At 32.1% G+C, this 72,089-nt stretch overlaps 4 protein-coding genes and 1 long non-coding RNA gene across 7 annotated transcripts; 2 read left to right on the top strand and 3 right to left on the bottom strand.

Moving 5' to 3' along the window:
* Window positions 1-4,984: 4,984 nt before the first annotated feature.
* On the bottom strand, window positions 4,985-7,440 carry LOC144997450 (putative glucose-6-phosphate 1-epimerase). Its single transcript, XM_078957359.1, has 9 exons — window positions 7,168-7,440; window positions 6,519-6,593; window positions 6,310-6,366; window positions 6,072-6,232; window positions 5,844-5,984; window positions 5,656-5,758; window positions 5,473-5,572; window positions 5,113-5,385; window positions 4,985-5,040 (listed from the first exon to the last, which is right to left on the bottom strand). Exons 1-8 carry the CDS (start codon window positions 7,276-7,278, stop codon window positions 5,213-5,215), a joined length of 921 nt encoding a protein of 306 aa, XP_078813485.1. The 5' UTR covers window positions 7,279-7,440; the 3' UTR covers window positions 4,985-5,040; window positions 5,113-5,212.
* Window positions 7,441-33,537: 26,097 nt separating this feature from the next.
* LOC144997444 (villin-5-like) lies at window positions 33,538-40,283 on the bottom strand. 2 transcript variants are annotated; one of them, XM_078957353.1, is made up of 23 exons: window positions 40,054-40,283; window positions 39,378-39,501; window positions 39,082-39,181; window positions 38,827-38,895; window positions 38,371-38,580; window positions 38,115-38,292; window positions 37,897-38,029; window positions 37,641-37,803; window positions 37,412-37,559; window positions 37,203-37,306; window positions 36,960-37,115; window positions 36,824-36,892; window positions 36,665-36,733; window positions 36,446-36,583; window positions 36,219-36,347; window positions 35,961-36,108; window positions 35,838-35,851; window positions 35,616-35,756; window positions 35,411-35,536; window positions 35,271-35,339; window positions 34,793-35,177; window positions 34,489-34,709; window positions 33,538-34,415 (listed from the first exon to the last, which is right to left on the bottom strand). In XM_078957353.1, exons 2-23 carry the CDS (start codon window positions 39,431-39,433, stop codon window positions 34,302-34,304), a joined length of 2,940 nt encoding a protein of 979 aa, XP_078813479.1. In that variant the 5' UTR covers window positions 39,434-39,501; window positions 40,054-40,283; the 3' UTR covers window positions 33,538-34,301. The 2 variants fall into 2 exon arrangements, with proteins under 2 accessions (XP_078813479.1, XP_078813480.1); XM_078957354.1 differs by having other exon boundaries at window positions 40,061-40,283.
* A 3,608-nt stretch (window positions 40,284-43,891) lies between these two features.
* On the bottom strand, window positions 43,892-46,858 carry LOC144997360 (cold-responsive protein kinase 1-like). Of its 2 annotated transcripts, XM_078957254.1 has the most exons (7): window positions 46,519-46,858; window positions 46,166-46,354; window positions 45,932-46,062; window positions 45,642-45,855; window positions 45,324-45,555; window positions 44,947-45,097; window positions 43,892-44,562 (listed from the first exon to the last, which is right to left on the bottom strand). In XM_078957254.1, exons 1-7 carry the CDS (start codon window positions 46,535-46,537, stop codon window positions 44,164-44,166), a joined length of 1,335 nt encoding a protein of 444 aa, XP_078813380.1. In that variant the 5' UTR covers window positions 46,538-46,858; the 3' UTR covers window positions 43,892-44,163. The 2 variants fall into 2 exon arrangements, with proteins under 2 accessions (XP_078813380.1, XP_078813379.1); XM_078957253.1 differs by lacking the exon at window positions 46,519-46,858 and having other exon boundaries at window positions 46,166-46,446.
* A 6,234-nt stretch (window positions 46,859-53,092) lies between these two features.
* Window positions 53,093-55,324, top strand: LOC144998446 (uncharacterized). The gene is made up of 5 exons (XR_013660326.1): window positions 53,093-53,458; window positions 53,560-53,676; window positions 54,559-54,637; window positions 54,728-54,973; window positions 55,115-55,324. It is a non-coding gene; the product is annotated as an uncharacterized LOC144998446 (long non-coding RNA).
* Window positions 55,325-63,085: 7,761 nt separating this feature from the next.
* Window positions 63,086-65,686, top strand: TBL5 (TRICHOME BIREFRINGENCE-LIKE 5). The gene is made up of 5 exons (XM_078957787.1): window positions 63,086-63,811; window positions 64,050-64,242; window positions 64,501-64,694; window positions 64,805-64,960; window positions 65,088-65,686. The coding sequence occupies exons 1-5, from the start codon at window positions 63,156-63,158 to the stop codon at window positions 65,407-65,409; spliced, it is 1,521 nt and encodes a 506-aa protein (XP_078813913.1). The 5' UTR covers window positions 63,086-63,155; the 3' UTR covers window positions 65,410-65,686.
* Window positions 65,687-72,089: the final 6,403 nt, after the last annotated feature.

The raw sequence follows: 72,089 nt of genomic DNA, 5'->3' as shown, positions 1-72,089 counted from the left end.
AATGTTTGGTAAAACTAGCTGAAAAACTAGCTAAAATATATAAAATTACATAAAATGACATGTAAAAATATGTGTTTCTATAATTAATTAAGGGGTGTATTTGGAAAATTTTAAAAAAGCTCCTAAAAAGCTAGTCTAAGTAGCTTTTCAAAAAGTTAGCTTATAAGCTAGCTTATCAGCTACTTTTTGGTTTACCAAACACGGCAACATAAAAAATGTCGAAAAATAAACTAGCTTATCAGCTAGCTGTGGCGCGCTAAACACAACCTAAATTTAACGGTTTTGATTTTAAAAGTGGGCCACTTAATGAAAACTATCAATAATAACCCTTTTAAAAAACATAATATATTACTCGGAAATTATTTATAAGGTCTGCACTGGAATTAACAATCCTTTGTATAAACCAAGAATGCATAAAACTATTAGTTTTAAATCCAATAATATACAACAAAATTAGTTAAATTTAATACATGTATAAATGTTGAAGACAACAAAATCGGCTACATGGCTAGTAAATTGCCAACCAGGAAAAGCTTGAATTTTTCAGTTCGGTTTTTGTTAGGGTAATAGGCACATGCCCACGTTCCATCTTAATTAATTTTATATTACATCTTCATTTTTTATATTTAGAAGTTGCAACGTTTAATTTTACATGTAACCATATTGAAATGTAGAAGCATGTTCATTTTTATAAATTAAATACAAGAATTAGTTGCATATATTTTAACTTTTTTTTCTTATAGGAATCTATTTTTATAATTTTTATTTCAAGTCTATAGTTGACTTTTCATTAAAATATAATGGTGAAAAACAATTCATGTTGTAAGTTGTAACCATGATTTTTGCAAATTTAAAATGTAAATAGTATATTTTATAGGAAGTTTTTTGAAAGCTTATTAATATTAGAATTGGTTTTTGAAGCCGTTTTTATCATCACATCATTTTTTTGGAAGATTCATTAACTAATCATTTTAAATGAGATATTTATTAAAATATATATATATATATATATATATATATATATATATATATATATATATATATATATATATATATATATATATATATCAGTTTTTGAAAAATAACTACTGAATGTCTTATTTCGGATTATTCATCAAATTTTAAAGATCATTTTCCTTCTTTGCAATTTTTTTTTTCAAGGAAATGTCTTACTTATGTCTAAAATATTCATTTCCAAGTGTATAATATGATGTTTTCAATTAAATTTCTCATTTTAAATATATAGTTTTCATTTATTATGTTTTTTTAACTTTTAATTAGGTTTTTTTATTAAGAAAACAGATTTTTTTTAATTCCGAAATTGTTCATTAGATTTTGATATTTTTCTTGAAATTTCATAGTTTTTTTTTTCGAACTCTGAAAGTTTAGTCTGGAGTCCGAAATGTTATTTTGAAATATATTTTTCTTTTGTCAGAAAAACAGTTTTTGTGTCCCTTCAGGAATTGATGGCTATTTTGCTAAAAAAAAAAAACAATATATATTTTCTTAAAATACACATTATATTGTGGTCAGTTAATTAATTTTCATATTTTTTTGGAAAATGTTATACAATTATTTATCAAATATACATTTAAGGACAATAATTCAAGACTAAATTACATGATTATTGTGGTTTTTGTAGATCGAGGAGCTTGTTTCTTCCATCACTCATCCTTTAGGTTTGTTTTCCTTGTAAGTTTAAGCGTCATGTCGTTAACTCTAACGACTCAGTTGTTAAACATTCATAAGGGTAAAATGTGAACAGTTTCAATAGTTCAATGGCAAATAGATAACGAAAAAAAGTTTAGTGACTAAATGTGAACAAAATCGAAAGTTCGTTTTGCCACTAAAACTTCAATAACTAAATGTAAAGAGACTTAATCTTATATTATGTTTTAGCAAATTATTTATTTGTGTTAAATTGTAGCAATATTTGTTGATAAAGAAATCTATGAAATAAAAGAACAAAACCCTGAAAATATATTTAAAAAAAAACAAAAAACCGAAACCGAAATAAAAAACCAATGGTTTGACATTTTCCAAAATAAAAAATCAAAATTTCCAATCTGATTTTGGTTTTTAAAAAAAAAAAAAAAAAAAAAAAATGAATCATTCTCACTGATGTGAATTATGACCATTGGTCTGCCATTCGGAATTTGTGACATCCCATGAATACGTAGTTACAACATCGTCTGAACTCGTAATTCATAGTAAGGGGTTAGAGTATCATCGCATAAATACGTAGTTACAACATCGTCTGAACTCGTAATTCATCACCTACAGGTTATGGGTCTGCTGGTGTTTCCACTGGGTTGTCTAGAATAGTCTGTGGTCGTCATCTATACTCTGGTAGATGACTACATCGCCACATTGCCAGTTAAGGTTATGATATCTCCTTTCATCCTACATCACCTATTCATCATCATCTATTTACCTAATTATCATCACCTATCTCTCATCATTTTATTTCATCACACACCAACTATTTCATCTACCCATGTTTCATTCGCAACATATTTGTAGATATAAAATAAATATACCGTTTAAATCTTTTAAAACATGTATAAAATCGTTCATCCAACATAGACAACAAGTATTCAAATAATATGCACACATAGCACATAATTTATATAAAATACTTCATATCTATGTGTAAGATGAAAGTAACTATATGTTGAATAAAAAAACTGACCCTCTTGAACTTTGCTACCGCAACCCCCAAGCCACCGTAGTCAAGCAACATCCTCAAACTATGATATCCGAAGTCATCATGCACCGTAGTCTATGTCATTACTTAGTTTATTTTGTCTTTTCTGTAATACACTCTATTGTCCAGTATGCCTTACATGGCTACTCTTAGAGTTGTAAACTTCTCTATAAATAGAGATCCTTGCTTATGTATTTAGTACCCCAACCGATGTGTGAATCTTTTATCAATTTCTAATACACATCTTCTTGTTCTCATTCTCTCTTACTTAAGCTTCTTCCATTATTATCTATCCTCGTAGAGTAAGTCACTGGTGACTTAATCACTAAGCTAGATCTAACTTACTAACTTGGTTTGAATGCATTCCATGTTATGAATCTGCTTTTATGTATACTTTATATAACAGTTGTTGTCATTTACGTTTCTTTACATTTCCGCATGTAACTTACTAACTTTTAATTCTTAATATTATTGTTGAGCTAACAGATCCTTAGAGATTAACAATTCCGCTATTTACTTGTTCTAATATTTTGTTCAAGTGTGTCTCAAAGTTTCTCTTATAACTATATATACCATAAAAATCCCATAAATGCTTCCTAACTTCAAACCCCAAGGTTTACTCTACTAAAGCTTCATATTCTCGGCTCTCTGGACCTAGAAGGGTCCAGATTCCTAACTTCAAACCCCAAGGTTTACTCCTCTAAAGCTTCATATTCTCAGCTCTCTGGACCTAGAAGGGTCCAGATCTATAACACAAACTTGCAAGAGGGGTTTGAGGCATTCAAAACCCCAAAGATGAAGTGATTCAAGCCCTAACCCCAAAATGGAATCTACACAATAAGGAAGGAAAGGGGTTCATTTTTGTACCTCAGAATGAAGCTCCTTGCTTGAATAACTCAGAACAATAACCTTCATTGGTCCCTCTTGCTGGAACTCTTCTCCTTTCTTGCAAAATCACACCAAAAAGCTCAAGATAGCTCTTTCTCTCACTCTAGACACTCAAGCTCGCTAGGGTTCTCACTTATGGGAAATGTAGTTGCATTTGAAGGCCATAAGTGCCTTTAAATATGGCTCAGGCCCAAAGATTTAGGGTTTCTGCCAACAACGCGGACTCAGCGAGTCGCCTCACCAACTCGTCGAGTCCATTCATTAATCTGATTCATCAGTCGCGACCTTACTCGATGAGTTGAGGCGTCAACTCATCGAGTCTCTCTTCTTAACTCAAAAGAAAAATATTTAAAATTATGATACTTGGAAATCCGGATGTTACATTTTTTTTTTTTATTTCATAGATTTCTTCATCAACAAATGTTGCTACAATTAAACAAAAATAAATAATTGTTAAAACATAATACAATAGGAAGTTTGTTCACATTTAGCCATTGAACTTTTTAGAGGGAAACGAACTTTCGATTTTGTTCACATTTAGTCAATAAACTTTTTTTCGTTATCTATTTGCCACTAAACTATTGAAATTGTTCACATTTTACCCTTATGATCGGTAACAGTCGGTCATAAGGGTAAAATGTGAACAGTTTCAATAGTTCAATGGCAAATAGATAACAAAAAAAAGTTTAGTGATTAAATGTGAACAAAATCAAAAGTTCGTTACCCTTTCAAGTTATTATCCCTAATCTTTTAATCTTTTTCTTATTGTCTTTTTGTGTTTGTACTACAAAAGGTTGTCATCAATTATGGTTGAGTGATTTTGTATAATACTTTCATTTTTTTCCCTTGTTACAAATTTATCCACTTTTTCTTTATTAGAGCATCCTATTTTTTAATACTTCTAGTTCCTTACAATTTAGCTATATGTATCATCCATCTTAACAAAATAAAAAATGATACAATAGTTTTTCACTATACAGTATTTTAAAATATTATGTTGTACAATCTTATTAAACCCAAATTGATATGTATGAAAAAAACTATTGTGTCTGAATCATTCAAAAAACTGAATAGATGATAACTACTTAAATTGTTGAACCTGTTATTTGTTGTTATAACCAATTAGATGTCAAAAATACATATTAACAAAAAAGAAAATTAAATATAATCTTCCGATAGAAACAACAAATAAATATTACTATGTTTACATTCCCCAAGGACAATATATAATCTTAAATTCAATAAAGTGTCCAAAGTATAATATTTAACCACCCATTCAATATACATTTAATTGCATATATATATATATATATATATATATATATATATATATATATATATATATATATATATATATATATATACCAACTTGCATCATAAACCATGGTCTAAATATAGAACCTTTGCCTTTTTTCCCATTAAAACCACATAATGCAATACAAAACCTGAAACAAGACACGTGTACGTTTGAATGTATCATGTATGTATTCTATGTATGTATGTAACACACAACATACCTGTACAAAACACATAGGCCATATAATCCATGATACATAGGCCTATATTTTTCTTCAACCACTGAATTCTTTTTTTTTATTATTTTTTTTTTTTAAAGATTCAAAGCTTCTTGCTGACAATTGAAAGCTCTTGCCTTCCTCTCCATTCCTCACCCGGTTTTAATGTCACCGGTTTTTCAACCGCTGCAGCCTCCACACACAGCATATATTTATACTCCTCATCTCCAAAGTCAACTATAGCCTTTGACTTTTTATCCCATGGATTCCACACCACTACACAATTTTTTTTACTTATTTAAAAAAAAAAAGGTTTATAATTAATAATTAACTATACATCATTTAATTAAAAATTAATCTAACCAGCATCTGGAAGCCCGTCTTTTCGGATGACAAATGTTCGTTTCTTTTCATGATCCATAACTGCAATTTTGGTAGGTGTGCTGAGGTAGATCTTGTCAACCTGGTTAAAAAGACGAAAATACCCATGGGCGATGGTTAGGTTATGTGATGAAGATTGAGGTTTAAGGAATAAGAAAAAGTTACTTCTGATTCAAATGTTATTGAGTCTCCTTGTTCTGTGAAGCGTTCTCTTTTTTGACAGTTGTCAAGGTAATCCAAAGTTTCCAATCCTTCCACACGAACTTCACTGTATTTATGTATTATAATTATAATATAATAATTTATATTTCTAATTAACTTTATGTTTAATAAGAGAAGAAAGGTTGTAGTACCTTATATCAGAAACAGAAAAATATGTATGATATGCAAATGTGAAAGTGAATGGCTTTCCATCAGTGTTTGTATTTCTGATACGTGAAGTCAACATCAAGTTTGTTCCAGGTCCCAAAGTAATCCTCAACCGATACTCAAAGCTTTTTTTTTTTTAAAAAAGAAGAAGAAGAAAGATATTATTTAAAAGGAAACTTTTCTTGCATTGAAGAAAGTTGTATAAAATGTACCTGTGGGGCCATATTTTCAAATCCTCTTTAGTGGGCCTAAGAATCAAATCAGTAAAAACTTTATTGGTGGCATCAGTTGGGAAAGGAGGTGGATCATCATCAAATGTCCATAATCTGTTTCTAGCAAATCCATGTGCTTCAAGAGGGCCTAGATTTGAGAACTGCATCAAGAAAAATAATCAAGTTTCCAAGATTAGGAGAAAGAAGAAATAGTAACAAAAGACAAGGAGTCACTCACTTGAGGGAAACATATAGGAATCCCCCCACGTATAGGCTTTGGAGGCTTGAAGATCGCCTGCAGAGAGAAGATATTTATTTAAAAGGGAGAAGCAAACACAAGGGTAATATTGTAAAAGTGAGGTCTGACTTAACCCATTAAGACATGTTGTATTGTATGCATTTAAGTCAAAAAGAAATAAGTGTTATACTATTTGGCAGACTTGACACCTTACTACTGACAAACAGCAACTCTTCTCCATTCTCATTTTTCCAAGATGTCACATGGGCCCCATACAAATATACCTACAGGATAGAAAGAAGAAAAAGAGGAATGAAGATGCAAAGTCTGCAACTATAAAGAAAGTTATAAGAACATCACTAGGAGAACAATTAATCCAACTGATAATATATAGCTAAATCCAGCATCCATAATCATTCTATAACATAAGAAAGAACAATTATACATACATAGAGCTAATTTTGTATAAAACTACAATTAGAAGGGAAAGCTCTAACTTACCTACCACAAATCTACATGATTTTCAAATAACAATTTCAATTTTAACTATATAAAGCATTAAACTCGATTATCATAGCTCAATTTCACATTACCAGGGATACGTAGTATAAAACACACATCAATTACACCATAGTTAGATAAAATCCTCGAAAAAAGCAATAAATTGTCATGAATCGCTGTATTTAAATCATAGAAAACCACAAAATTTTGAACTGATTCAACGTAATCTATAGTCTGCAGATCTGGACTGTTGTGATTACGAGTAAGATCGAATCCATAAACAACTCCTTCGCGCAAAACCCTTAAGTACAGTAAAATAGACAAATCGGAGTAAGAAGATGAAATTAACTTACTGACCTCAACACGACTACCGTAGATTTCACGGAGCACAACCTTTTCGAGGCCGTTGATGGCTTTAATGACCTCAATCGGTTTTCGTTCGAAGTCTGAGGTTGACATCTCGTTCATCAATCATCAACTTCCATAACCTACTGCAAATTTTCTCCTTCGCACTAACGAACACCACTGTTGTGTCTAAATCTCTGCATGTAGCGCCATTTTTCTCCAGAATCTGTGTGGTTTGCTCTTTGTGTTGATGGTAATGTGATATCATGACGCCGAACGTCTGCTTTCTGGATAAAAACAAATGAGTGAACTACATCAATTATTCCTAAGACTACTTTCAAAATATACAGGTTTCGTCCCTTGAAAGTTAATTTTTTCATTTTTAGTCTTTAACAAAAGAACTCTGTCCATTTAAGTCCATGTTCAGAATTACTTTTTCATTTTTAGTTAAAGGTTCCTTTTCCACTCTACTAAAATTGTAAGTTTTCAAAGTTTAAATGTCACATTAGTCATATTTCATAGTAAATTATACTATTTAACTGAAAACTAAGGGATATCTACGTGGCGGGGTTTATCATATATTCCGATTGAATAAACCAATACAAAATGTGTAATTTATATATTTGAGATATATCCACATAAAATAATTACAAAAATAAAAACAGAGCTGGCCTATCTAATAAAACAAATAATAAATAATACTATAACAAACACAAAAATGAGAAAACACGAAAATGTAGGTAAAATTCTTATTTTAGAACATTTAATAAAGAAGGTTTGACGATAACATCTTGAGACCATTCATGTAATTTTTTCTGACCATAGTGACCATCATATGAAAATTTCAAAGCATGGACTAAAAGTAGATATCATTGCAAACCATAAGGATCAAAACTATAATTTAGCTTTCTTATAAAAGTTTCAAAATAAAACCTAAAGTGCACAACAATGCAAACACAAGGACCAAAACTAAAATTTACCAATAAAAACTATACAACCAAAAATAGTGAGGTTAATATCATAAAAGTCCTCAAATTTATAATTTGTTGTCGATTTTACTTTAAGTAGTTTTTGTGTCCATTAATGCATCACATTTGCCAAGTTTTTGTCATATTAATCTTTTTGCAGCTCAAACTGGTAACACCTTTCACATGGCACCTCATGTTGCGGTGATCGTGTGAGGCTAACGTGGCATTACATGTTAGCATGTTTTACTTTAATTAAAAATAAAATGCTTACAGTGAAAAGAAAATAAGATGAGCAAGTTTCAAACCAGTGACCACCAGCACAACAACCAAGCCTCTTTCCGCTAAAGCCCATAGGAACAAAAAGTGTAATTCAGTTATTTAACAAAGTTATAAACTATAAGAAGAAAAAGTATAATTTATGCATATTAAAACTTACAACGACAAGAATTGGAATTATGACATTTCCTACGGTTTAAAAGGGATTATATAATGTTAATGTGTAATCATGGAACGAATAAAATGGTAAATGCCCGATTGCAAAATAACTAAAAATGGAATTCGTGAAATTGCTTAATCTATGAATTAGTTTATATTTTGTAAAATAGTTTGTGAAATCATATGAATTATATGAAATTGATGTTTATGATTTAGGACTTATAGAAAAAGTTCCTCATATAAGACAATGGATGGAATGCTTGTTTGTATAATGTAGTGGAATATAGTTGGGTCGACCTAACATGTGGTTTCATGTGAGTGGCTTAAACAAACATCTTGCGGAAAATGTTAGTTATCTTTAAGATAAGGTCATAAAAGATATTTTATATTCATCAATTATCTCTTTAAATATATTGTTTCGGATAAAATGTATATATTCATCAATCTCTTTGTCTTTCTTGTTACTTTGAGATGGTGGAAATTTATAACAAGGTCCCAACACGTTGGTGTGGCTTCGTCAATCTATTTTTTCATATCTTCAATAAAAATCGAGATGGTCCCTATGTGCAATAAAAGTATCTTCATTCTTTGACAACCTTTTAGTTGTATTATCCAATGTATTGGATAATTCATCAAATCAAACAATTTAATATGCTTGGTTTTTACCCTAATTAGGCCGGACGGAATGGTTGCGGGGAAGACCCGCGGGAAGCTTCCCGCCCGGTGGAACAATGCACCGTCGGTGCGGGGAAGGGTGGCGTGGGAACGGGTGAGGGGAGACTCTCCCACGTTCTCTTTCCGTCTGTGATTGGCTGGAACATTTTTTTCCTTTTTTTTTTGTGAATGAGCCGTTGATTAACGGTAAAAAAATAATTTTTTTAGCAACGGCTAAATGCATTTAACACCAATTTTTTGTTTTGCTTTATCTTTTTAAACACCTATAAATGCACAACTATTTACCATCAAACAACATTCAAACAAACCCTCTATTCTCTCTATCTTCTTCTCAAATAAAAAAAATGAATCCTAACAATCAAACCCTAACTTCCGATCGAAGAAAAAAAAAAGTCATGGTTCGAGTTTAAACATCCCTTCTGGAAACATTTTTGCTATCAATTCATCACCATAATGAGTTTATCGCTCCCAACCCGATGCTCCTATTCAATCCTCACTACACTTTCAATATCAAAATATTTGACAATATTACCCGATCGAAGTTCCAAATGTTTTCAAACTTTTTTGTGTTTCCGGATCAACAATCGCCAAATCAACTTTAACCCCAAACCCAAACTCAAATTCTAACCCAAACTCAAACCCAAACCTAAACAGTTGTTGGTTTGTTTGATTTTTAGTTTGTGTTTTTTTTTAATTATCTAGTTTTTTAAATTTTAGGTTTATATAATTTTTATTTTAATTAATGAAATGCATTTTCTTTTTAATTAAATTTTTTGGTTATTTTTAATCTAAAAATTATAAATCATAAAAATCAATTGGTTTTATTTAAAATAAAAAATAGTGAGGGAAGTTCTTCCCACCCATTATTTGAGTTTTAGGTAAGGAAAAAAAAAGTGAGGAAAATAATGTTATGGCCCACAAAAAATAAAGGAAACATCCCTCACATACTCCCTGGTCTTAGTGGAGCTTGTAAGCATTGTTTGAACTTTGAAACTGAAAACTTTAATGATATTATTGAGCAATGGAAGATTTTAGTGGAAATGAATGTAATAAACATCCCAAAAAAAAGTTTACAAAAATTTTCAATGTCCAAAAAATGTGAAGTATCCGGTTATTACATTACATAAGAATCTCGACCATATTTCAAACATCCTAGGAGAGTGAAGCACTAGATAACATAACATTGTATACTTAACTAGACACCAAATAGACAGACATTCAATAAGAAATATGAGTAAAAGACTCCTTTGTTTGCATGTATTGTTTGATTATAGACCATGTAGTGGATAGTGTAAGTGCACCTTAGGGGACAGGCCTAATGCTAAACTCATGGAGTGAACAACAGCCCGCTTACGAAAAAAACTAAAAACCAAACTTAACTAAAACATCAATACCACTATACCTCTATTCCTAACCACATGTATCCAACTTAATAGTTAAATGGAATTTTGTGAAGTTAATTTGATAACATCATAGATCCAAAGTCAAGAGCTCCTAAAGTCATGTGTGAAAGATATGCCTCACTTACAAATTTTCCAAATGTATTAAAACAATAGGTGTACCATTAAACCCACAAAAATAGAAATAATTGTGTAGATCTAACATACTTTGTCATTGTGATCTCAAATGCACATTCCAAATGCCATCGAGTAAAGTAGTCGACCACGAGGGAGTTACGTGAATTTGACTCGGAACACCTGAATAACTTCCTTGCAAACAATTGAAAATTCATCTTAATAGAGTTGTCTTAAATAGAACCTCATGGGTCGGTCCTTACCTAACTAGTGAATTTGCATGAACCTTGTTGATGGTAGAATAGATAACAAGATTAACAAAGATTACAAATTTTTATCCACTACTTGGTTCGATGGAAACTCCATTGAAAATGTCGTTGTCAATGTTTAAGAAGTAGTTATTCATTCTTGGAGTTTCGAAGGAATTTCTATTAAAGCGACAATCGTTTTTATAGGGAATCTCACCATAATAAGTTAATCTAAACATATTTTTAAAAAAATAAGTATTCCCACCGCAATAAGCTAATAAGTTAAAAATTATTTATCCAAACATCCTCTAAGTCAATGAATAACAAGAAACCTTTCTCCAAATGTCATGACAATACCAAGGTTGGAGCAAAGAATGTCAACGACAACTCCTCTCCTCTCTAAGTTCTACTCTTGTTCTTGGTGGTAGTCATGATCACTAAAGGTTTCATGTGATAGACATGGATACCTAAGCAATGTCTTCTCTTGGTTTGATGATCGCCCGAACAAGGAAATCTTAAAGAATAAAATTAATAACGTATTGTTACCTAATACTTTTATAATAACGAATTACATCTTCTAGTTATTTTGTAACAAATAATAACATGTAAAAACTCAAATTTTATATCACGTTCTTACCTAAGATTTATGAACATGATCTAAATTTTCGAACATGCTCTAAAGTTCCAAATATGTTCTTACTAAAAAAATCGAAAACGTTCTTCCTGAAATTTCGAACATATCCCAAAAGGTAGTTATATTATTTTATAACGTGTTCCTTTTTTTGTCTTCCTATTATTTCGAACATGTATGTTTATAATTTTCGAACTTGAATATAAATCGGAGAAATGCTTACTTCCATCACGTACACCATTCGAATAAAAAACAGTTTTGATTATTTTTTTTTTAAATTATAGAACATGTTCTTTGTATTTGTGCACATGTCTTTGTATTTTCGAACATGTTCGTATTTTCAAAGTTGGTTCATAAGTTTTTTTTTTAAAGTGGTGTTGGTGTTGGGTTTTTATTCAAAAACTAGTTTCAAAAACATAAAATTTGGCAACGAAAGACTTGATCATTTTTTAATAATATAAACAAGTTAAACCCACCAATGATCATCATGCAAAGTTTGAGAAGAAAACAAACACAATCAAAGAAGAAGATGAAGAAATCACAACATTTGTAGTTCTTTGGATCCTCTTGGGAGGCTTGGAAGTTGATGAAGAATGATAAAGCCTAAAGACAGCATCAAGTTGTCAACTTGATTTTAGATGCTAGTCTTGTAAGAAAACTCTTAATCTCTTAAACTTGAAGCAAATTCCCAAGTATTTGATCCAAGAGAGCATAAGCAAGTGTTCTGCTTTAAGTGATGAGAGAGTAAGCATGCACAAATGCATCTTGCGTTTTTTGTCTAGAAAATGAAAGAGTTGCAAACCATTTTTTTAAAGCTAGTTCTTTACCCATAAGGTCTTTTTGCCTTTCACACAACCCATACCACATTATGGTATTTTAATCTCATGCTTTCAAGACATGTTTCCTAGATTAAAATAATTTATATGCAACGACCCAATTTTCAAGGCCAAAAATTTCATTTTTGAATTAATGCATTTAACAAACATTTTACCAAAACATTGTCAATAAAACATCCATTACAAAATCATAATGTTGTATTTTAAACCATAACATCATAAGTATTGAAAATCAGAGTACAGTCCTAAACAAAACTTCTTACGGAAACATGTGTGTGGGTGTGTGATGCGCTGCTACACCGTCGGCTCTTTCCCCTTCGGCAAAGAGGTACCTGAAACCAAAACCAAAACTGTAAGCACCAAGCTTAGTAAGTTCCCCCCATCATACCACATATCATACAATATTGTCGGTATCTTTCAACCGGTAACCTTCATCGGTATCTTTCAACCGGTAACCATCATCGGTATCTTTCAACCGGTAACTGGGGACTATTTCACCCCCTACTACTAGCATACAATCAACATATATAAGCATACAGTCAGGGGACTATTTCACCCCCTACTACTAGCATACAATCAACATATATAAGCATACAGTTAGGTATATCCGGGTACTGACCTACCCTTGGGTCCTAAGGACCACTGTCAGGGAAACTAATCCCTACCATACACATAACATACTACCCAGATAAACCTCATAACCAACACATAACCAGACCAAGATAATTATCACAAAGACCATTATCTTCTAAATACCCTTTTTTGGTGGGTCGACATTGTGGCCTTAGACCCACCCCTACTGGAAGGTAACTCACCTCAATATCGTGCAATGTCTGAACTATCCTCGGCGCACAAGTCAACTCCCTACGACTCCTCGATCGCTACACGACAACCTTCAAGTCAACACACATCACATACAACCCTAAACAGGGTCAGTCCAAGTTCAGTCAAAGTCAACATTCAGTTGACCTGACTCGACGAGTTGGCGAGTTGGCCTACTAACTCGTCGAGTCCATGCTTCTCTAATCCCACAAAAAACCCCGACTCCACTCGTCGAGTCTAGCAAAAACTCGACGGGTTCTCCTTCAATCATAACATCGGGACCATCTTCATCCAACTCGCCGAGTTCCTTCTTAAACTCGTCGATTTCATCTCCAAATTAAGAACTTGTCCAATCTATGACTCGCCGAGTTGTATGAACAACTCGTCGAGTCCATCTTCAAAGATTAGGAGATTGCTATGGACTCGCCGAGCCTGCTCATACCACTTGCCGAGTTCCATGGCTTCCAGGTCCTTTTTCGCATCTAAACCCACAAGGGACTTCCTTCCTAACACTTACCCATTCACCGAAAGGGATTGGTGCACAATGGTCAGTAGGGATGAGATTTAGAACCGGAAAACCGGATCGGACCCGGAACCTGACCGGAACCAGAACCGGAACCGGTATACCCGGAAATTGCTTAAACGGTCTGGGTATTGGGTTTCAAAATTACTCTTATCCGGGTTACGGGTATTTCGGGTATGGGTCTAACGGGTCCGGTTAATCCGGGTTTTTTAATCGGATTTGTTTAAAAAACCGGAACCGGGTTTAGTGGGTATTAGAACCAGTTTAGATGTGGAACCGGTATAGGGTATAGGAAATATGGGAACCGGATTTGCTTAAATGGTATTTTGCATGTGAGTGTTGAACATTAATGTTTCTTTCATTATTTGGAAATCGGATGATTGAATCAAAAGGAATCCTTATTTTATAGATTCATTGTTACTAACTCTCATTCAAATTACTTTGCACATGTAAAAGTAGATGATACATAATTGTTTGGAAGAATTTGGTGCCAAGCAGACACATTTATCTTTCCACTTTTCTAACCATTGTAGTTTTTTATTTTTTATTTTTCGATCTTTTGTATTTTTTTTATTTTTTATTTTTTTGCTTCACAATGTCACCACCAAAAACAAAGTACATGTTATTTTTTTTTTAAAAAAAATACAGATCGTCATTTTAATAACCATTTCAATGAATGTTTCTTTTTATCCATGTTGTAAAATAACAATGAAAAGAACATAACACAAGCGAAGAAAGGGACAATGATTGGGCCCAAGTTCATGGTACCTATTGAACAATTCAAAATCGAAGTCTAATATTCAAAACAATTCAAATCAAAATTCTTAAATAATTAAGAACAAAACAACACTTATTCCTTGACCATCTTGTCGAGTTAACGCATCTTCAATCTCTATACATAAAACAAAAATAAACATATTTAGTATTAAAAACAATGTTATCAAATAAATTAAAAGCACAAAACTTATTACCTAGCTATATTATTCGGATTTTTGGCACCCATACGACAATGTCTATTAAGACTACTTGTACCGTGTCTTGATGGATCGGATTTAAGTGTAGCGAAACAATACTTACACCTTGCTTGCCTTCGTTCAACCCCATCATCTTCTACTACCCACAACATATCAACATGTTGCCAATATGTGGACCTCTCCTTCAAATTCAAATGTTAAACAAATTAAGTAAAAAAATCTAGGTAGATTTAAAGCATGTAAAAAAAAATGAAGTGTCAAAGACATAAAACTAATATATTCAAAATGGAACCTAATTGAAGTATAAAGACATAAATTAGTCAATTACTTTAAATGCATATTTGCATAAAATTAAAAAGAAACATACTTGAATTGGGCGGTTAGCATCCATGAATGTTCTTGAAAAGAAAAAACAACTCAAAACCTTCAACTTAGAGAATAATAAGTTAAGTGAAAATGTACAGGTGGAAGGGCCTATTTATAATGAGAAGATGTGAGATATTGACAAAACATGAAAATTAAAAGATTGTTAATGTTAAAAAAATTGTCTCTTGCTTTTATGTTCAAATTTTCAATGTTGAAGCCTTCAAGGTCACAGATACAAAAAGACAAGTTAGTGTGGTTGCAAATAAAAAAATAACTAACAATTTAGGATTTCCACATATCTTAAATTAAAACACACAACCCAAAATAAATTATCCAATAGTCAAATACATAATTTCTTTAAAATAATAATAATAATAATAATAATAATAATAATAATAATAATAGTATCAATCGTGTACAATGCCTTCTCCAAAATCATGAACTATGAAGTGCCTTATCCAATAGTCACTATGATATTAGTTCATATTGGACTATTGTAGTGCATAAATGTAATTTCTTTAAACAATCTTTGTTATACCTAGTTATTTTTTTTTAAATAAATCAATGTCATCAATTACCTAATAACCTAATAACCTAAATGTAATTTTTTGTTTCTTAATTTTTTTATAACAATTGAAAGATTATGCGATTGAGGTAACAAAAAACAAAATCCGGGTTTTCCGATTCTAAACCCATTTGACCCGGTTCTACCTTACCCACTTTCTGATGGGTTTTGGTCATAAGACATCCTATGTGCTCATACAAACCCTAAAGCTTGGATCTAGGTTTCTCTATTGTACATGCTTTGAATCCAAGACTATAAACCCTAATTCTAGCATATGGAAATCGATATTAACATATAATTAGGTTTAAGATATTACCTTGATTGTTATGTAGCAATAACAATCCTAATTCCTCCTTGAATTGACTTTGGAAGGCTTAGAGTCACAAGTGTCACTCCTCTAATGGCTTACAAACACCAAGAGCAAATGGAGAAGTTATAAAGAGAGAGGAGAGGTATAAGAATTCATCTCTAGGACCTCTTGGTAAGGGATACACGAATTCATGAGCGTTAGGGGGTTTATATAGGTGTAAAGATTAGGGTTTTAGTCCTTATCCTTATCTAGTTGCTTGCCCACCAAGTAACCATAAGATAAGTCTTAGAAACCCTTATCCTAGTCGAATTCTAAGGCCTTATCACCTTAGATTCGTCCAACCCATTAATAAGATAATCCTTACCTTATTTTGTAACTATCACATAATTACAATTCAGCCCCTCTAGTTTAATTAATTACACTTGATCACAAAATTAATTCTTAATTAATTATTGACCAATATTAATTAAACAAATATGATTTCTCCTTTAATATATTATTCTTATAACATATTAATAAATCATAATAACCTCTCTCTCTTTATTTATTTCTCCAATCAAGTTGCTTTAGTGAAGGCAACCCAAAAGGACCATGCACCATCGTGTCAAGTACATACCAAAATAGTTATGGACTTAGACACTAATCCAACAGTCTCCCACTTGGATAAGTCTAATAACTATTATGCGTATGACTTCAGATCCTGATCTGCAATCGTAGCTTTCCAAAGCCGTTGTTAACTCTGATCCTATCAGATACGCGTGTCCTTAGATAAGGGATCATATATTCTTCCATTCTAGATATCGTAAGACATGATTTCTAATCATTCTCTTTGTACTATTTCTCGATATCCGATTTATGACGACTAACTAATTGAACAAATCAAATTAGCCCTAGTCCGGCCGAGCATTTACGTTTGTCATCACTAAACCATCGAGGGGCCCAAAGATATTGCTTTTATCCTTCTTTGGATAAAAGGAACGGATAAACTTTGATACAATGTTCGCTTGCACTCACTCACAGAATCACACACAACAATATATTTTATAACACCATGTTACTAGTGCGTTTTCATATTATCAATGTGCAACCGATTAGTAAGATAAAACTCACACATCTCGGTTTCAAGAATATAAGATGTTATCGTCTCACCAATCACTCCTGATACAATTCATGGAGTGATCCAAGTGAGCGTGGGTTTAATCCAATGCTCAAATTCATATTCATGAGCACTCATGAACGTTGCAGCAAACATTTGCTTATGTCTAATACTCTTTTAGACAATCCACACACCAATTCACGACAGTCTTCATTCATACCTACTTCCAACATATGAACGACTGTGACCCGTTCGAATAATTTGACTGTTCTAAACCAATTAAATTATTCAGGAAGTCAAAACATGCAAAGTGAAACACAAGAATAATACTAATCTCATATGGCCTCAAACCTTTGAGTATAAATAAAACTCCTTTTATTTATCACCATATTGATTACTCATTATTTGTCGTTTCGGGTAATCAACTTCTTACTTGAATTATTACACTTGTCCCATGCTCCTAGCATGCACACAATCTTTACCTATGGTTCTTATTTTGTGAAATAGATCAAATTGAACACATTTCCAATCATTCTCATTTCACAACTCCAAATCCTTTTTCATAAGTAAAAGAATATCAAATTCTTGCTACTTATAGAATATGCTAGATTCTAACATTCTATGCAATGATTCTTTCGTAATGTCACTGCACCAAAGTCACAAAGACAATTGCCAATGATATTACAAAATCTTCTATCGGAGATTGTTACAATACAATTCCTTAGATACGATGTCTCTCACTCAAAGTACATTCCTTTGAACATCCTTTTGCATAGAGGTTTCTAATCTAGTCATAGATTTTTCAATATTCAATTTCCAATATGGACACGTTTCCATATTTTCCATATGAAAACTTATTCTTAATAGAATCTTTTCTATTCATAATAATGTCGATATGGTCCATTCAATACCATGCTTCCAACTACTCATAAGCAACCAATCCTCGTCGACCTTTGGATTGTCCTTTGATAGTTGTTTAATTATTTTAGTCAAAACCGATTCTAGTCCTGTTTCCCTCTAAATGCGCTAGGCATTTGGAAAATTTTAGAATGGTTAAACATTAAAGCATTTGCAATCGATCCTATACCCGAAGCGTATGGGACATGATGCATAATGTTTTATTTGCTATGTTCTCAAAATTCAAATTGTGAAGAGGAATGCCGTAATCATAATCGAAATTTTAAGAACACACTATGTACCTTTGACTAAATTTATCAACATTTCTCAACCTAAGCCTTTAGATTTTGAAATGAAGCATAATATTCTCTCCCTTAATTATAGCAAAACAACTTTACAACCCTTACTACTTTGCAAGGTATAACTCTTGTTTTCTATAATTAATATTGCCAACTTGCAATACGTGCCTTAATAATCATGCAATCATAACATTTATGCCCCCACTATCATGATGATTATTATAAAACATAACACTTATGCTCCCACTAGCTTCGACATGTATTCATAAACATCTTAACTTTTAGAAAATCAATACTTATTGAATTTCTTAAGTTCATGTTTCTAATACTTAATGCTTTGATAATCTTTTATCAAGGCCTTTTAAACTTATACACCTTTGCCTTAGATAGCTTATATGTGTGTCTAAACAATTAAGACTAATTGCCAAACCTCACAACTCAAATCATGGAAAGGGATACCGTAACCATAATCGAATTTAAGAATGCAATTTTACAATCACTATCCTTTTAAAATCTTTCTTAGTGAAAGCATTTTCTCACAATCATTTCCATGAAGGAGGAAATCTTATGACACTTAGATTTAAACGGTGTATGTGTTTCTATCCATGTGAATTTGTTAAAACAAAGGTTTACGATAAATTCAAACTCATATAGACCGAACTTTCTTAATCTTGCTTTATTGCCTTATGGTAGCACAGCTACCCACCATGTCTTCCAAGTAGTTAAGCAGCTCACCCTTTCCTATCAATGTACCTTTCATTGATTAAGGTGCCTTGCCTTTTATGCGTTCAAAATGAGAACTCATAGTACTCATATACATAATTAACTCAATTGGAACAGCACATAAACAAAATAATGTCAACACAATAGGTTGTAAACCTCAACTCGTGTGCTAGTGATGATCGATAAGGTTTATTTGATTTGTTCTTGAAACCTTTCAAGACCATTAAGACTCCCACTGACTCCTTGACATATAAGATTCTCTTGTCAATAAACATTTCTTGACAAACAAATATTCAAGAGTTAGTGTAGCTTTTATCAAAACACTTCATAAATTGGTCCTAGTTGGCCTTTGTTTTATCCACGACATCACAACTTTCCATATTTGGTGAACGTTATAAACCTTCTTAATACTTTTCACTCATTGTCACAATCTTAACTTTAAGACTTGTTTTGGAACGAAGTATGATTGACCTTTTGATTTAACCATTTCTTCAGTTCTTGATTCCTCTTCTTAAACATACAATTGTACTAAGATTCTCTTAGAGGATCAATTGAGATATGGTTAAAGCATAAAAGGTACTCTCCCTTCTTCTTAGAATGGAGAAACTTTTATCTTTCTGCCTACTTGATTCTTCTTATTCGTTTTGCTATTGATTTAAACTTCTTCAATCAATTCATAATTACAATTAATCTTATAAGTATAATCATATTTACTAAACCTTTAGTAAATCATGACGAATATCTTTGTTACTCTTATGGTGGACTTGATCAACACGCAACTTGTGTACTCGATCTCCTAGTCCTTCACTTGACACTTTGTCAACGAATTAGTCTAATTTCCAAATATGAAATTTCTCATTCATCATGCAACCAAGTTGCGTGATTCCAAAATTTCTGTCCAATTGAAATTTGGGCGATGAGAAAATCTCCTTATTTGGTAAATTCTCGACATTTCCATAATCACCATAAATAAGAATCATATCCATTTGTTGTAGAAATATGCAAACATCAATTTTTCATAACGATTCCATTACAAGGAAGTAAACAAATAAATAAATAAGTCAAACAAAATTTATTTTATTTATAAAAGCAGCGGAAAACATTTGTCCTTACAATGCAAAATCCATTGAAAACTATGTATTTCAAAAGGAAAATTTATAACAACTCTATCATAACTATCTAAGCTCAAAATCTAATCTTCAAGTCCATGTGATCAAGATCCATTTCTTATGATTAGATTCATCTTGCTCTTTCACCAAGCTTCCTTTCTTTTCACTGATCCTACAAAAACATTCAAATGCAATCTTATCACATCATGTATTTTGAATCAATGAATAGGAACTTCATGAAGTTAGATAGTGGATTTTACCTGAAGCGCAGTCATACTCTTTGACTCTCCCATCTTTGGAATTTTCAAGCTCTTGGGGCAGACTTCTATCCAACGCCCTTTCTCTTGGCAGCAAACGCAGGCCACTTCTCTTAGAACGTCCTCGGAAGCATGGTTGGTTGACTCTCCCAACAAATACGCTCCATTGCTTCGCCAAATCATTTCTGATTCAGCAGCAATGAGCATGTAAGTTAGGTCAATGAGGTTGTCGTCATGATCCATCATATAATACTTTCTTTTGAACTCATTATATGATTCAGGAAGTGACTGCAAAACCCAATTTACAGCCAACTCATTCGGGAATGACACACCCAACATTATCAACCTATCGATGTGTGATTTCATTCCTAGAACGTGGGCACACACGTATTTACCATCTTCGTGTTTCATTTCCAATAGGGCTTTAGTGATATTGAACCTTTCAATTCTTCGATCTTGTGGGTTAGGGAGAACAATTGGAGGAGGTGGAGGAAGTGAAGCATGATTTCTTGTTCCTCGACCGAATCGTGGAATACCATCTTCATGTGGAATGCTTGTTCCATGGGATATGGGAAGACCATAGTTGTCGAACTTTGACATCTACAAAACGGGAGAAAACGAATTCAAGTTAGTTGATCGATTGAGTCCTTAGTAAATCGCCCAAATGAGATACTAAGTCTAGGACCCAACACAATACGCTACAACCTAGAAAAGGGATGTTGTAATCTAGTTGCAGAATATTTGAAGGTAAGTGAATGACGATTCACTAATTTCCACCATGAAGAACGAAAAATAAATTTAAGTTTTAAATATATGAAAACTCCTAGATCCTTTGAGGTTCATTGAACATTTCAATGGCATGTTTAAATCTCGATATGCCCCTCTTGTTTGTGACTGGGATGCCGAGGATCACAAAGCGGGTGTGAATAACCATGCAAACTACATGGTGCCCTCACATGTTACAGTCACCTATTCGATGTGCCGGTAAACCACACACGCTCCACCGAACTGTGACAAACATTGAGTCACCCTTTTCTACCTTTGCTTAGAACCATTTAGTGTGCCGGTAAACCACACACGCTCCACTATCATCTTCGCAAGGGCACAAAGTGTAATTTCATGGAATTGCATCAATTCACTTTTGCCTAAGTAACTAAGATTGGGAATTAGAAAAACATTTAGTTACTTTGTATTTCATTATACTTATAATGAAAGGTTTCGTCCCATCTTACCCGTTCGGTTAACGAGCCTCCACTAGTCAAGAGTGCGGTGGGTAAGAGTGGATACCCATTCAATCGCCATTTTATAGGCAATTTCCTTAAACACCCCTTATAGACCAGCTTCGTGAATGAGGCCTACTAACGGTAAGACTGACATTTACTCATACATATATATATATATATATATATATATATATATATATATATATATATATAATGTTAGACTTTTAATGTTATATATAGTATAGGGTGTATTTTATACTTTTAAAATACTAGGTGGTCAAATTTAACATTTATACTTTTAATTCAATTAAATTGTAAACCTAAACTTTTATGGATTTATTAAACCTCTTTTAATTATACACCTTAATTAATTAATAAAACCATAAGGGTGTGAATTGAACTTTTCAAAACATTACTAGAGTTTTAGAATTTAACATTCGTAATTAAACTTTTAATCAACTTTTAAATTCCAAAACTTGAGGGCAAGTTTTGAACCATTTCAAAACATTAGGGTTTAGAATTTAAATATACATCAAAATTAAACTATTCAATCAAAATTTAAATTCCAAAAATTGAGGGCAAGTTTTGAACCTTTTTCAAAACATTAGGGTTTCAACTATTTAAATTTCAAAAGGGAAATCTTCAGAAAAGTCCCAATATTTACGGAAAAGTTACACTTTAGTCCCAAGATTTTTTTTTTTGAACGAAAAAGTCCTGAAAACCGGCAAAAATTTGCAGTTTGACCCTTTTTGACCGGTTGAAACCGGTACCAAACTAATTTGGGACTATTTCGTAAACTAATCCAAAATATTGGGATTTTTCAGTAAACAAAAAATATTAGGACTTTTCTGTAAACAAAAATATTAGGACTTTTCTATAAACAAAACCTTAATTATTATTATTGTTATTATTATAATTATTATTATTATTATTATTATTATTATGATTATTATCATCATCATCATCATCATCATCATCATCATCATCATCATCATCATTATTATTATTATTATTATTATTATTATTATTATTATTATTATTATTAAAAATATAAATAAGAATACTTTTTTTTGAACTTGTTATTATTAATATTGTTACTAATACATATAAATGTATTTAAATGAAAAAATAATATTAATGACATTGTTTAAGGGTGGAGGTGGAGGAGATGTTGCTGCCTTTAGCATTGAAATCATGCATGTTTGCTTGTATATTTTTACTTTTTATATGGCCATTTCACATTTGTTGTTATTGTTTTCAATTAAAAATAATAATACTTAACAATTGAAAAGAAGTTGCATATTTGTAAAATTCTTTATAAATAGTTTAAGTTAGAAGGATTTCTCACTTTGTATATAAAAATGTTTACAGTAGAAGGATTATTTTCCAAATCCAACAGATCCACTACAAATATCTACATAGGTAGCCCATATCAAAATTCAAAAATATTAATTACAATATCTTGTTCAATAAAAAGTAATAGGACATGTTTTTTGGATTAATACTTTTGAATTTTGAATAATACTTTTGAATTATTCCTATTACTTTTTGTTAAACAAAATATTGTAATTAATACTTTCGAATTTTAATATAGGTTACTTATGTAGATGTTTGTAGTGGATTTGTTGGATTTGGAAAGTAATTCTTCAACCTTAAACAATTTTATATACAAAATGAGAAACTCTACTACCTTAAACTATTAATATGCAACTTCTTTCAAATTGTTAAATATTAATATTCTGAATTGAAAACAATAATAACAAATATGAAATGACCATATACAAAGTAAAAATATACAAGTAGACATTCACGATTTCAATACTAAAAACATCACCATCTCCTCCACCTCCACCCTTAAACAATGTTATTAATAATATTTTTTTCATTTAATGCATTTATATGTATTAGTAATAATATTAAAAATAACAAGTTCAAAAAATAGTATTCTTATTTATATTTTTAATAATAATAATAATAATAATAATAATAATAATAATAATAATAATAATAACAATAATAATAATTAAGGTTTTGTTTATAGAAAAGTCCTAATATTTTTGTTTACAGAAAAGTCCTAATATTTTTTGTTTACTGAAAAATCCCAATATTTTGGATTAGTTTACGAAATAGTCCCAAATTAGTTTGGTACCGGTTTCAACCGGTCAAAAAGGGTCAAACTGCAAATTTTTGCCGGTTTTCAGGACTTTTTCGTTCAAAAAAAAAATCTTGGGACTAAAGTGTAACTTTTCCGTAAATATTGGGACTTTTCTGAAGATTTAAACTATAAAACCTAAGGGGCAAAATATGAAACTTTTCATAAAAACAAGGATCAAATAACAAATAATTCAAATTAACATTTAATGACATAATTATCCATATTTGATTTATTTAATGATTTCTTGCAAAACAATTTATCAATTCACTCAAAATAATTAATCAGTTATCATATAAGGAAACAATTATCTTATTAATTGATAAATATCTTCAATTAGATCAAAATTATAGTCAAATATATCATATAATCGGATTAATATTGATCTAACATGATAAGGTAACTATCCATAAGCAAAAACAGCAAGAAAACCCGAGATACCCTACATCTGACGAGTTGACTCGTCAAGTCAGGCTTGGACTCGTCGAGTCTGCATGGACTCGGCGAGTTCAGCTATGGACTCGGCGAGTCCAGCCTCCAAAACACCAAAAAACGAATTTTTTTGAACATGTAATGCATCAATACAATTGAAACCAAGCTAGGCTCTGATACCACTGATGGGTTTGGTCATAAGACATCCTATGTGCTCATACAAACCCTAAAGCTTGGATCTAGGTTTCTCTATTGTACATGCTTTGAATCCAAGACTATAAACCCTAATTCTAGCATATGGAAATCGATATTAACATATAATTAGGTTTAAGATATTACCTTGATTGTTATGTAGCAATAACAATCCTAATTCCTCCTTGAATTGACTTTGGAAGGCTTAGAGTCACAAGTGTCACTCCTCTAATGGCTTACAAACACCAAGAGCAAATGGAGAAGTTATAAAGAGAGAGGAGAGGTATAAGAATTCGTCTCTAGGACATCTTGGGAAGGGATACACGAATTCATGAGCGTTAGGGGGTTTATATAGGTGTAAAGATTAGGGTTTTAGTCCTTATCCTTATCTAGTTGCTAGCCCACCAAGTAACCATAAGATAAGTCTTAGAAACCCTTATCCTAGTCGAATTCTAAGGCCTTATCACCTTAGATTCGTCCAACCCATTAATAAGATAATCCTTACCTTATTTTGTAACTATCACATAATTACAATTCAGCCCCTCTAGTTTAATTAATTACACTTGATCACAAAATTAATTCTTAATTAATTATTGACCAATATTAATTAAACAAATATGATTTCTCCTTTAATATATTATTCTTATAACATATTAACAAATCATAATAACCTCTCTCTCTCTTTATTTATTTCTCCAATCAAGTTGCTTTGGTGAAGGCAACCCAAAAGGACCATGCACCATCGGGTCAAGTACATACCAAAATAGTTATGGACTTAGACACTAATCCAACACTTTCTTATTTCTGAGTTTTTCGGTTTTAGACCCACTTTACCCGGAACCGAACTGGACCCGGTTCCTATATACCGATCCGGTTTCCGGTTCTAAAAAATATCGTTAAACGGGTCCGGGTTTTCCGGGTCCAGGTCCATCCGGTCTGGGTTTGGACTCACTTTCATCCCTAATGGTCACTGACTCGTCGAGTGCCAAGAACAACTCATCGAGTCCAACCTTGACCAATTCCATACAGTCGATTTAAATGAGGTCTAGCACACCAAAACCATAGATCTGGCCTCCTAATGTCTATTTTATACGTAAAGTTCCAAACTTGATGCACATGCATGGGGTTTTTAGTTTAAGAATCCATATAAAGTGTCCTACAATGTGCATAGGGATTTCATGGACCTAAAGTTGGCACCTTTATGCCATGAGACCCCTGTTAAGGCATAGATCTGAAGTCAAAACTCACTCAATACTTCCATATTCGAAAAATGACTCAGAAATCCATGGAGATCCCAAGTTAAAGATGAATAAACACATATATGAGTCAAGACAGGGGCATTATACCTTGAAGCTGCTGAAAATGAATTAAGATCTTTGGATCTACAAGCCCCAACTCAATTTCCAAGCTCCTTTCTTCCTTCCAAGCTTTACAATCCACACAAGAACACCAAAAATCACCTTAACTCACACACAAACAACTAGGGTTCGATATGAAGCTTTCAAGAGAGTGTTAGGGACAAGGGAGGCTGAGTTAAGTTGTTTATATAGGGTGCAAACCCTCAGATTTAGGGTTTCACTTAACTAACACCTACTCGCCGAGTTAGTCTCCCGACTCGTCGAGTCGGTCACTTAAAATGTTCGCATCCATGTCCCTACTCGACGAGTTGATCCTCTAACTCGTCGAGTCCCAGAGAAAAATACATATACTGAAGAAAACATACCATGTGTTACATTATAAACCATTTTTCTTTCTTTTACATAAAATAATCAAAAACACATAACTAATCTAACTAGTTAGATGTTTTATAAAATAAAGTCAAAATTTTATAAATTTTATAAACTAGTTTATAAAATATAAACTTTAATTGTTTGGTAAAAGACAAAATGATTTATCTAGTCTAAAATGTTGTGTATGACTTATTAATTCATGTCATGTGAATGATGTAATGTTTGCTAATGAAATTATTATTTCTTAGAAATAAATAATTTTCAATTTAATTATAAAATTTTGTTAGAATATTTATTAAAATCAATTTCTAATAAATAATCAATTGTATCAAGTTGTTAGTGTGACCCATTAGTATCATATCTTAATTAGAAATATCACTTTAATATGATTCTTAAACATACAAGATCCTTCGGTTGGTCGTTTGAAAATGATATAATTTTAAAGAGGAGGACCACATAATTGAGTTCTAAGATCTCCATTTTCAAACTCAATCGTCGTTTTAGTTTTTATCTAATTACGAAAATGTGGTTCTTTTATGGTATATACCTAATGTGGTCATTTGGTGAAAATCCCTTATTTCTAAACAATAATGATAATTTCCTACCAAATACTTTTGTCTTAACTGTATCACGAGTTGACCATATAAATGTCATCAACCAAAGGTTGTAGGTTTAAGTCTCGCTTGAAATGAAAGATACTAATTTAAAAGTAGAATATTGGGTGCATGTGTAAGTTGTTTTAGGAAGATAAAAAATATTTCCTTATTTGTGAAAAACAAACATGATATGTGCACATTCTCCTAAGTGATATAAACTACAATCTCATCTGGTCATAAGGATGGTCATCTTGATGTTCTCGATGAATGATCCAACGTTGATGTAGATGGAGATAACAAATTGTTGAAGTCATTTATGTATCTAAGACAAAGTGTAAAAGGAGTTATTTTGTTTGTAATCATTTTAAGTCCATACATTCTATGGAAGAGATTAATGCCGAAAGATTACATCTTATGTTAGTTGGATTGATTGGATGCACAATCCACTAATGCCTTAATTTGCTTTTGTATGTTTTTTGCTAGCCTCTAGCTAGCTTGTTCCTTAATGAAGTTTTGCTATTGTTCAAAAAAGAAAAGATTACGGTCGAAAGAGCAATCCGATATGAATCATCAAATTGTGTCTCGTTTTTTTCTTCATAATTGTACATTAGACGGTGTGACATATTCTTTTTGCATTCACATTTAGTAATGACCCATCGTGAAATACATGGTTATTGTGTTATATGGTAAAAATATGGTCGGTTTATTAAATTAATCTTGTATTTTATTATTTTTTGTGATATACCCAAAATTTGTAAAGTATTATTTTAAAGTTGATTAAAATGAATTTTAAAATTTGAAGCAAGTCCTTTGATCTTAGAAAATCACATTTCTTTTCACACAAGATTCATATAAATATATAATCATAATCACAATGAATTTCAAAATTTGAAACAAATCCCTTGATTCTTAGAAAATCCGGTTTCTTTCACACAAGATTCATATAAATATATAATCATATCAAGGCACAAATATCACATCCATTCACTTACCTAAATATATAATCATATGAAGTTACAAATATCAATGCACCTAGTATCACATCCATTCACTTATCTATTTATGAAAATGTGATTCTTTTGTGGTATAACTTTACATTTCCCTAATGTGGCCATTTGGTGAAAATCTCTTATCTTTAAACAATAATGATTATTCCATACCAAAGACTTTTGGTTTAGCTGTATCACGACTTGACAGATAAGTGTCATTAGTTAAATGTTGTGGTTTTAAGTCTCGCTTGAAATGAAAAATGTAAATTTAAAAATAAAATAATGAATGCGTGTGTAAATTATTTTAAGAAAAAAAAGATTATTTCCCTATTTATGAAAAACAAACATGATATGTGTCACATTCTCCCAAGTGATGAAAATTACAACCTCAGGTCATAAGGATGGTCATCTTGATGATCTTGATGAAAGATCTAACGATGTTGATGGGCATGGAGATAACAAATTGTTGAAGTCATTTTCTGTATCTAAGACATAATGTAAGAGAAGTTATTTGGTTTGTAGTCATTTCAAGCCCATATTTTCTATGAAAGAGATTACCATTGAAAGAGTAATCTAATGTGAATAATCAAACTGTGTCTCCATTTTTTCTTCATAATTGTACATTAAATGTAATTATACCTGAATGATGCGTCGGGATGGATTGACTATGGATTATTTAAATTATAAGAATGATTCTTCATAATTGTACATTAAATGGAATTATACCTGAATGATGCGTCGGAATGGATTGACGATAGATTCTTAGAAAACCAGGTTTCTTTCACACAAGTTTCATATAAATATATAATCATATCACGGCACAAATATCACATCCGTTCACTTACCTAAATATATAATCATATCAAGTTACAAATATGAATGCACCTAGTATCACATCCATTCACTTATCTATTTATGAAAATATGATTCTTTTGTGGTATAGCTTTACATTTACCTAATGTGGCCATTTGGTGAAAATCCCTTATCTTTAAACAATAATGACTATTCCATACCAAGTTAGCTGTATCACGAGTTGACATATAAGTGTCATTAGTTAAATGTTGTGGGTTTAAGTCTCGCTTGAAATGAAAAGGACATATTTAAAAATAAAATAATGGGTGCGTGTGTAAACTATTTTAAGAAAAAAAAAGATTATTTCCATATTTATGAAAAACAAACATGATATGTGTCACATTCTCCCAAGTGATGAAAATTTCAACCTCCGGTCATAAGGATGGTCCTCTTGATGTTCTTGATGAATGATCTAACGATGTTGATGGACATGGAGATAACAAATTGTTGAAGTCATTTTCTATATCTAAGACATAATGTAAGAGAAGTTTTATGTATCTAAGGCATGGAGATAACAAATTGTTGAAGTCATTTTCTGTATCTAAGACATAATGAAGTCATTTTCTGTATTAAAGACATGACAGAATTAATAAAAAATTAGGATGAAATTATACTTGAATGATGCGTCGGGATGGATTGACGATGGATTGTTTAAATTATAAGAATGATTATATGAATGATATTGGGTATGTTTGGATAAGGCTTTGCTATTCAGAAATAGAACGATTATTTCAATAGCGGAAGAACTTTGAGATCAACTCAAGTCTTAGACACTCAAACTTCACTTGTTTATTCCATACGGAAAAATGCCCTATTTATAGGCTCAAGAGAGTCGGTTACATAATTGAGTTGCAATCGTTTGATTGCAATACAACATACATATTTACAATATAGCCCCCTAGACAATTGAGGGTTATACACTTTATTTCATATCCTAGACACTACTTTATATCACATTTTCTACCGACAATAATAATCATACAAAGACAAATTACAAATAATTATAATGACAAATAATTACAATTCCTTCCACAATGAAATGACGCGTGTCCTATTTTCTATGGAAGATATTACCATTGAAAGAGCAATCCAATATGAATCATCAAACTGTGTCTCCATTTTTTTTTTGCATTCACATAATGACTCATCGTGAAATATGTGATTATTGTGTTATAACCAGCATTTAAAAAAACGTGAGAAACGCACGCCTTGGGGCGCACCTTGAGGCAAATCGGAGGTTGATCGAACTAGAGGCGTCGCGTCAGTGGTAAGATTTGATACGCACGTCTCATACTAATGAAGCGCATGGGAATCGATTAAGGCGGTGCATTTTACTGAAGCGTACGCCTTCAAGTTTTTTTTTTTTTTTTTTTTTTTTTTTTTTTTTTTTTATTTTGACTATTTTTGACGTCGACTTCCTTTTTACCTTTGTATTATTGACCGGTTTTATAATAAAACTGAAAACCTGTTTGTTGACCTAATCACCTCATTCGCTCACTCTAAATCGCCGTTCATCTCTTCATCTCAAAATCGCATCCCACCTGAACTTCTTCGGTTAAATCTGTTCAGCACTTCTTCTGGTGGATCGAAGGTCTGCTCATATTCAAGGTTAATTTTTTTATTCTTCTATCAAAAGCATTTTGTAATTATTATTATTATTGTTATTATTATTATTATTATTATAATTATTATTTTGTTCAGCAAATGATTTCTTTGGGACTGTTAACTATGAGGATGTTATTAGGTTCTGCACTTCTTTTGATCTAATTTTGTTGCATTCTATTTACAGTGAGGATGTCCAGTAAAGGTGGAAGGTCGGACCCTGCTTGGGGTCATAGTGAAGAAGTAATGGTTGAGCCAGAGGGTCAAAAAAGGTATACAAATATCTATGTAACTATTGTAGCAAAATCATCAAGGGAGGGTTCAGAGAGTGAAACATCATCTTGCTTGTACACACCAAGATGTAGAGCCTTGTCATGATGTTCCAGAAGTAGTGAAAGAGGAAATGCTTCAGTGTTTGAAAGCATTTTAGGCTACTAAATTAGCTTCTCGAACAGCCTTTGAAGAAAATGTAGCAAGTGGGACATACTACAATAGAGGTGGAAGTGTTGATCCATCATTTACAACAGGTAGCTCTAGGGGTGTTAGAGGACCAATAGATAGATGGATGGTAGGTGGACAATAGGATGAAATAGATGGTCCAGGACTTGTAAAAATTACCCCATCCAATGCTAAAGAGCATCGAAACCAAGTTTGCTTGGATATTGGGAGGTTCTTGTATGAGAATGGAATCTCGTTCAATGTATCCAATAGTCCATCATTTACTAATATGGTACATTCTATTGGAAACTATGGACGCGGATTGAAACCCCCTTCAATGCATGAGTTAAGAACTTGGATCCTTCAAGAAGAAGTCAAAACAACAACAACAATGGTGGATGATATTAAAGCAACTTGGAAGACAACAGGGGTGTCATTGTTATCAGATGGCAGACATGAGAAACTAAAGTTTGATCAACTTTTTGGTCAACAATCAATATGGAACCGTTTTTTTGAGAACTATTGATGCATCAAATTGCATAAAAATGCTCAAAAAATATTCGAGTTGCTTGATGAAGTTGTTGAAGAGATCGGGGAAGATATTGTTGTTCAAGTGGTGACCGAAAATGCTAGTGCATACAAAGCTGATGGAGCATTGTTAATGGAGAAGAGAAAAAACTTGTATTGGATCCCATGTGCAGCTCACTACATCGATTTGATGCTTGAAAAAAATCGGTGATTTGACTCAACAAAAAAATGCTTTGCTTAAAGCAAAAAAGATTAGCAAGTTCATCTACAACCATCAGTGGGTGTTAAGTTTATCCCGGAAGATTCTGAAGAAATATCTACTTCGACCGGCCGCCATGAGATTCGCCACGACTTTTCTAACTATACAAAGCATCTATGAATCGAAACAAAACTTACAACAAATGTTTGTTTCAAACGAATGGGGGGCACCTTCTTGGGCTAAGAAACCCGATGGTAGAGAGATAAAAAAAAAATTATGGATGAAAGAAAATTTTGGCCTAGTGTGGTTTATTCCATGAAAACCACAATGCCACTTGTTCAAGTTTTAAGGCTTGTTGATGGGGAGCAAACACCAACAATGAGATTTATTTACGGGGTGATGGACGAATGCAAAGAAAAAAAAAAGCAAAGAACTTGGATAACAACCTCGCTTCTTATAAAGAAATTTGGGGCATTATCGATAAGAAATGAGAGTTGCAAATGCATCGTGATTTGCATGCGGCTGCCTACTACTTAAATCCACAATATCGATGGAGTCCCAATGTATCCGAGCATCGGGATATTAAGCGAGGATTGTATGATGTCATGGAAAGGCTCATGAAGGATACGACAATTTATTTGAAGATTGAAGATCAACTTGTTGCTTACAAAGAAAAAAGAGGATTATTTGGATATAGAGGTTCTTTATCGACAAATCTGACACGACCACCGGGTATATTATTAAGTAGTTTTGTTATTATAGTTATAGTTTTTATTTTATATAAATTACATTGTGTATTAACTTTTTTATAAACATATATAGTTACATGGTGGGGGGAATATGGAGACGATGCTCCGAAACTCAAGTCCTTTGCAATAAAGGTTTTGGGTCTTACATGTTCCGCTTCGGCTTGTGAACGTAATTGGAGTACGTTCAATCAAGTCCATACCAAGAGACGCAACCGGTTAAAACACCGAAAGAATGAACAATTTGGTTTACATCATGTACAATAAAAAGTTGAAGCAAAAGTTCATTAAGAGGACTAAATTAAAAGAAGATGACCCCTTAGTTGAACATGTATTGTCGGATGATGAGTGGATAGTCGACCCAAGTGATGGATGGTGAGGAAGATGACATTGGAGGTGGCGGGATATGAGGGGAGGAAGATGGCGGGGTAATTGGAAGTGCTAGAGGTGGCAAGGCTATTGGAAGACCTAGAGGTGGCGGGACAGTTGGGGAAGGGAGTGGAACTAGGAAAAGGAAAAATGTTCAAGTGAATTTGATTGACGAGGATGACGGGGATGAAGTGAATTTGATTGACGATGATGAGGGTGACCGGTTTGAAAATGATGCGAATGATGCTCATTATTTTATTTAAACTTATCACTAACTTGTGTTTTTTTGTGTGTGTTTCCTATGTGACTGTTTTTTGAAGTTTTAGACTTTGATGTTCTAGACTTATTTTATGTTTTTGAATGTGTTTTTTTTATAACTAATAGATTTGATATATATATATATATATATATATATATATATATATATATATATATATATATATATATATATATATATATATATTATTCTGCCTCGGGGTTACGCCTCGAGGCTTACACCTCATGAGGTGGAGGGAAAATGTCTCAAGGCGCGATCCGTACTTTTAAACCTTGGTTATAAAGACAAAAATGATGGTCGATTTATTAAATTAATCTTGTATGTTATTATTTTTTATGATGTGATAAGCCCAAAACTAGGGATGGTTCGAGTCTTAATGCGTTAATAAAGACAAATATGTAATACAACCAAAATCAAAGTCGTTTGAATTTTTGATTTGTTGAGAAACAATTGAATCTTTAGTAAAAATACAAAACATACACTAGTACATTTTATGCTTTTAGCCTTCAATGTTTCATTTCCTCATAAATGCCCCAATTTTTCTATTGTACTAAAACATTTTTGAAGATTTTTTTTTTCTAAAATATTATTTTAAAGTTGATCAAAATGAATTTCAAAATTTGAAACAAATCCCTTGATTTTTAGAAAATCACATTTCTTTTTACAAAAGATTCATATAAATATATAATCATATCAACCACAAATATACATCCATTCATTTAGATATGGTAGGTGAAATTGGACAAGACAGAACAGAACAGAACAGAACAAAATCATTTGAAATAATATTTAACAAGAGGGACTAAAACTAAAAAGAAAAGAACAAATCAAATGGGATTAAACCTTCAAATTTTAGTCTTGTCCAAAAACATAAAACAAAATGGGATAAGAACATTAAGACTAAAATACCACACCACCACTCACGTTCACGTATCCACTATGCAACTTAATACCATATGAAACCTCCATCTTTGCTCAATATCATCCGCAACTCCTCCACTATAATAATTAAAAAAAAAAAAAAATTAAAGATCATCATTCACTCATACCATGCGATAATTAAAAACAAATAAAATAAATGACCCTCCTTCACTATGCATGAAAAAAAAAAAAAATCTAAAATCCTTCCAAGTTCTTCTCGGTGATCAACTTAAAGGGTATGCACTACACAGAAACATAATATATATAGAAATGTTTATTGTTTTTACACAAAATAATAAATCTTTACCTTATTTTACAAAGCAAACCTTCTGTCATTATCCTTTTCAAATACAACATATATAATGCTACAAAAAGAAAACATATATTTTTTTTCTTTTATCAATGAAATGACGTTTTTACACTCATTTGTTCCATATACACTTCCGTTCAAATGAATAAATAAATGATGGAAAACTTATATCAGTCTAATAAAAAGACTAAAATACCAAAAAAAGACCTGTTCTGTTCGCTGTAGAAAAAAAAAAAAAAAAAAAAACTGCAGTTAGAGTGATAATGTTTGTTTGTGTGTAGAATAAAATTGGTAAGTATTCATATTCTTTCTTTCCTTTGAGATTTTTTAAAATAATAATATTCAAAACATCTTAAGCGAAATTTTCATCTTATTTTGTTTCCATTTCGGCATCTTGTAGAACGCGTCTTTCGTCATTCCAAATTTCTCCCGGAAGTCGCTCGAGGATAGATACATCTACACGCAAGGGTAAAACAGTCATTTACCTTAACATTAATTATATATATATATATTTTTTATTAAAACATACCTCTCGCTTGGCGACATCAATATTTGGAGCAGGATCCGTTGACGATGTAGTAAGCCGATCATATGGGTAAAAAGTTCCCCCTTTTTCTTCTTCTTCTTCCTTTTCAACCTTATTCTCATTTGCATCTTCCTTATTTACTCCAAATCCCCCTATTTTTCTACTACTCATTGGTGTTCCCTTTGCGTTTGCCTCCATTTTTGATACTGGCTCCGACCTCGCCGCTACATTATAACACAATTTTACATTTTTCAAAAACTTTATTTTTTATTTTTTTTCAAAAATAAATAAATAAATAAATACTTACTCTTGATAGAACGAGGCATAAGTTTGTCTCGTGTAGGTTTATCAAAAGAGGCGGTTAGTGAAGCAATGGCTTTAGACTTGGAAAACAGTTTGGACGTATCAAGTCTGCCCGGAAGTTTCGAGGTGTCAAGATTGCCGCCGCCACCGCCACCACCGGTGTCGCCGGAGCCGCCGACTTTCGGAAAAAGTTTATTGACAACTGGCGGAGGAGTTGAGAGGTTTCTTTGTGCAGTAGGATTATCAAATTTTGAAGCGAGAGCGTTAAATGCCGGAGACCTGCCCCTTGCCCGAGGCCGGTCCGACCCGAATGACACACTCCTTGACCGTTGTGGTTTTTCGGATCCGGACCTTCCTCCGAATGACACCGGTGCTCGCTTTTTCGGTTTCTAATCACAAATCAAAACAATTGTTTTATTATTGTTTTTGGAAGCTAGGGTTTTGAATTGACGTGATTAAAAATTTAGAAAATTGTGGCTTACAAGGTTCATAGTTGAACGACCTCCATCTTTGATCAGAGAAAGCCTCCTTTCGAATGAGTTTCCATGCATCTGTAACGAATATTTAAAAAAAAAAAAAAAAAAAGTAATTTTTATAATTCGAAGATACGAACGACGCTTACTCCGGTTTTCTTTGAATCCCATGTGAAGAAGCGTGTGAAGAATGGTGGTTCGCTTCCTTCCGTTATGATGAAAATTGGAGTTTGAAGAGATAATTTCTCGAGACGAATGTCGCGTTCCAGAAATTTCTGTCGGATTCCATTTAATATTTTATATAATTGAAATAGAAATGAATTTAAGAATGTGAGTAAAAAGTAAAAATAATACCTCTCCAATGGCTAATTTTTGTGTTTTGGTTTTTGCTTCAACTTGTTGCCCTACCCAAATAAAGATGCTTGAGAGAACATCAATGATATATACATCTTCTGTCAATAAATCATCTTGCTTGAAGTTGTGTATCTGATAAAGCTGCATAAAAAAAAAACCTCAAATTCAGTCTTTTGAAGTTAACAAATTCAAGGAATGTATAATGTATTATGTATACAATACCTTTAAACTGTCATCTGGAAGAAGAAAAAGTTGAAGCAAGAAGCATTAAAAAAAAAAAACTGTTAGTAAAATTATTTAAAAAAAAGTGGGATAGAGATTAGAGAATAAGAATATGATTTGAACCTTTGGACAATGTACATGAGAACAAATGAGGATCAGTTTCAGCAGTTGTTTGAATCTTTTGATTTGGATGTTTGGTTTTTCCTCCTAAAATTTCCCAAAACTGGTCTGATTCTGCTCCTTCTTTATGAACTCTCGTCTGCATATCAGGCTGCAACCATTTTCATCACAAGTTAATACACATCATGTATGTATGTATGTATGTATGTATGTATGTATGTATGTATGTATGTCTGTATGTATGTATGAATGAATGTATGCCTTTATGAGATCCAGTTGCCTCTCAGAAAGTTCATGATCCTCAGTAGTTGTCTGGTTTCCATTCCACATAAAGACAAGTGTATCCTTGTGTAATATGAAACAGTAGGAGGAGTTCAAGGAAGCTGCAACCTGACCCATTCACAAACAAAAAATAAATAAATAAATAAATAAATTATATTATGTATATGTAAACAAAATTTAAATATTATGTAAAGATTAGAACATACAGGATCAACTTGAATTGATTGCATGTTTTCAGGACCAGAGCCTTGAACTCTAAAGAGTCCAATTCCATCTTCTCTATAAGTATCATCAGGTAGTCCTTTTTCTGATATGTAATTCTTGTATCCTTTACTAAGACCACCCTGAAAGTTGATTGAAATTACAATTTTAGACAAAATTTCAAAATGAATGAAGAAAAATATACAATTCTTTCTCTTCTTCACCTTGAGAACCATAAAGCTCTGAAATATTGCATAGAAAAGGAAGGGTTCATCTCCTTCATAAACACGTGCCTACATAACCATATAAAAACATTCTAAAAAGATAATAATAATAATTTAATTATGATGTGAATGAATGGGGTATATAATATTATAACTAACCTGAGTAGCTAAAAACTTGACTGATTCAAGCATTTTGGTTATTAGTGACATCGTTGAATCTCTGTCTTCCTACAACACATAATTAGGGTTTTACTCTCACATTCAATTTGACAATTGAAATTGAATTATGAATTACCTTAACACTTTGTTTTCCAAACCATGTTCCCATAAGACATTCCTCTTGTTCATCTCCAGAATATGTATATTGAAAGATATAACAATCTCCAGTGTAGAATTTTGATTGTTCAATGTCTGGAAGAAGACTCTTTTCTTTTCCATCCACACGCCACACCTATGCAACCATTTTAGGATTAATCAATACAACATTTCATTTGTAAAAAAGAAATAAAAAATAATATGTTGTTATAATTTGTAAAACCTGTAAATTTCCACTGCAATCAATATATGGTTGAGGTTCCTCCTCATGTTCAGTAGAAGTTTTAATCAGACCCTTAACATCAAGCCCTCTACGTTTTAGAAGCGCTACAAAATCATCAATAAAGTATAATTTTAATATAATCTATTAATTTTTACTTCTAAAAGTTTTTTTTTTTTTTTTTTTTTTTTTTTTAAGGATAAATAACTAACCAGCCACCTTCCCTCTACCATCTTCAGATGCAACCACATCACTCAGTGGAGGCCATGAATCAAACTTTGATCTGAAAGAAACTGTTTCAAAATTCTCAATCATTCGAATGATGTTGGATTTTGGTCTTTCATGAACACGTAAATGTTCCTGTAAACCAATACATTATGTATTATAATACGAAACTTGGAAATTTATATTTATATTTATATAGTTTGATGTAATGTTTACTTCTGCAGCTCCATTTGCAGCTTTTCTTTCTTCAAGATTAGTGCTTCTTCCTACCCATACATAAATTTCTGTTCCACAATCAAGAAGATAACAATGGTGTGTGTCTAGTAATTTCTTTGTCAATGAATCAGCAGCAACAGGTATTGCTTTCCCCTTTATGATACTTAAAACAAGAAAAAAAATATATATATATATTTTTTTTAGAATTTTTGCTAATTGTTGAATCAAGAGATAGAAAAGTATAAGAACATATTACCAAAGTAGCTGAGTAGGATAAGCATGAGTACTTTGAGCATCATTTGTAGCTGTTTTCTTTGGAAGTGGAGCAAATCCACCAAAGAAACCCCAGAATTCTCCAGCTTCAGCATCAGCCATTAATCTCCCATCATCTATTCAAATCAAACATATACAAGTGGAAATGAGATTGCAAGGGCTTTTCTGTAATTTTCCTTTTTTTATGCACAAATCACATACCAATGGTAGCTATGTCACACTTGTTAGTATGGTAAGTGGTTTTGATATACTGCACAACTTCTAGTGCTTTAGCTCTTTCTTGTATTGAAGTATTGGAACCATTAAACTGGAATATTTTTTTTTTAGTGTCCAAGATGCATATGTCTTCATGATTCAGAGAGGATCGAGCACAAGGAACCTGTAATTGTAAGTTATAATTTATAAGAGTGTGTTGTTGTTTAATGTGTGGAAAAGTAGCAATGAAAAAGAAACTTGCCTCATATACATGAACAACATGTTTTCCTTTACAAACAAACATACGAGTTTTGTGTTCTTGAGGTTCAGATTCTTCAGGTATAATACATGGTTTAAAAAGAGAAAGGAATCTTTCAGTTTCATGGGCTTGTAATTCACGATACTGAACAGCTCTTCCTCCAAGAGCTGCATCAAGTTCAAGTGTTTTTGTGGCTGCTGTGCTGGCATCATCCTGTAAACAAAAATTTAAAAGTTCATATGGAATTGAAAAGGTATAAGTCAACTCTTAGTGAGTCAAAGATTTTTGGTCAACCTTGTAGAAAGAGGACATGTATCTTCTTTATGTTTTCAATTGCTATTTCTATTGTTTTATGTAAACCAAGAAACAAGATAAGTAAAGAAAGTAATGTGATTGAACCCAAAAGTGAAAAGAAATCGGTTTTTTGAAGATAAAAGATGTTATGTGATGAAAACTCACCTCAGTTGCATCTTTACCTAGCCAATAATGGATGTCATAGCGGAAGACACCACTTTTTTTTGTAACAGTCTGTAGAATAGATGTAAATTGCAGTATTCAGTATAAACAAATAAATAGTAATCCAAGAATAAATGATTTACTAAGTCAAATAAAGTGTTCTTTTCTTGTTAGAAAACATGGCCAAAAAGCATCTTAGATGTAACTGTTCTTTTCTTGATAGAAAATATGAACTTTGTTTAAGATTAGAGAACACACCTTCAAAATAATATAGGAATCCCCTGTAAAAAATTTACCATAAGAAGCCTCAGGGATAGCCACTGGCTTAGAATTCTCAATCTTCCATACCTCAATTCCTCTAATTGTCAGTGAAGATGTAAAGATTAACATTTATAAAGAAGAAAAAAAAAACTGCACTCTGAAAGCATGTAATCTATGTACGTATTGAAACTCCCAATATTCAATTAAATTGGAAGAAAATTAACTATATTTGAAGTGTGTAATAGTAGGGAAAAATAAGTTCATAGTTCAAATATGTTGAAGAGAAAGGATACGCTTTTTGTCCAGCTCCTTGAAAGGCTGGATCCACTTCTCTCATAGAAACAGCCATGATTGCTGCTTTATGCTACAATTAGTTTGGGTCTTTATCACCAAAACCTAAATATTGGGATAGAATACCTGAAATCCACATAAATATGCATTAGACTTCACATAATGAAACTATGTTCTTGTGAATACTTTGATTATAGGTGTATATCAGGAATATTAGTAATAAGATTGCAGATTGCTTTACTTCATGTTGTTCCTACAGCTGAGTTAGTTTCTCTAAACAAACAAAGCATTGCATCTACATATATTTCAATTGTTCTTCTAATTAAGTGACTTGATGTATTTACAATGTATTGTTCATCACCATGAGAAATCGAAAGTTATAATTTTGTATCTACATAACGGAGTTTATGTAGTTTGTATGAAAATGGAGAATTCAGGAAAAGCTTTCGAAAATTTCAGGAGATCTTCAAAGTTTGTGTCAATCGAGGTGACCATGATCACATAAATGCATAACAAACTTACGATATCAAAATTGACACGAAACCAACGCAAATTATGATAAATGTCACGTATATATTACACAAATTCGTGGAACATATCATGAAAATGAAAAACTAACACAATGCAAAAGCAAAATCGGAAAATGCACAAATATATTCGGATGAATTACTACATTACCGATTACCCTGAACGTGTGAATCCAATCCAAACGTGCGAAAATCTGAATAAAACATGAGCTGGCTTCTGCAAACGCGAGAAACAGAGCAAAATTGAAGATGAGAGAGAGGATTCGGAGTCTAGAGAGAGAAAATTTCTGAGAAAGCGAGAAAAATGGGGTGTTGAAGGAAATGGTGAATCGCCATGCGTGCTTGGCACCAACGGAAGCTCGAAAAGTACCCATACAAACACACACCACACACACGGAGAAAGAACCGTTGGGTTTTTCATTTTCATTATTAAGCAAATTAACACATAAATATTTTACCAATTTATGGATAAGTAAATCCATATAAAAACATAAATATTTTACCAATTTATGGATAAGTAAATCGATATAAAAATCTAGAAAAAAATTTCATATTGCACTTTGAGTATAATTATGGAAAACGTCATGTCATTGGTCCCTATGATTTTAATTAATTACGCGATTGGTTCCGCTTCTAACCCCATCACTTTTGTACCATAGAACATGGGTATTTTTGTCTTTTTAATTAGTTGTACATTAGACTATACAATTGGACCCACACATTTGTTTCTTTCTATTTCTATTTCTCTTTCCCTTTCTTCCATTCTTCCCCACTCAAAATCTATGTTTTGGTGTCTTCTTTTGTTATAGCTTTTGAAGGATTTTCCATGTGATTGTATGTTATTGGGACAAGGATATTTAATGGTTATGATATCTAATGTAAGCTTCATGTTATGTTTTAGTGTGAACCGGTAATAGAAAAAAAAACAAATTATCAATTTGATTGCATGTCCATGTAAACTTGATTGTTAATGTGCAATACCATAACCAAACTACCAGTTTCCAAATTGGCATAAGCAAAACTGAAAGTGTATTAGTTCAAACATATTAGACCACAATACCATTAACCTATATGTCATGAACCATTCACCATAATGCATCTTACATGTGATTGTCTAAGTGCAAAACCATTAACCAATATCATGTTTACAAACATACATAACCAAAATACCAATACCATAAGTAATTGTTTCTACAAACCAAAAGATATGTTAAATACTTAGACCAAATTACTACTTAATTAACATAATAGCAAACAAAAGCATACTTCAACCTATAATCTAAATTGTTTAAAATTAAATGTAGTACTCCCCTTTCCAACTTCTCCAATGTATTATTTATAAAATTAAATGTTCAAATTAAATTTTTTTTTAAAATTTTTTTTTACAATACATACTGTCGTTTTATTATTAATATATTACCAATTTATGGATAAGTAAATCAATAATAAAATCTATTTTGTTGCATAATTTTATAGAAAAAAGATTATAAATAAATCCATTTTACCTTTTAAATTGATAAAAATATGTAAATTTGTTGCATGAAATGTTGTTGACCCTAAAAGCTTCAATTTTCTATATATAATATAACATACTAAACAAAATCATATTTTTATAAATATAGTTTTCAATTTAATGTACCAAACAAAATCTGTAACTATTATATTTATCCCTTTTCTTAAGAAATTAGACTATTAACCATAAATTGTATATGATAATTGTCATCCTGAACGGATTGATGATGTGTAAATTAAATGGAGATTTGATAATTTCACATCTTCTTTTATGAAGATGATGTGATCATGCTTGGTGATTTGATCTGGTTGAATATTACTAATATAGTTCGAGTTCTTCATTATTTGTTTTTTCTGGTTTCAGGATTAAAGATTAATTTGCACAGGTCTAATATTTATGGGTTTTGCACTTTGTTTGAGGAAGTCAAAAGATTTTGATTTGGTTGTAGGGTGTCGTCCAGATAAATTGCCTTTCATTTATTTAGGACTCCTCGTAGGCCAAAATATGTCTAGGGTGGTGGCTTGGAAGGTGGTTATAGATAGATATCAGAAAAGATTATCAAACTGGAAGGCTGCTACTCTATCTATTGGTGGAAGATCGATGTTGATAAAGTTGGTATTTGGATCGTTAGGTATATTTCTTGTCTTTGTACGTTATGTCAGTTGTTGTTGCTAAGAAGTTAGAATCTCTACGTGTGATTTTTTTCCTTGGGAGGAGCAGATAAAAAGCATAAAATGTCATGGGTACAATGGGAAATTGTGCTAGTGGGTAAAAAGAATGGTGGTCTTGAGATTGGACGTTTGGTGGCTTTTAATTTTGCGCTTCTTCAAAAATGGTATTGGAGATTTTTACATAATAGTAATTTTCTTTGCGTTAAAGTTGTCAAGGAGTTATATGGTGAGAATGGTGGTCTTAATCGAGTTAGGTATTTGGGGGAGACACCTTGAGCTCGTATTCTTGCTTCCTATTCTAAACTTTGTTCACAGGGTGCTGATTAGATTATGTATTGTATAAGAATGAGTTAGATCTTAATAAAGATTAATCTATTGCTGATAGAAGATGTAATGGAGACTAGAATTGGGATTGGCGTCATGAAATTCAAAGATGTTTTAAGTTTTAACAGTTTTCAGATTTGATGAAGTGTCTTCCTGAAGTTGTTTTTAATGATAAACCTGATTTTGGTTGTGGGAAATTGGGAAAGAAGAGATTTTGACGATTGGGGATACTAGAAGATGGATTGATAAAATAATTATTCCTTCTGTGCAACCAGAGAAATCAGGTGGAATCCTTTTGTACCTAGGAAGGTAAATATTCTTCGGTGGAGAGTTTTATTGAATAGACTTCCTACTCGTTTTAATTTGGAGGATAGAAGGATTGATGTCACTTCGATTTTATGCCCGATTTGTGATTTACATGTCGAGCAACTTTAACATCTTTTTGTTAAGTGTGAGGTGACAGCTAGAACTTGAAATGAAATATTTCATTAGTTGGAATTGGATCGATTGGAGTTGAATATGTTCAAGGTCTATTTTCCATAATGGATAACCTTATTATCAATCCCAAAAAGAAAGATGATATTGATGCGATTTTTGTACTACTGTTTGGTACATTTGGAAATACAGGAATAATATGGTGTTTTAAGCTAGGAAGATGCTGAAAAATGATATCATTGACTTCATTAAAGATTTTTCTTTTTTATGGTTTTCTAATAGGAATCATAAATGTTCTTTATCTTGGATTAGTTGGTTAACTAATCCTTTAAACTTTTTGTAAGTTTCTAGTTCATTGCTAGTTTATATATATATATATATATATATATATATATATATATATATATATATATATATATATATATATATATATATATATATATATATATATACTTGGTCGTTTTTCCCTTGATGAGTTGATGTATGTGAAATACACTAAGGTTATGTTTTGCAATTTGTAACTAGTTTATATGATACTTTTTTTTTCGTGTTTTGCAAGACAAAAATAGTTTATAAACTAACTTTTTAAATAACTAATAGACTAACGCTCCTAAGAGCTAATAATTTTTTTTTTTATAATTTTTTCAAATATATCCTCATTAAAAAATAAAAGTAATCATTCATCATTTTATTATATATGTTTTTTTAATATTCGGCAATCTTTTCCTTGTAATAATTTTTTTATTAGAAATGGGAAACATCTCACAAGTGTAGATGTTAAAGTTCATTTACTCAACTATCATTATTGCTGATGATATATAAAATGAAATATTTGAAGTTAACCTATAAAAATATAATTTTGTTTGTTTTATTGATTATATTCCAAAAATTATACAAATTCACTAAGAGCATAACAGTTAATTACTATATACAACCATTTTTTATAATAATATTACAAATTTGATTTATTTTTTTCCCTTAAACATAAATAATCAAGAACGATTAATTTAGTACTTTAATTTAACAAAAATATATTACATGCTCGTTTTATAAAATCGAATAATATGCCTTTTTTTATGTCATTTTACATTTCCTAACTAGTTTTTCAACTAGTTTTTTTTTTTTACTCCAATCATCGTTTTCTATTTCCTGGTAACTAGTTTTTCAAGCCGATTCCATGTCTCTTTGTTAGGTAGTGGAGATGCTTTAAAAGTCAAGAGCCTCCCAAATCGCAATGGATCTTTTTTTTCAAGAGCTTTCTAGTAACCTTTTTTTTTTTACAAAAAATCGATTAAAATAAGCCAAACATTGTGTGAGCTTAATTCACTATAAATTCTCTAGAGTTTGGAGGTTGAATGAGGTTGTATGATCTACTTTCGGTGAACTCTCCAGAGTTTGGAGGTTGTATGAGATTGTAAGATTTGCTTTCGAGAGGAGAAGTGTAATAATCTGAGATGGCTTCCCAAGATACATTCTCATCCTTCACTCGACACCCTCCATCAAAGAAATTTGGTTTTATTGGTGCTTTGACCATTTTGCCCTTCCAAGTCAAAATAGCCACAATCTCCGACATGGATGGCCTTACGTTTGCTTGGGTTTGAAGGCATAATAAAGCCACATGAATTGTTTTCATTACATCTTTCTCCACAAAACCAACTTTCCTCATTCTTGGATCTATGAGGTCAACTATCTTTGACCTTGCATACAACTTCCATGCCTATTACACAACACAAGAAAAATCATGATAAATATTTAGAAAAAAAAAATCCTACAAAACTTGTCCAGTTCAATTCAATCACATCAAGTCAAGTCATGTCATATCATGTGTCATGTGTCATGACATGACATCACATGTTACGTTTAGTCCAATCATGCCATGTTATATGGTGATGTCATGTTATATGTCATGATCAGTCCAATCATATCATGCAATGTCATATCATGACTATATAATGTGATGTGATGTAGTGTGATGTTCAGTCCAATTATGTCATATCATGACTATATAATGTGATGTGATGTAGTGTGATCATATCATGTCATGACTATGTAATGTGATGTCATGTCATGTGTAAAAGTAAATGAAATATAAATAGCCTACATATTCAGGAAGGTACTGCATTTCTGATGGTAAAGTAAGATCAGTATGTTTCCTGCAGCTAATAATTTCAAGCACCAGAACTCCAAAACTATAAATGTCAACCTTTTCGGATAGTTCTCCTTTAATGGCATATTCAGGAGCTGTATATCCTCTACAAAATCACAAAAAGACATACAAACGCCTTAATAAAGAAAATCATACATGAACCCTTTTATCATAAGTGACTTAGGTGTTGTTTCCTTTTGACTTTACGTGGACACAACCTCCGATTAACTTAACAAAGAAAGACAAAGAAATGAGTCTTTACCATTAAGTCCTAACTTTTCACAAAACACATAATATTTTAAAAATCAAAGATTTTCCCATTAAAGCCTTACAATGTTCCAGCAAATGTGGTGCTAAGATACGATTGTTCCTCTGGGAAGAACTTAGCAAGGCCAAAATCTCCAATTCTTGGATGAAATTTAGCATCAAGAAGAATGTTGCTAGCTTTGATATCTCTATGCACAATTCGCATGTGTGAGCCCTCATGTAGATACTGTAATCCACGTGCAATTCCCAAAATTATTTCCAATCGTGTGCTCCAGTTTAGATACTCTTTGCTTTTTCCTTTTCACAAATTCCAAAATAATCGATGTTAGATTAAGTAAATATAAGAAAGAGCAGTTTATGAGAAAAGTGTTTAGGTCATATACTATAAATAATGAGGTCAAGACTCTTGTTCTTCATGTATTCATAAACAAGCAGCCTTTGAGATCCTTCAGAGCAACAACCATGAAGGCGAACAAGGTTCTTGTGTTGTATGCTAGTGATCATTTTCACTTCTGCAAGAAACTCTTCATCTCCTTGTTGTGATTTTTCTAGAGAGAGTTTCTTTATAGCAACTTGTCTTCCATCTTGTAGTTTACCCTAGAAAAACCATATAAAATCGTATCTATATATCAATAAATCCAAATTTGTAATAAAGAATTCAAGAAACACATACCAAATAGACTGGCCCAAATCCACCTTTTCCAAGAAAATTACACTCATGGAAGTTCTTGGTCGCCTTCTTTAATGCTTGGAATTTAAAATAGCTTATTGTCTTTATATTCCCTCTGTAATAATCTTTTGAAGCTACAAAATCCAGTCTTTTATTAGCATACATGTAGTTGACAACACAATGTATACAGAGTAATAATACATGAAAACGAAATAAGATTTGGAAGATAATTATAACCTTTGCAGCTGTTTTCAGGCTCCCCTGACTTTCTAAGTTGTTCTTGTTGGATATATTTCCAGAAAATAAACAGAAGAATCAGCAAACTTAGGAGAAAGATTAATCCTCCAAGTAAAAAGAACAAGGCTGATCGATGGTGATTCGTAGATGAAGTGTCTTCATTAATGGATAATGATGTTGGAGATATTGCTGCATCGACAAGTGACATGAACAATGCGAAGTGAATCAGAAACAATTTTCCTGTATCTACGCAGACCATGTGTTTGTGTAAATGCCCCAGAGACAAATTACTGTAAAACCCAATGAAACAACTGCAAATGAACCGAAAAGAGTAAGAGTATCATGATAAATACCTTCAAGTAATTGACGCATTTCTATCTATTCAATCTTTACAGAAATTGTGATCTTCAGTGCTTTGTTAGCAGAAAGAAAAATGGTGGGTGTTGTGAGTAAACCGTTTTCTCCTGTAGATATAAACTTGACTTTTGTTTCCCCTGAGAAGAGATTGAGGAAGAGACAAGAAAGTGAAAGTCAAGTGAGTAATGACAACTTGGAGATGATCGAAGTCAAATCCATTCGTCGGAGAATACAAAGATTTATGTGGCGAATGGCGAATCATCTTGGAGTTTTCTGATGTTGTTAACTGGAATACTTCAATAAAAGTTGTCACAATTTTCACAAGAAAAAAAACAATATTATTGTAGTAGTTCATATATTAAGGAAACATAATGTTTATGATGTGTGCGCATAGGCCAAATTACTTTGGGATAACATGAAAACTCTGTCATTATGTTTTAAAACTGTCATTATGTTTTACAATGTCCTTAATTTTTTATTATTATTGTTATTTTATTTATTATTATTATTATTATTTTTAGTTGAGAGGCTTAAAGTCGAAATTTATATGCTAAATGGAATCGAGACTTGTAAGAGCCAGTTCTAATGTAATTTCTGTGACGATGCGACTTAATGATGCATTTGTGGCTTTAAGCCTCTAAGACCACTGATGCCATTTTTCTTTCAAAAAAAAAAAAAAAACACACACACACTGTTGTCACTTTATTCAACTATATATATGTAAGAAAATCAATATTCAAAAAAATGTCAAATTAAAAGCTATATTTACCCTTTAAATTATGGTTCTAAAAAACATGTCATGGCACGCTTCAATGTTATGATGAGAGTTTTTTTTCAAGTCGTGTTTTTTTTTTCCTGATCGGTTCTAAAATAATTGAGTTTTTGTTAACTTTTTGATATTAAATATTAATATAACACTTCTAAAACTTGATATATTTGATAAAATTCAATAATTATATGATTTATCTTTTTTAATTTATATAAAATAGTCATGCATTGAAAAACATTATAACTTGCCAAGGCTTGTAATGACTTAACTTTGACCTTATCGCTAAGGTCACGCCTCACATTATTTAGAACCCTGCTTTAAACAGATATGTCTCTAAAGCTTCATTGGTTAACAACAATAACACCGATTAGTACAATCACCATCTAATTCATTTATCTCCTCTCCAACCATCATCTCTCCCACCCCAAGAGCTTTGGAGGTTACAAAATATAGATTATACGTATGTATAGATTTATATTTTAGGTTTGTTCATTTAGATTAGAGTTTGTTTATTGTATGTGTTCTTGCGTTTCACAATCTAAAAGGAGTCAAAACCCCACAAACAGATTAAGTTGAAGATTAGTGTAAATACATCAAGTCAAGTATAAGTTGGTGTTTACGCATTAGTTATTATCATGTAAAAAAATAGAGTTTAGGATTGTTAGACAAAGTGAGACATATAATGAATGAGTATGAAGTAGTTGTGGATCCACAAATTAGGAGTATTCACTATCTAATATGGTGTTTATTTATCAAGTAGTTTAAGATGCTCCAAAATTCTTTTTTTTTTTTTTTTTTTTTTTTTTTTTTTTTTTTTTTTATGACAATGTGTTGATGTTAATGCAACTTTTTCTAAAAGTATTGTTATTAACTTTGTCAGTAGTTTATAGTTTATGTAAGACTATTTATAAGGGTTATTTGAGGATCACTTTTACCCTTTCAAATTTGAATAAATATAATTTCCACTTTCAAATTTTGCATATTGTCATTTTATAGGTTTGGTCTCTAAACTTTTGTATGTTGCCAACTTTGGTCATATATATATATACTAGTTACGTTTAAGGCCCGTGCTAAGCACGACCCACGAAGGGTATTTTTGGTATTTTCTAAAAAATCTATAAGATCACAGTGAAGAACACATTGAAATACTCTTTCTTTCATTCCTACTTTTTCCATATCGATTATACAATGTATTAACAATGCTATTATAGGTAAACAAATATAAGTGCACTGCTATTATGCGTAAAAAGCATAGTATGTTACCTCTAATGGTACAAAGGATAAAGTGCATTGCTATTTTTTGGAAATTTTACATGGACAAATAACCACAATAAAAATTGCTTATATCAACTTCAATATGTGGATAAGAGTAATAGAATAAAAAGGTAATTAAATTTTGTTACCCATATAGCAACATGCATTTTCTTCACATGATAACATTGTACTTACAATTTTTACCAATAATATAAACCTACTTATAATTATTAATACTCATAAAATGTGAAAACAAATAAAGAACATTGTTGATATTGGGGGTGTATGTATTATATATGTATGTTGTTTTTATCGGTATAAATCTAATGTATAAAGCTATTATCAATGAAAATGTAGTTTTGTGGTTGTGTATGGATGAAAAGTACAAGTACAATGCTATTACTGGTCAAAGTGTCAAGTATATTGCGCATGATGATACTGAGTTAGATATGTTGCATGCTATTTACTACAATTTTCCTATTTTTAAATCCTACCCCATCCACTATATAATCCACCTTCCATCTTCCACTCAAGTCATGTTGTTATAGTTCAACCTAGAAAGCAAAGAAACTGTTAAATACTAAAATAATCATAAAAACAATGACTTTTCACCATAAATTGGGAAACTGATAGTTAAACTGAACTCAAGTATTATTTAAAATACAAAATCAGGGAAATAGTTAAAAACATTATAACATAGGGTATTATCATAAAAAAAACCAACAAAAACATTAGTTTAACCGATTAAGTGGTGTCTGATATCCAAGAAACAAATAAAAAGGTAATAATTAGGTTTACATCATTCAAAAAAACAAAAATCAAACCCATCTTATCGGGAATACATTAAATATATGCATGATTTCTTAATAAATGGTGCGAATCAAATCAAAGCCTAAATGACAACAATCAATGTAATTTTGACTTCTAACCAGAACACCAGCAAAAGGTATGGAATTACTGACAAGGGACAGTTTCACAATTTGGGTATGTTTTTCTGCAGCATATTTAATGGAATTTGTTTAATAAGAATGTGAATTGTAAGTGTAGAGTTTGTTTTATTTGGTAACCACATCCACATCATAAAGCTAAAGCAACCACCAAGTATACAATATCATGTCTGGTATGTTGCTCGATTCCAAATCCATCCTTAAAGATTGTTTGTAGTGAGAGGAACTGCAATTTTCTGAAACATATTATATTAATGGCTATCATTCAAAATATGCATAGTACATGATGTTATAGTCACTTTTAAGCGATGTTAGGGAAGTCCAATACATTTGTTAGAAATTAAATCCAAATTTTATTCTTCCGATTTCTAATCTAAGTTTTCAAGTTCTCAGAGGATTAACAAAAATGTGTATGCTTTATCATAAATGTTATTGTGTTACTAAGTATTATCTAAATAAAAAGGGTTTTATAGAAATTTTTCATTTTATCATCTGACAACATGGAAAAACAATATAGCTTTTTGAGAGCAACAATGAATCCCATAATATTTAAAAAGTTCAAAATTTTATAAAAAAAGATTAAGTAGATTGTAAAAACAAGGCAACATGTAAGTATTACTTATTTGTTAATTGAGAGTATTACATACCAATTTGGCGTAAATTACATATTGTTTTTCATTTGGTCATACTCATACAGGAATAAAACAAAATGCAATTTATAGATAATTTACTCTCCTAACATCTCATCTTTGGGTATGTTATACTCCGTCTTTGGCTATCTGATAATTAGCATAAGCAAATAAGTCAAAAATTTTGCAAATCAAACTATTCTAACAAATATAATGTATCATAGGATGTTGGTTCTTATATAGGGTGTTTATTCAGTTGCTCTATATGATTTTTTCCCTTGGGTTTATAAGAAATGAATGAACCTACAAATTTGCATAATAAGTGGTTCATACTTGCAACGTTTAACTTCATTTACAATATAATTTATACCGCGGAGATATGGTTTTCAGAGTTCTTACCTGAAAGAACAATAATCCTTGAACTTTCCACGAAGTTTGCTTCCATTCTTCTTGCAATAATAAGAAAATCCTTTATCTCATTTTTTTGGCTAGACAATAGACAATAACAAGTAGATAATAATTGGAGCCAACAATGAAGTCAATCCAACATAACAAAAATTTAACACCAAAATAGTGAATAACTTCTAAAAAATCAATGATTAACTTGAAAACTGGAAAAAATATATGCGGATCCTATCAAATGTGTTGCATCTAATAAAATTTTCAACATAATCTTCATTCGTCTGAGCTTATGACATGATATCGTAGGCTTCAATATTTTAAATGGAAATCAATAGCCTCCCGAAATTATAAAAAAAAAAAAAAAAAAAAAGGTAATTAGGTAGATAAGTATTACTTCTTTGAAGGGGAACGATATTAAGCTTAACCCAATTTCTATCATAATAAACATTGGTCTTGTTTTGCATTTGATAAACAGGCACTTCTTCCATTTGAAAAGGTAACGAGGTTATAGTTTCATGGATTCCATGTTAGTGTGGATGTGGCTTGTTCTAGAAAACTATAAGGAAAGCTAGGTACATAGATAGTCATTTATATTTGAAAGAAGTGTTTCATACGTAATCACTTAAGTGTAGAGATGTATCACATTCTCTCCTATATTCCATAAGTCAATGGATTAAAAGTCAACACTTGCAAAATACTGTTAGTAAGTACATACATAGTCATTTATATTAAAATATGGAACAAGGGAGTCACTTTTTACAAATGAGCAAGTTTCACACCAATCTCTACAATGGATTCCCCAAATTGTTATAAAAAAATTTAAAATGAAAAATAAAATAACAAAATTCAAACCCAAACCATGATTATTTTTCACTTACATTTTTGTCCTCTCTCTTGAAGTCAAAAGCCATGGCATATATGTCCTAGATTTAAAGCAGATTCAGTATTATATTTTAGAAATTGAAAACGCTTCCACTCCAAAAGAAGGCTTCCCACATTCAACTAAAGCAAATGCAAATCCCTTCATTCCTATTCAACCAATACTACAATAGTTGATAAAAGGAAGGCTTCACGCATAAAACTAAAGCAATTCTAAACTGAAACTGAAAACTATTAGAATTATAGGTATTGGGGAATGAAATTTAACCATCTCTCAAGTATCAATAAGATATGCTAATTTTTTTAGGTGGGTGATTACCTCTCCAGGTATGCAATGGCCTTCGTGGGTAAGAGCAACATGACACATACGTTTGTAAGCAGGGTTAGACTAAAAAGTCAATTTCTAAAATTTATGAAAAATAATAGCACCCTTTATCAATAAAATATCATTTGTCTCTTATATACCATAAAACAAATATGAGAGGTCAATTATTCAATTTAGTTGTGGTTGGGGCATTTTAACAAACACCTTAATTGCTTGCCACCGGTGCATCCTTTCCTTTTTTTTTTTTTCAAGTCGAGTTTCATAATTCAGTGGACAAACATCTCAGAAATATTTTCCCCTGTTGCAACCGTTCATGATAATTAGAATTGGAAAAGAGGTAAAATCATTCGAATCTATTTTCCCATGTGCAAGCGTTAATAATTACAAATGGAATTTGCAGATAGGAGAAAAAACACCAGTCAGATAGGTTTTATGTTCTAAAGAAAATCCATGGATAGTTTGAAGTAGAAAAAGTAAGGAACAATTGATATCAATTTAGGGTTCGTGTAGAAATTAAACATATCAGTGGGAAGATGTGTGATGACAAAAGAGATAACGGCAAAAAGATAAACGTTGTCATTCTTATTTGAATCAAAATTAGTCACACGAAAGAATATCTTCATACAAAACCCATATCTTGAAATCTTCAAAATCATTAAAAAAAAGATTCAAACTTACCCAATAAAAGAAAATGGGTTTCAAAATCCGCCTAAGCAAAGAAAGAACTCACAAAGGTGTACGAATCAACCAGGAAATTGAATAGGATTTTCTAATTCAAAACCACAAAAAACCAAATTAATCGTTTCTAATTTAAAATTTTGAGAAATTGTAAAATTAATTTTGCGTCGACAGGGTTGATGATGGATTTTGAGGAAAACTTACCGAAGAAAATGACACTGTGAAATCGGTAATGATGAACCGTCTTCAATGATAACATTTATTGTTTATGGAGGATTGTAGAATCTTGCGGGAAGGTAATTGGGTGATGGTAAGCAATATTTCCGAACAAGTCTCCCATGGCATTGGTTCAAAGATACCGAACAAGTCTCGCGATTCCATGGCGTCGGTTAGAGAATGGCGACGTGGCGTCCAATGAACATGGTGAAATTGGTGTAGGCGGAATGAGAAAAATAGGGTTTTTATATATAATAATGATATATATATATATATATATATATATATATATATATATATATCTTTACTATTATATAAAGCATATTCAACATTTCTTGAAAATTTTAAGAGGTACAAAACCTAATACATCATATACAATCATTTTATGCCTATTATTCATTACACTGATAACGCATAACGTATATATTTAATTAAATTAATAAAAAAAACATAACGTAGTGGTGCAAAAACATCTACACAGAAACCCTAATCGGATGCTCCTCTTTTTCCCACACCATCATCGCAAGAGCAGTGAAGTAGCATACATTCTCTAACCTCACAACACCCACCGTCTCCACCATCTCTCTGCCCTAACAGCAATTTTCCGGCGACCAAACCCCACCCCGATCCATCTCTGCCTCTCTTCTCTATCCTACCTAACTATCCAACCCTTCCAGCAATCATCGTCACAGACAACGCAATCACCGATGCCCCCATCTCTGCCGCCATCCGGTGGCTAAGCGTCGACGACCAACGTGCTTGGACTCTGGCATCGTTGACCTCACTCATTCAATCGACCCTAAAAAGGCCATTTTCTTCTATGATAATCTCACTAAGGTAAATCTCATGAATATATGCTTTTTTTGTTTGATTATTCTTTATCAATGTGTATAACTGTTTCTTGCATTTTGTATTCCCGTCACATCCTTGCTCCACAGAGTCTTGATCCACCTTTGTTCTTCCCTCGCTACCACATCCACACTCCTCTTCTCTACAAAAACATACACACCTTGCTGATAGACCTGACTCCATTTCTTCTAACTGATTACTCTTTGGTATTATATTCTATCTCTCTCTCTTTCTCTCTCTCTCTCTCTCCCCCTCTCCCTCTCCCTCTCCCTGTTATGTTTTATTGGTTTTATACCATAGATCAACATTTTGGGTTTTTGCTCTTAACTAGGTTTATGCAGGTCACATGAATCAAAAAGATTATTAAACAAACTAATTGGATGCGAAATTGGATATGTCTATATGTATGACAAATTGGGAATCTAAATTTGAGTTTTTTTTACAATATTATGCTCTTAAATAGATTGTTCTACTTAAAATTTTAGTTTATCAGTTAATTATAGTAAAGGATGAAAATTACATAAGGTGATTTCCAAATCAGTTAATTATAGTAAATGATGAAAATTACGTGAGGTGATTTCCAAATCAGGTAATTTCCAACACTATGCTCTTAAAATAGATTTATGTACATAACTTTCTAGGTTAAATGCAAAAAATAGTAACACTCTCAAAATTTTATTTCATATAAGATGTATCTACAGGCGATGGAATCAATTTGGAGTTCTAAAGAGGCGTTTCAAGCCCTGGAAAACTTGAATCGTAAGAGAAATAAAGTTAGTCTTCATTGTTTAGGTTGATTTATTTGTATTTACTTGGTAATATGATAATTAATTAACTTACAGATTGTATTTTTTTTTTTAAATTTTGACCGATTTACTCAATTCCTTGCATATATCTTTATGCCTTATATCTTGCATTTGTTTTCTTAGTTATCTTCTTTATTAGTTGTCAAACATTTATGGTGCATCAATATAGGAAAACATTTTCTCAATTGGGTAACCAATTTTATATACATTTTCTAATTTAGGTTTATCAAAAAAATCATCTTCTAACATGGTCAAAACTGTAATTTCACTTTTCTTTCTCAGAGACCAGTGGATATAGCGATGACATGATCCCTACAACGTGTTTTTCTTTTTCGTGCAAAGGTATCATACATCAATGAAGGTATGTGAATTTGATGGTCATGTAAGAAAATTGTGAATCTTGAGTTTGGGTATTAATGAAATACATTTATTTTTATTTTTTCATGCACAGATCTGCTTGGACAAGCGTATCAGGCCCTGGGTGATCCTGAAAAGATTGAAGCTTAAGAGAAATGAAGTTATCCTTGACTGTTCACATGAAAATATTCAAATTATGCCACAAATGTTGAAGAGCTACAAAGGCTAGAGGTCGGAATCATATTTGAGTGAAAAGAGCATGGAAATACCACATTGAAGGACAAGGATTCAACCTAACCTGTTTAGGAACAACATACATTTTGGAGACTCATATGTACAGGTATAATTAGCTTGTGATACAATATGTAAATTCATGCTAATCTGCCTACACACCTAAATCGATGTACACACCTACACACCTAAATATAAACTCACACACCTGGTTCTTTATGTAATATTTGTCATTTTTTCTGTTGTTCAGGAACTTAGATCACTGAGTTTACGAGTATGCAAATGGCTTATCTAGATCTAACACACCCACACACCCACCTGGTTCAATATACTAACCACTATTTCTACATTTGTGTGTGCTAAACTTTGGTTTTTGTAAGCATTGGTATCTAAAGAGATTTCCATGTTCTACTTGCTGCTAATTATGTTTTGCGATTCAACAAGAGCTGATGACTATGACTTGGTGGTTCTTCAATGGTTAGTTCAACTTATATTTTCATAAATATTTCTTGAAAATAAGATTATAGAGATAAAATTTTATATTAATAGGAAAACTGAAAACTATTAATGTCAAATAGGAGAAAGGTGAAGCTAAGGTAGAACAACATTCTTGTTTGCTAACATTTCACAGTTACATGTAAAATGAAAAAGATAAATTTTCATATTCACATGTAAGTTTTTAGAGCTGAATGTCACATATTAATCTTTTCCTTTTTGTTGTTATTTCGACATGTTTTTTTCTAGGTCAACGGTAATCGGCATTTTGTTGGGTTTTGGTTAAAGGTTCACTTATTTCTGTGTGTACTAGATGATTACAGACATAGGTAAAAACTCAAGAGTGTATTTAACTTGATTCTTGTTTCAAAACACAGTAGGATGTTCTTCTATTTAGTCAAATGTGGGCATTATCTTTATTACTTTAATTTCTAATGTTTGCTACTCTTTTTAGGAAAAGAAAATGTTGATTGATTTCTTTATTCAGCTTAAAGCACTTATTATATTGTCTTATTTTGAGGTGTTTTTTTTAATAACTTTTTACTTGAACCAAATGAACCTTTTTTGCGCACTGTTGTGTTCATCCCACCAACTAGAATGAAAATGATTGCGAACTTTTTAGTGTAGCCGAGGGTTTGTTTGAAACTTGACTTCCTTCCCTTGCTTTTGATTTATTTATTTTTTTTTGGAAAAATACTTGATAAAGGATTTATTTTATATCTTCTTATCATTTATAGGGTTGGGATTTATCTTTTCAAGTAATGGACCTTCCCTTGCTTGGATTGTTCTTTGTGATCATGTATGCTAAGATAAGCAATTGAAAAGTACATGTTTAAGCTCTTAACAAGTGGGAACATACTCTCTTTTTTAGCTTATGTAAAAAAAGGTCTATTTCAGATTCTATCATAAGCGGTAGGCTTTGTAGAAAGCATTATTTGCTTAGTATTTTACATTTAGCCGGGTTTATTAATGTTTTAATTCGAGTATTATTACAATTACTTTACAAGCATAATGTTAAATCTAATTGGGTAATAGATGAACAGTTAATGGTACATAATACGGAATAGCATCTCAGTCATTACTTGGTAAACTATCTTTTAAGAGTTTTTATATACTTATTATGTTATTTATTATTAAATCTGTGTTGTATACAAGTTAGAAAGTAATTTATTTATTAAATTTGTGCTGATATTGGTTAAATAGACCGTTTATTGATATCTGTTGCAATTTGCCAAAAAAAAAAAAAAAATCATAGAATTTTACTGTTTCTTCTTTTACAGAGAACCAGAGTAGGTGCACAGAGAAGACAACAAAATGGTTGTACTAATTGATTACAAAGATAAAGCCCCTGGAATGGATGAGCAATGGGTGAAATAGCTCCTCTAATAGTTGCCTTAGTTGTTTGGAATTTGGATTTGTGTTGATGATATGGTGTTTTTTTTCTACAAATATCTATTTTTTTTCAGCCTTAGCACGCCCCTTTTTCTTTTGTCAAAGTTTACATTTTTACACTTAAAACTTTTTTTTGTTGATTTTTACTTTTTTAGCTCCATTAGTCGGTGCTAACAATGGCCGACAAGCTATAGCATCACCTGCATCAATACCAACAATGGTTGGTCGTTCTTTAATTGGTTAATAATGGGGATAATTTTGAATGTCATAGGTTGCAAGATTCAGATTTTTTTGGTAACAATCAACTCTGAGAATAAAAAGTCATTATATGGTCCTTTAAAAGGAGGTACAATGGAGATGAGAGAGACAGATTGTCCCACAAGTTTAATGACGGCATGCATTATCTCACTGCCACCCCATTTTTTATATACCTAATTTTGTGTTTGGATGAACTTGAGCCGACCATGCTTCTGTTTTGTTGTTCTTTTCTGTTTGGCTGTTAATAGCATTGCACTTTGACTTTAGTTTATATTTTTTTCAAAAACGGTTAAAAGAATGAATTTTTTGTGCCATTTAAAAAATTTTCTTGACCTACTTTTCTTTTGCTTGAAATGGCATATATGTGTGCTTACGGTTCATTTTCTTGGTTTGACATCAGGTTTGTTCACTCAGGTCAAATATGTTATCTTATTTTTAATTTTTTTTATATACACATAGGCAAAAAGTAGGTGTGTTTTGTAAATTTTTACAAATTAGTGGATGTATCTGCATGTTTGTTTTTACTTTTTATAAAACCAAAGAGAAATGAGATTTCTCTAGAAAAGATTGTAATTGTGTTATCATTTTCTTGATAGAATGGGTGTTTTAGTATAAAGTATTTTCAAATGAGTCTTATATTACAATGAATTCAAAGATTTTTTTGAATGGGTTGTGAAATGCTTTATTACACAAAGGTTGTGAGACGCCAATATATATATATATATATATATATATATATATATATATATATATATATATATATATATATATATATATATATATATATATATATATATATATATATTTATTGGAACCGAGAAATGAACAACATAGTTTTGTCCTCATGATTTCTGCCATATGATTTTCTAATATTGGCACCTTTGGTCCTTTGTGTGGAATGTTCATTTTGGCGGCAACACTTTCCTATATTAGGTTTTGATCCATATGTAAAAAATAAATTGTAAACATTTTTCCTGTAATTTACAAAAAAGATCCATGAGCATATTTATTTTACATTAAACAATTTATCTGTTGAAGATTTTCGTATGTTGATAGGTTTGGTTTTTATATAGAAAATAATTACAAAACTCTCTTTAATTTATAGAAAAGATCCATATGTATTTTTTTCTTATAGAAACACTCCATGTGTTCAAAAATATTTACAAAGTTAGTCTCTACCTAATAAAAAAATTTACACATTATGTTCCTCCCCAAACCCCACAAAACCACACAAAGCAAGGTAATATCTCCCTAATTGCATAGGATATATAATTACCTTATTTATTCGCAACTTAATATGAGAAAAAAATAGTCTTTTAAGCTTTATACCCCGTTCCAAAGTTCAACTTAACGAGAGAAAGGAAAGGAAATTAGTGGAAATAAGAAGAAAATAAAAGACTTTGGTGTTTTCGAGTTTCATTAAAGGAATGAAGTGGAAGGAAATGAAATTATCACTTTCCCTCCTAATTTTCCTTCCGATTTGAGAGGATTTGGAAAGAAAGAATAAAATGATTCATTTTTCTTCCACGTCTCTCAAACTTGGGAACACAAAAGAAAATTTTCTTTTCTTTTGTTTTGATAAACTTGGGAACTAGGCGTTAGTCCATGGGAATACTTTTTAACGACCAACTTGAAACACACGTCTGTTTTTTAAGTTGTCTAATGTGTGTAAGCTGGTTGCTTCATTTATTTTTTCTTTCAACATTCATAATTATAAGACAAAACTTAAATGCACAAGGTTTAAAAATTTTATTCCTTGTTTCCCAATTTTTGAAAATACTTTTATTCTTATTTTGAAATTTAAATATATTTTGTTTTGAACGACTTGTTAGTGATTAGAAGTTAGTATCTCCCAAATTAGGGCATGTTTGATACAGAGCTTTTGGAAGCGTTTGGGAGCTTCTAGCTTTTAGTTTTTCACACACTACTAGAAAAAAGGCCTTTTACGACGCTCATTGCGCGTCGAAAAACGCTCATACGATGCACAAATGCGTGTCAAGGAAGACCCTATCATAAAGAGAGATGACGCGCTATAGACGACGCGCATTTACGACACGCTTTTCATGATATGATCTTATGACGCTCAATGCATATCAAGGAAGGCCATGTCATGAAGATAGATGACACACATTTGCGTGTCGTAATCTTACGACGCGCGTGTTTATGACACCCAAAGCGTATCAAGGAAGCCCATGTCATAAAGGCAGACGACACGCCATTGCGTGTCGTAACTTTATGACGCGCCTTTACGACTCGCAATGCGTATCATTAAATCTACTGTCATAAAAAAAGATGAAACACAAACGCATGTCATAAATTCCAGTTGCCAGTTACTATACCCCTTGACGACATGAATTTACAATGTGAATCCACATAATAAAAGACAAATATCTATACCAAAACATTCATTTTCATTTAAACGTCAAACAACTTACCTAACAAAATTACATATATGTCGAATTACCTAAATTACACTACATGTCAAGTTACCTTAAGTAACATTACTAAAAGTTAGCAAAAACATGTACATGCGTGTCAAAAGACTACCTAGGATTACACCACATGTCAAAAGATCATACCTAGCATTTCATTGTTAACCATAACATTGTTTTGCGGATACATTGTCAAAAGACGATACATATCATCGATAAATGAGGCCTGTAACAATTCTGACCATTCTTCACGTATCTCATCGATATCTTTAGGTGTGTACTCAACTTTGCCATCCGGGATCTATAAATAAAATTCCATATTGTTTTTATTAATAAAAAATAGCATGTTAACATATTCTATAACAGTAAGTTGCTATATTTAACAAATAAGCATAAAATGTAAATTATTCTTTCTTAATAGAGCATTGTACTTTCAAATGAATGAAAGCACATTTTATTTTTACATATTCTGTAACAGTAAGTTGCCATAAAATGATCCTTTTTCAATTCCTTTTTCAATTCATTTGATAGTACTGGTGTTTAACTTTTAGTTTAAACAAAACGCTCTAAATCTAAAAGTTACTTCATGTAGCGTTTAACAAAACGCTACTCAACTTTTGAAATCAATTTCCATAATTATCCTTAAAATTATATTTATATATTTATTTATTTCTAATCAATTGTCATTTTATGTAGTTTAATATATTTTAAAAGCTTTCAGCTACTTTTGCCAAACACTCATATAACAAATAAAAGTTACAACTTCCCGCTACCAGCTACCCGCTACCCGCTAACCGTTTCCAGCTAACAGCTATTTTTGCCAAACACGCCCTTAGTAAAATTCGTCTATACATGGATTATAACCCGAAACTTCCAATCTAAGTGGTTAAGCCTCTAGGAAGTGGGTTTGTCTCAGATTGACATTTAAATATAAAGGATAATGACTTGTATGGGTAACGAACTATTAACTTTGTTCATATTTAGTTTTCAAACTTTTTTTCGTTATCTATTTGTCACCGAACTATTGAAACTGTCCATATTTTACCCTTATGGCCGGTTGTTACCGGTCATAAGGATATAATGTGAACAGTTTCAATAGTTCAGTGGCAAATTAATAATGAAAAAAAGTTTACTGACTAAATGTGAACAAAAACGAAAGTTCGTTTCCCTCTAAAAAAGTTCAATGACTAAATGTGAACAAATTTCCTCTTGTATTATGTTTTAGCAAATTATTTATTTTTGTTAAATTCTAGCAACATTTGTTGATGAAAAAATCTATGAAATAAAAAAACAAAACTCCGAAAAATATATTAAGAAAAATGAAAAACCGAAATAGAAAAACCAATGGTTTGGTATTTTCCAAAATAAAAAATCAAAATTTCCAATCTGATTTTGGTTTTACAAAAATTTAACTTTTGAATTTTCATATCTAAATCTCTCCCTGTTTTTATAATCGAAAAATGATTATAAAACCAAAAAGGGGAAAGAGAAAGCGCTCATTTCGGAATTTTTCTATCAAAAACTCCCACTTAACACATAACATAAACATTTTGCTTCAATTCAGATAATCCAAAAAATCTTCAATTTATAGCTTCGTTCACGGACCATCTTTGACAAAAATTTTGGTAGAAATTGTCAATTTCCAAATTCTGTCAAAGGCAGCCCGTGAATGAAGCTAAAATTTGAAGATTTTTTGGATTTTCTAGATTGAAGCAAAATGTTTAAGTCATGTGTTAAGGGGGAGTTTTTGATAGAAAAATTCCGAATTGAACGTTTTCTCATTCTCTTTTTGGTTTTATAATCATTTTTCGATTATAAAAAAAGGGAGAGATTTAGATATGGAATTTCGAAAGTTGAAATTTTCATGTTATGCGGACTTGAAGACCAAAGTGACCTCAAGTATTTGAAGTTTATGAAATGATTCGATTGGAGATTCGGAAGTGATTTCGGTGATGGGTTTGGACTTATTGAAGATTTTTGGAGTGTACATAAATGCTCAAATTTTGGGTAATTTTTTGGAGAATGGGAAACTTCTAATTACCTTTTTATGCTCGGTTTGTATGGTCTCACATTCTAGAACTCAAATTTAAAAGTCATGGAAGAATTGAATATTTGATGTTCATCTCTACATGTGTCACGTTTGGGGTTTGATTCGTGAAGTTGCTTGAGTTTGGAAGATTTGAAGCGGGTCATCAATTCCTAACTTTGAGGGGAGAATGTTGGGTACAAAGTTATCCATGTATGACTTTGTAAATGGTTTGACTTTTGTAGACCCACTTGTATGTGGTAAAGTAGCCTTGCCACATGATATATATATATATATATATATATATATATATATATATATATATATATATACATACACACATACACACACACTATAATAAATGAAGTTTTTTTTTGCCAAATGTCCTCTTCTCATTCATTTGGATATATGGTATTTTTTTAGATTTTAAAATTTTCTATTTTCCACTTGTCATTTTATTGTATTTTTCATTTTATTAAATTAAAATTCCAAATTTAATGTGTAAGGTAATATATATGTAAAGTATTTATTAGAGATGATTTATATATTGTAATGTATTCAATACATTAAAATCTCATTAATTTTCATAATTCAAAATTTTTCTCATTTTTCTTATAAATTCAAACTTTTCAAATTGTTAAAATTTCATATTTATTTTTTTAATTAAACCCATATAATACATGGGTCTCACACCTAGTGTGTGTATATATATATATATATATATATATATATATATATAAAGAGAGAGAGAGAGAGAGAGAGAGAGAGAGAGAGAGAGAGAGAGATTGATTTTTTATTTTGGTTTTGGTTTTTTGTTTTTTAATATGTTTTTCGGTTTTTTTTTTTTTTTTTTTTTTTTTTTTTTTTTCCATAGATTTCTTCATTTACAAATGTGTTGCTAGAATTTAACAAAAATAAATAATTTGCTAAACCATAATACAAGAGAAAGTTTGTTCACATTTAGTTATTGAACTTTTTGAGAGGAAAACGAACTTTCAATTTTATTCATATTTAATCACTAAACTTTTTTTCATTATTTATTTGCTACTAAACTATTGAAACTGTTTACATATTACCCTTATGACCGGTAACAACTGGTCATAAGGGTAAAATATGAACAGTTTCAATAGTTCAATGAAAAATAGATAATGAAAAAAAGTTTAGTAACTAAATGTGAACAAAATCGAAAATTCGTTACCCTTTCAAGTCATTATCCCTAAATATAATTGGTTGTTTTTTTATATATTAACAAAACCGATCGGACAAACGTAACTAAATTAGTTTTGGCCGATTTAGTTGGTTCAACTGAAAATATTTCCGTTATTTATTATATTAAACTTTTTATTAAGACATTATGTTTTTATCTTTCTTTATCGTTCATATTAATTTAAATACTTTTAGTCTAGAAATTTGTTTTTGATTCGGTTGATAAATGATAATGTTATAATTGAGTAGGTTTTAGAAAAATATCATACTATAATAAAAAAAATATAATTATAACAATAAGAACGTGTTATAAATTTTTGTAACAAGTAAAACTAAAAGTAGTCCTAAAATAGTAAAATCAATAGTAGGTAGGAAATGTGAAATTAGATCTACTTCGAACTTCAACTATTCAATCTTCTTTTCGGATATCTCCAAAAAGAAACAAGAATTTAAAGAAGATATCATGCCCACCAAGCCCAAAAATGGCAACATTAACTAGAACCCCACACAAGACACTCCCGATAGTCTTCTTACTCATAGTAGTCCTCGTAACCATTTTCCTCTTCAGCAAACGAACTCTCGATCCCCATTTGTCTTTATACGCAGCAATAGATCGATACAACCCACTTCCAGATCCTGAAATTGACCACTCCAAATCCAAAACCAGAATCGAATATGTTGACTCTGAGCCTACAGAGAAAACCCCATTTCTTCAAACCAACTCAAATGATCTAGAATTCGTTAATGACGACTCAATTTCAAAAAATGAAACTGGGTTTATCGACTCCGAGTCTACAGACGAAAACCCACCTCTTCAAAGCAAGCCAAATGATTTGGAATCGGTTAACGATGATTCGGTTTCTGAAAGTGAAACTGGGATCGCTGATTCTGAGAACGTAGAGATAACCCAGGTTCATGAAGAAGATGAGGCAGTTGCGGAATCGGTTAAAAAGAGTGTGGATTGGGGGAAGAGTTGTAATATGCATTCTGGGAAATGGGTGAGAGATGAAGAGTACCCAATTTATAAACCTGGATCTTGCCCTTTTGTTGATGAAGCGTTTGATTGTCAAGCTAATGGAAGATCCGACGAAGAATATATGAAATGGCGATGGAAGCCTGATTCGTGTGAGCTTCCAAGGTTCGGTTCTTCAATTCTTCAATCATTGTTAGCATTCATTAGTAGTAATTAGCGTAATGCTTTCGATTTTACCAAGTATGATTATGTATAAAGTGATCAGAGATCGACTAATTTCCTGTTATATAAATCAAAATTTAATAATCTGTTCCTTAAATTCTACCAATGTATAAGCTTATGTCGCTATTTCATCCTGGATCTACTTTTGTCCCTAAAGAATTATGATTCATTATGTATTTAGATTCAATGGAACCGATTTCTTGGTGAAAATAAGAGGAAGGAGATTATTGCTTATTGGAGACTCCATGAATCGGAATCAATACGAGTCACTCCTTTGCCTTCTCTATGAAAGCCTACCAAATAAGAGCAAAATGTACGAAATCAATGGCCACAAAATAACAAAGGGAAGAGGCTATTTTGTCTTCAAATTTGAGGTAATATTATTTATATCCTTAAAATGAGGACATTATTTCTTTAATTTTGTTAGGTTAGGGGATGTTAGTTATTATTTTATACCATGAACAAATGACCATTTTACCCTTTTGTCTAAGGTCTTTAATGTTTTGGACCGAATGAGCTCTTACTCTATCTCTCCCCATTAACTCAAAAAGAAACATCACCAAAGAATCAAAGATCCATTCTATTTGGACTAAAAACGAACCGAGTAAATGACCATTTTACCCTCGTAACAGGATTACAACTGTACAGTGGAGTTTGTGCGCTCTCATTTTCTTGTAAGAGAAGGAATTCGAAAAAATGCACAAGGAAACTCAAATCCCACGTTATCAATGGATGTAATTGATAAATCATCTGCAAGATGGAAACGTGCTGACATTTTAGTATTCAATACTGGACATTGGTGGGTTCATGGAAAAACTAGTAGAGGGTATGTATGTCAATCAGTAGATTTTTTTTTTTATTATTTTTTTTAATAAATATAGGAAGAACTATTTCTTGCATCTATGTGAATTGGTAAAACGGTTGTTGATGATGTAGGAAAAATTATTTTAAAGAGGGGGAGTATCTTCATCCAAAGTTTGATGCTGTGGAAGCTTTTAGGAGATCAATGAAGACATGGGGAAAATGGATTGATAAGAATATGAATAAAGAAAAGTTGGTGTTTTATCGAGGCTACTCATCTGCCCATTTCAGGTATTTTTATTTATTTGTTTGTTATAATTTACAACCACCCAATTATAGCAGTGTCATCCAAATACAAAAAAAAAAAAAAAAAAATGAAATTAGATTGCTGTAATAAACAAATTCTTGATTAAAACAGAGGTGGAGAATGGGATTCAGGTGGAACATGCCATGGGGAGACTCAACCGATAAAAAAAGGAAGAATTATCGAAACATATCCACCAAAAATGGAAATAATTGAGGAAGTGATTCAAGAAATGCGATTTCCGGTTGTACTTTTGAATGTTACAAGGTTGACAAACTTCCGGAAGGATGGGCATCCTTCGGTTTATGGAAAGAATGTAAGTGGTTTGAAAAAAGTGTCGACTAAAAAGGAAGATTGTAGCCATTGGTGTCTTCCTGGTGTCCCTGATGCTTGGAATGAACTCATTTATGCTACACTAGTTGCTCGAACAAGCTAACTATTTGTTGTTTGTACTCAAATGTATCAATTTTTTTAAAGAAAGTTGTTCTTCCAAAAGTGAAAGTATCATGTGAGATGCAAATCAGATATAGTGGATGTAGCCTAAGATTGCTCGGTTGCAATTGACCTATGTTTTTATACATGAAAAATATTGAGGGGTTAAGTTATTGTTGCGATGAGTATTTAGTTGTGTTATATGCAAACTTATATAGAGGAGATGAATTGGATACTAGTAGGTTATGGAGATTAATGCTTGCATACTCGTTGATTGTTAATCTTGTGTTTATATATGGAGAGTGGAGAGTTAGGTTATAGTAATAGGTTCTCGATTGAGTTATGTTAATCTATCTTCATTGCTTAGTAACTTTTCTTAAGCTTCTTACATTGATATGAAAGCTACAATTACAATATATGCAACAAGGCTCATGTAAGTTTTGCAACTAAGAGTGACTAACAAATTAAAAAATGTCATTATTCTTTAAGATTCTCCCTCAAGATGGTGTTGAAGAATAGATGTTCTTCAATGTCATGTTAGACGCAAAAGGTGTAAACTTGGATGATGGTAGGGGTTTTGTGAACATGTCAGCTAGTTGTAATGCAGATCTTATGGACATGAGTTTAACAATTTAATCAAAGACCTTTTCTCTTACAAACCGGTAATCGATCTCTATGTATTTTGTATGCTCATGAAACGAGGGATTGGAAGCAATTTGTAAAGTTGCATCATTGTCACAAAACACTAATGTTGCATCATTTTGATGAATATCAAAGTCCTTGAGTAGTTGTTAAGCAGCCAAATTAATTCACATGTCGTAGCTACTATATCATGATATTTAGCTTTTGCTGCTGACCTTGATACCTTAGGTTGCTTTTTAGAACGCCATGAAACTAAGGATTCACCAAAGAAGATACAAAAACATGTAATCGATCAATGAGTTTAATCAAAATCAAAAAACGCCTTCGGTTGAAAAGAAGAATTAGTTGAAAACAAAAATCCTTGGCATGGACATTGCTTGAGATATCAAAGAAAATAACGAGCAACATTCAAGTGTAGACCATGTGGATAAGACATGAATTGAGATAGCCGTTTTACAATAAAAGACATATCATTCAACAACATGCATATATTGAGTTGGAGCATCTAGTATTTCACTATGGTTGGTGCTTAGAGTTTGTCGAGGATCCATTGGAGTGTTGGTTGGCTTTGAGGCTAATAATCCACCATCTTCTACTGACTATAAAGCATAGTTGCATTGTGAGACAAAAATGCCTTGCTGGACTTATCAACTTCAAGTCTTCAAGACCCCAAGAAGTATCCAACGAACCAAGATCTTTAAGCTTAAATTGTTGACTAAGCTTTGCTTTAAGATCTTGTATTTAAACAAATGAAGACCTTGTGATGATGATTTTATCAACATATGCTAATAAATCGTGGTTTTAGAACAATTAGGTTTCCCGTGAACAATATAGCCTTGTGGAATGTCCATAGATACCTCTTCATGTAGATCACCACTTAAAAAGGTGTTGTTCATATCTGATTAAATGAAATTCCAAAATTTTGTAGTGACTATGAAAAGTAACATTTGAACGATGACTAGCTTTCTATCAAAGAATAGGTATAAAAAAATCAATGTCCTGTTGTTGATTGAATCCTAAGGAAACCCAACAACATATAGTTGGTTCTTATTTCCAGGCAATTAAATAGTAGACCGTGCCTTAATAGCAATAATTACATTAAGCTTAAAATCAAGGCTTCACACCATTCTTTGAATTGAGAAGCATGATTGTAGTGTTGAGGTTCAAAATTAACTGAAATAGCAATCATAATAGCTTTGTGTTGATTAGAAAAAATATCATATGAAATGCATTGATTCTAGGGATATTCACATTGTGTATATGTAACCATGTTAAACTGATAATCTCTTATTTAAGAAGGAGGTTGATGGGTTTGTGATGACTGATGAACGAAGAGCATTAACTTCACTTGAAGGATTGATATTAGGATCACGAACTAGAAACTAGGAATTATTGTAACGTCAAATTTGAACAAAAATTTTCATTTTCGAAAAGACGTAAGCAAAATTTTTAAAACCATTTTTCATAAAAGAACAAGGTAACGAATTATTTCGACATCATCAATCTATATTATAAAAAGTATCAAAATCATTATAAAACAACGAAAATATAAACCATGAAATTAACAACGAAAATCAATCTAACAATAGAAGTATGTGAAAAATATTTAATCCACAATTATAAGCATAAAGTTAGTGAGTTTCCAAGATACCACATACCACAATACACATACAATACATACAGACAAAGGCTCTCAGCTCTAGTGCCGATCAACCTAATCAATGACAACTAACGACTCTAGTGCTCATCTAGTCATCAACGACGACTACAACTCTAACACATGTATAGTCATCAACATCAGATAACAACTTTAGTGCACGTCTAACCAAAAACGCGTCTATTCTAGGCTCCCGACTCTAGTGTCGATCCATTATCAACTCCTAAAACATAATATGTCGACATACCATACGATCAATCAATCAAATAATCAACAGGAAAAAGACTATACTAGCCTAATTGCTTAATCAAGATACCACATGACATCTACATCATATTATACAAATGATATATACTGGAACACATAGTATAGTAAGATAACTCACCTGAACTGAATACTGATGAAACACAGCTAGACGCTCAAACATTCAAGAATTAGTCTCACAAACCACCTAGATAACAAAACAAAGTGCAAACCTCTGCCTATAGCTTAAACTCACCAAGTTTGACCAAATGTCAAACTGGTCAAAAAGTTAACAGTCAACGACTACGTGCCGCGGCCCTTACCCAGACCATGTCACAATCACTAAAAGATAAAATAGTCGCAACATCAGATCAAATGCATAGCACAAACCTTCCTTTGGTTACATCGCGATTCTCACAGTAGAGTCCATTTTCTTATTAAGCCTTAATCTCTTCAAACCAAGGATTAGATCTTCAGATCTGAATCTTTCCATTAACTTAATGGATAAAGTTTCCAATTTTATTCATTTTGATGACTAGATCTTTCCCAATCTAAAACCCTAACTTGATTAATCTATTTTAACTCCATAATGTTTTACATGGTTTAAAAAGGGTACAAGCATATGGAAGCGTGTTGTTTTCCCATGAATTTCCCTTTAGCCTTGGAATTCATTAATATAGAATATAAGTACAATATAGGATAAATAATAAAAACTAGATTTTCATGACTATACTAAAATACAAACATACGAATTACATAACAAATACATACATGCATACATGGTATGCTAACATGCCTCCATAGTTTGAGCCGGAGGTCTTGAGCAGACACTCAAAATGGATCTGAAATCATTAAATAATGTGGTCCGAAGTCCCTTGGTGAAGATGTCGACATACTGAAGTCCGGAGAGAACATGGAGGACACGAACAGAACCAATGGCAACCTTGTCTCGTACAAAGTGAAGATCAATTGCAATATGTTTTGTGCGTTGATGCTGAATAGGATTTGAGGACATATAACCACACTTATGTTATCACAATAGACAATTGTTGCTTTGGTGACTTGGGAGTGAAGCTCACATAGAAGGTTTCGAATCCAACATGTTTCGGCTACGCTATTGGCAACTCCTCGGTATTCTGCTTCTGCGTTGGAGCTGGAGATAGTCTGTTACCATTTAGATCAACATGATAGGAGGTTGTCACCAAGGAAAACATAATATCCACTCAGAGAACTGTAGGATTAGGTGTCTATGGGGCTGTATAACGCCCCGATTCTCAAGTATTGTTAATATGAGTTTTTAGATTAGGCCCTACTCATCGAGTAGCAGTGAGAAGGATCGCAAGTTAAGTGACCTACTCGACGAGTCCATTTTAGGACTCGGCGAGTAGGAGCCGACAAGTGAAACCCTAATTCCTGGGGTTCGCACCCTTATTTAAAGGGACCTTAGCCTCCCTTGGACCTCCTTACAGTTCCAAAGAACCCTTGAGAGCCTTATTCGTGTGTGTGTGTGTATTGTGTGTGTGTTTGAAGCTTGAAAGAGAGTTATTGGAGGAAGAAGACTTGGAGGAGAAGGATATTGAAGCAATTGGAGTGTGGAAATCAACACTCATCTCATATATGACTTCAAAAGGTACCCAAACCGTCATTCTCCTTGTAGATCTCCTTTATTGGGTGAGTTTTAGGATTTTCATGGAATATCAAGTTGGTATGATGAGCTATGGGCTAGATCTGAAGTTGTAACTTCAGATCTGGACACTCTTTGGATTCTAGAAGCATAAAGTTACAACTTTAGTCGTGATTGAGGTCCCCTTTATGCATAAAGACCCATCAATAGCTTAGATTTTCCATTTTGAGCCTTTAAAGCCATGCATGCACGTAAAGTTTGCAACTTTACGTGATAATCATGCCCTAGAAGCTTGGAGCTATGATTTGGAGCCGCTGCATGGCTCAAAATGGATCTGTATGGAAAGAGGACTGAATGGACTCGACGAGTTGCAAGGTCGACTCGGCGAGTCGCATGAAGATGGCCATTGAACTCGACGAGTTGGATGAGCAACTCAGTGAGTCCAATGAAGCTTGTCATGAGACTTGACGAGTTGAAGAACAACTCGACAAGTCGGATGAGTTTTAACCAAGAATATGTTCACGAGTATATCCATCGAGTCACAAGGAGGGAACTGGACGGGTGGCCTTAAGGTCTGGTCGGGATTCGAAGGAACTCGACGAGTCACCTCGATGACTCGGTGTGTTGGATAGTGCTTTAAGGGACTCGGCGAGTAGCTGGGTGTACTCGGCGAGTTGAGGTCAACATGGACTGTTGACCTTAACTGAGGACTTTGACCTTGATCAGGGGTTGGTTATTGGGTTATGGAGTACCTTATAAGGTTAAAGACTTATGTGTATATTGAACTACAGTTATAGGTGGTGGGGCTTGTGTCGAGTGATCGAGAGTTGGAGTTTGCCTTTCGAGCCGACGTCTGCAAGGTGAGTTATCTTCACTATATCGATAAGGTCTACGGCACCATGGCCGGCCCTTTAGTTGTTATTGTTATGGTATGTGATATGTGGTTATGATCTGTTAGATCGAAATCAGGGTAGACCGTATGTTATGCTCTTATGATCTATAGGGATTGGTATGTAGTGACCTGCTAGGTCGGCACTCTAGTTACAGGAGAATTCTATGATTTATGATAAGTGTGACAGATATGTTTGATGTTTATATATGCCTGTATATGATAGTATGCGCACATGGTTATTTGCTTGTGGCTGGGTTGAGGCAGTCCTGCTTTGTGCTGAAGGCCAATATACCTTATGAGGGGTCAGGGGAGACTATACGCCCATGTGGTGGACCAGTTATGCCGAAGGCTTGGTTTAGATTCAGACAGACTGTAGGCCCGGTAGGGCGGTCCAGTCAGGCCGATGGCCCAGTATGCATGTTGATTGATTGATTATTACTGATATGGTATTGTCAGTGTGGTATTGGTATTTTGGGGTAATTCACTAAGCCCTCGGGCTTACAATTTTTTTTTCAGTTTATTGTTTCAAGTACTTTAGGAGATCATGGAAAGGTGAAGGCGTGACCATACCGCTCCTCATCCTCATGTTATAATTTTTGGGACACTCTGATGGAAAATGATTTGAAAACATTTTGCAAACAATGCTATCTAGTTTTTAATTATGATTGGAAAAAGTTTAAATCTGGTGTAAATTTGATGGTTGTTACTGATGGGTTTTTAGCATTCTAACACTTCCTAAGTGTACATGCAACCCTAATAACCTTGGATCTATGTTTGTCTAATTATCATGCAAATTTGAATTCCAAGGTTATATTCCTATCTAGCATACACGGGGAACAATTTTAACTTAAAGTATAGATAGAATAACTTACCTTGTTGTTGTTTGTGTTCCTTGAAACCTTGTGAGCCTAGCACCCCAAGTGTGATGCCTCAAATGCTTCACACAACACCAAATGCTATTGGAAGAACTTATGAGAGAACACACACTTCTCAAAATCGGCCAAGCCCTCTTGTTTCTTAGTGTAGTCGATTTTAGGTGGAGAACATGTTACTTATATAGTGTTGACACATCTAGGGTTAAACCCTAATGTGTCATGACTCTTCATTTCCATGACCCATGGGTTTGTAACTCCCATGGAGCATCCATGGAGCATCCTATGGGTGGAACCCAACTTGATAGTCCATGGAGCCTTTTAGCCCACTATACAAGATATGGATGATTTACATAATCAACCCATATATTTAATTAGTTATCTTTTGATCACATAATTAACTCTAAATTAATTCTTGATCAAACTAATCAAATAATATTATTAATATATTAGAACTTATAATATATTAATAATCTCCAAGTGTTATTTCTCTCATTTAGTCTATCCAATTTCATGATGCCATGCAACCCAAATGGACCATGCCGGGTCGGGTCAAGTACATACCAGAAATAGTTATGGACTTAGACACCTTATCCAACAGTCTCCCACTTGGATAAGTCTAATAACTATTACTGCAAGTATGACTTCAGGAACCGATCGGCAATCGTAGCTCTTTACAAGGTTTCTCGAAACTGAGAAAATGATGGTACGCCATTTAAGATAAGTGATCATATAATCCTCTGTTCTAGATATC

Source organism: Lactuca saligna, chromosome 5, assembly GCF_052625555.1.
Source record: "Lactuca saligna cultivar CGN05327 chromosome 5, ASM5262555v1, whole genome shotgun sequence".
Lineage (NCBI taxonomy): Eukaryota > Viridiplantae > Streptophyta > Magnoliopsida > Asterales > Asteraceae > Lactuca > Lactuca saligna.
Note: the sequence above shows the minus strand (reverse complement) of the source record. Positions and strands in the feature narration are given on the sequence as shown.

What these genes read in the sequence shown, in the direction of transcription:
- LOC144997360 (XM_078957253.1), bottom strand. Translation starts at nt 46,424, where the DNA reads ATGGTCTGCGTAGATACAGGAAAATTGTTTCTGATTCACTTCGCATTG. An exon ending in GATTTGGGCCAGTCTATTTG is followed by an intron (nt 45,856 to 45,931) that starts GTATGTGTTTCT and finishes TGGTTTTTCTAG; the next exon opens with GGTAAACTACAAGATGGAAG. An exon ending in TCTTGACCTCATTATTTATA is followed by an intron (nt 45,556 to 45,641) that starts GTATATGACCTA and finishes ATTTGTGAAAAG; the next exon opens with GAAAAAGCAAAGAGTATCTA.
- LOC144997444 (XM_078957353.1), bottom strand. Translation starts at nt 39,433, where the DNA reads ATGGCTGTTTCTATGAGAGAAGTGGATCCAGCCTTTCAAGGAGCTGGA. An exon ending in AGAGCTTTATGGTTCTCAAG is followed by an intron (nt 36,584 to 36,664) that starts GTGAAGAAGAGA and finishes ATCAACTTTCAG; the next exon opens with GGTGGTCTTAGTAAAGGATA. An exon ending in GGCAACTGGATCTCATAAAG is followed by an intron (nt 36,109 to 36,218) that starts GCATACATTCAT and finishes AAATGGTTGCAG; the next exon opens with CCTGATATGCAGACGAGAGT.
- TBL5 (XM_078957787.1), top strand. Translation starts at nt 63,156, where the DNA reads ATGGCAACATTAACTAGAACCCCACACAAGACACTCCCGATAGTCTTC. An exon ending in GATTCGTGTGAGCTTCCAAG is followed by an intron (nt 63,812 to 64,049) that starts GTTCGGTTCTTC and finishes TTATGTATTTAG; the next exon opens with ATTCAATGGAACCGATTTCT. An exon ending in CATGGAAAAACTAGTAGAGG is followed by an intron (nt 64,695 to 64,804) that starts GTATGTATGTCA and finishes TTGATGATGTAG; the next exon opens with GAAAAATTATTTTAAAGAGG.
- LOC144997450 (XM_078957359.1), bottom strand. Translation starts at nt 7,278, where the DNA reads ATGAACGAGATGTCAACCTCAGACTTCGAACGAAAACCGATTGAGGTC. An exon ending in TTTTCTGTTTCTGATATAAG is followed by an intron (nt 5,759 to 5,843) that starts GTACTACAACCT and finishes ACATAAATACAG; the next exon opens with TGAAGTTCGTGTGGAAGGAT. An exon ending in CAATAACATTTGAATCAGAA is followed by an intron (nt 5,573 to 5,655) that starts GTAACTTTTTCT and finishes CTTTTTAACCAG; the next exon opens with GTTGACAAGATCTACCTCAG.